We start from the raw sequence: 72,089 nt of genomic DNA, 5'->3' as shown, positions 1-72,089 counted from the left end.
ATGCTAAAATCGCTTGGTAAGCGCTTGTCAACCCGCATGCGGAAATGCAAGTGAAGAACGCTTCACTTCCGCATGTCCCTGGCAGGAAAACGCATGTACAATCCGCATGCGTTTTTTTCTGCCAGGGAGATGCAGAAATGCTCAGGAAAAAATCCTGATCATTTCTGCATCGTGGGCACATAGCCTAATACTCTGACCACGTTGCTGACAGCAGTGATCTGGGAGTCAGAGATGCTTCCAGGGGTCTTCCCCATGCTGTTCCCATGTCATTTGAGCACTGTTCCCATCGATTTGGTCAATTTTTAGGCCCTCTGCAGACCGCCGAGGGGAGCCACCTGAAAAATGCTTGAGTTTCCCATAGACTTACATTGGGCTCGTTGCTTGGGTCGAGTACCCGAGTACCCGAGTATTCCAATTTGCTCGACCGAGTACCCGAGCATTTTAGTGCTCGCTCATCACTACTTGGGAATGATGCAACAAGTTTTTCACACCTGGATTTGGGGATCCTCTGCCATTCTTCCTTGCAGATCCTCTCCAGTTCCGTCAGGTTGGATGGTGAACGTTGGTGGACAGCCATTTTCAGGTCTCTCCAGAGATGCTCAATTGGGTGTAGATCAAGGCTCTGGCTGGGTCAGTCAAGAATGGTCACAGAGTTGTTCTGAAGCCACTCCTTGGTTATTTTTACTGTGTGCTTAGGGTCATTGTCTTGTTGGAAGGTGAACCTTTGGCCAAGTTTGAGGTCCAGAGCACTCTGGAAGAGGTTTTCATCCAGGATATCTCTGTACTTGGCCGTATTCATGTTTCCTTCAATTGCAACCAGTCGTCCTGTCCCTGCAGCTGAAAAACACCCCCATAGCATGATGTTGTCACCACCATGTTTCACTGTTGGGATTGTATTGGACAGGTGATGAGCAGTGCCTGGTTTTCTCCACACATACCGCTTAGAATTATCACCAAAAAGTTCTATCTTCGTCTCATCAGACCAGAGAATCTTATTTCTCATAGTCTGGGAGTCCTTCATGTGTTTTTGAGCAAACTCTATGCGGACTTTCATATGTCTTGCACTGAGGAGAGACTTCCGTCGGGCCACTCTGCCATAAAGGCCTGACTGGTGGAGGGCTGCAGTGATAGTTGACTTTGTGGAACTTTCTCCCATCTCCCTACTGCATCTCTGGAGCTCAGCCACAGTGAACTTGGGGTTCTTCTTTACCTCTCTCACCAAGGCTCTTCTCCCACGATTGCTCAGTTTGGCTGGACGTCCAGGTCTAGAAAGACTTCTGGTGGTCCCAAACTTCCTCCATTTAAGGATTATGGAGGCCACTGTGCTCTTAGGAACCTTGAGTAATGCAGAAATTCTTTTGTAACCTGGGCCAGATCTGTGCCTTGCCACAATTCTGTCTCTGAGCTCCTTGGGCAGTTCCTTTGAGCTCATGATTCTCATTTGGTCTGACATGCACTTTGAGCTGTGAGGTCTTATATAGACAGGTGTGTGCCTTTCCAAATCAAGTCCTATCAGTTTGATTAAACACAGCTGGACTCCAATGAAGGAGTAGAACCATCTCAAGGAGGATCACCAGGAAATGGACAGCATGTGACTTAAATATGAGTGTCTGAGCAAAGGGTCTGAATACTTATGACCATGTAATATTTCAGTTTTTTTTTTGTAATAAATTTGCAAAAATTTCTACATTTCTGTTTTTTTTCAGTCAAGATGGGTTACAGTATACTTTAATGAGAAAAAAAATGAACTTTTTAGAATTTACCAAATGGCTGCAATGAAACAAAGAGGGAAAAATTTAAAGAGGTTTGAATACTTTCCAAAGCCAGGAGAGGAACTTACAGAGAAAAACTGCAATTGAAAGATTGACAATTGTTCTGTGTTTTGAAAACACTCCTGGTTTTGGCATACAAATACTAATGAAATGCTGATCAAAAATACTGATGTATGAATGAGGCATTAGAAAATACTCACTGATTGTACCTACGATAATTTAGTTACTATGAATTTTCCCATGGCTAGACCTCGCCTACAAGCAAATTGCTACCTTAATAAGTGATATACGTCTGGGAATATAATGATGAGAAGATGACTTGACATTTTATATATAATCATATCCAGCTATAATTATCAGGCAAACAAGGATATCATTCATTGCACTGTGTGAGCCACAGGATAATCTTGTTGATGCAATTGTAACACTAATGACACCTTTCATGACTAAGAACACAAATTCAATAAAAATGCAGAAGGTGAAGGCCAGAGGCTAAGTAGGTTTATCTTTTTTTCTCACTGTATTATGTCTGTAAACATATAGGGAATATTTTACAGCTTGCAGTAGTGAAGCCAAACTCAAAACACTATGGAGCTGTATTCTGCACCAAATTAAACAACAATTGAAAAAATGTAAAGTATTAATGTTTATTTTTTTATACTTAATTTTTTTAATGATATAAAAATCTGAAAACTTATTTTAAAAGTTATGATATTTTAAACTTTTAATCACTAGGGGGAGCACCTGTTGAAATTTGCCATGAAAATGAAGTGTACTGCTAGCTCGCTATACGACTGTAGTAAATGCTTGAGGGATCTGCTCACATGTGTATGATGTCACTCCTCCCCTTCTTGGTGTTTGCAAAAGGATAAGGGAGGATGAAGTTTAGGATCACAGTGCTGAGCCATTTTGCTGGTGACTGCAATGTGATTATGACTCGCCCAGGGGGATATGGGGGACTCGGTACCCGGGCCTTTACCTTCTTGGGATGTCACGGCGGTCGGCTCCCGGGCCCGTACCCTGGGGTCACTCTTAAAAAGGGGTTTGTTACTTGAAGGGATGAATAACAGTTTTGTCTCGTGACGCCACCTGTGGTTCCCGGTAATGGGTACCAGTGCTGCTGCAGACCTCCGGGGGTGATGGGATGGCAGCTGAGATGTTTCTGCTCCCCACAGGCGGAGCGGGCCCCCGGGGCAGGGTTGATGGACGGGATGCAGGTGAGAGGTGGCCCAGTCGGGTCAGGGGGAATGACGGACACGCACACAGGGGATTCGCTTCAGTACCTTTACTGGTTTAAACGGCAGGTATGGTCCAGGGTACTTGGTAGGAGGGGCGCACTTCTGGACTATCCCCAGTGAGCGGGTAGTAGGCCTCCTGATCCGTTTCTTCCTCTCTCTCTCTGAAGCTCCTGACCAGCCTGGAACTAGGCCTAGCTTCTGTACTGTTTCACTCTCTCACCTGTCTGCTTGGTAGTAAGAACTTTTCTCTGGCTACCACTATCCCTGGACGCTGGGGCCTTCATGGTTCCTAGTTCTGTAAATGATTGTAGCTTCAGGTTGACCAGGGGTCTGGAATCCTCCTGGTATACCGGTTATTCCTACTGGGCATAGAGGACCCTGTAGGCGCGGACCCGGTGTCCAGCTTGTGTTCTGGGGTGAGCTTAAGATGCTCCTCTGCCCCCTTAACTCCTCTCTCCTCTCCTTGCCTCTGGCCACGCTCTAGGCCCTCAGGCTTTAGCACGTGCTTTAGGCCTTTGATGGCCCTCTGCACAGCAGCTCAACAGGTGCTGCCTCTTCACTGATCTCTAGTGCCAGCACAATCTCGCTACCTAACTCCACCCTCCAGTATATATATCCCTAACAGGGCTCCCTCTGGTGGTATGAGGTGGAAGGGTGGAGGTGTCTGTGTGTAGTAAGAGCCTCTTGTTGAGAAGTCCGTCCATGCACCCTTTTGGGTCCTGTGGTACCTGTGTGTAGCAGGGTGCCACAATTACACAGTTGTGCAGTCAGTATCACACGTGTTCAGTGTGCATAGGTAGCTATTGTTCTCAACAGAATAGGTAGTGTTTGTAGAGGATGAAGTGCTGCTGAGAACGATGATCTTTTATGCAGTACAAAGATAATTTCATCTGACAATCAAGCATTTTCCTTGGATTTTAGGTGATTGTCAGCCTGTTTAGATTGCACAATTATCATGAAACATGCTTTCCTAGGAATGCTCGTTCACGATAATCCTGCAGTATAAATGGACCCTAAGGCCAGGGTCTCACTAGCATATAGCATCCGATGCTTACCATAAAAGTCACTAAGTCCTGGATATGTGAAACCTTTCTGAACGCCAGCAGACAAACTCAGGTAGACCCCCCATTACTACTTTAATTATCCCAAATTGTATATAAATGGTTTAACATGGTTTAACATGTATATAAATGGTTTAACACATGGTTTTCAAGTCCACACTCACTGCAGCAAAACAAACATACTTCTCATCTCTCATATGTTCCCTGTCCCACAACCCTAAACAGCTATTCGACACTTTCAATTCTCTCCTTCGTCCCCCAGCGCCTCTTCCCTCTTCTCTCATCTCAGCCGAAGACTTTGCCTCATTCTTCAAGCAGAAGATTGACACCATCAGACAAAGCTTTTGCCTAAAGTCCCCACAACCCCTCCTCATATCTACTCAACCTTCCTCCTCCAAACCCCACTTCTCCATCATTACAGAAGATCAAGTCTCCTCTTTACTCTCCAAATCACATCTCAGCACCTGCAAACTTGACCCAATCCCATCCCACCTCATCCCTAACCTTACCACAGTCTTCATCCCAACCCTAACCCACCTCTTCAACCTGTCACTAACAACCGGTGTCTTCCCCTCATGTTTCAAACATGCCTCAATCACACCCATCCTCAAAAAGCACTCCCTTGACCCATCCTCTCTGACTAGCTACCACCCCATATCACTTCCCCCTATGCCTCAAAACTACTAGAACAACATGTCCACCTTGAACTGTCCTCCCATCTCTCCTCATGTTCCCTCTTCGACTGCTTACAATCTGGCTTCTGACCGCATCACTCGACTGAAACTCCCCTGACCAAAGTCACCAACGACCTGTTAACCGCCAAATCCAAGCGACACTACTCCATCCTCCTCCTCCTGGACCTGTCATCTGCCTTTGACACAGTCGACCATTCCCTCTTACTACAGATTCTCTCATCTCTTGGCATCATGGACTTGGCCCTATCTTGGATCTTCTCATACCTAACAGACAGGACCTTCAGCGTCTCCCACTCACACACCTCCTCCCCATCTCACCCCCTATCTGTTGGTGTCCCCCAAAGTTCAGTTCTAGGACCTCTGCTCTTCTCCATCTACACCTTTGGCCTGGGACAGCTCACAGAGTCTCATGGCTTTCAGTATCACCTCTATGCTGATGACACACAGATCTACCTCTCTGGACCCGATATCTCCTCCCTACTAACCAAAATCCCACAATGTCTGTCCGCCATCTCATCCTTCTTCTCTGCCAGATTTCTAAAACTTAACATATATAAAACAGAATTCATCATCTTTCCACCCTCTCATTCATATCTCCCATCTGACAAGCTCGCTGCCTTGGGATAAGCCAGGACTCTGATCTCTCTTTCAAACCACATATCCAAGCCCTTTCCACTTCCTGCCGACTCCAACTCAAAAATATCTCCCGGATCCGCGCATTCCTCAGCAAAGACTCGGCAAAAACACTAGTGCATGCCCTCATCATCTCCTGCCTCGACTACTGCAACCTCCTGCTCTGCAGCTTCCCTTCCAACACTCTCGCGCCCCTCCAATCTATCCTAAACTCTGCTGCTCGACTAATACACCTGTCCCCCCGCTATTCCCTGGCCTCTCCCCTCAGTCAATCCCTTCACTGGCTCCCCATTGCCCAGAGACTCAAGTTCAAAACCCTAACCTTGGCATACAAAGCCATCCACAACCTGTTTCCTCTATACATCTGTGATCTAGTCTCCCGGTATTTACCTGCACGCAACCTCCGATCCTCACAAGATCTCCTGCTCTACTCCCCTCTTATTTCCTCTTCCCACAATCGCATACAAGATTTCTCCCGCGCATCCCCCCTACTCTGGAACTCTCTACCCCAACACATCAGACTCTCGCCTACTGCTTGATTTTAACGTAACTTTATTCTTTCATGAGTTTTTTTGTAAAACACTCATGAAAGAATAAAGTTATGTTAAAATCAAGCACACCATTGTTTTTCTTATGAAATTCTCAATAAGTTTGTGTCACATGACCCTCTTCCCATTGAAAAAAATAAAGTTGGATCCAAAATGGCTAACTTCAAAATGGCTGCAATGGTCACCACCCATCTGGAAAAGTTTTCCCCCTCCCATATACTAATGTGCCACAAACAGGAAGTTGATATCACCAACTATTCCCATTTAATTTAGGTGTTTCCATATAAATGCTCCACCCTGTAGAGCTGCGCGCATGCACGAGATATGCAAGGAGTTGGCAATGACGCCAGCTCTTGCAAATCATATTATCTTGCGTGTGATAACATGCAAAGAGGACCGGAAGTTATAAATACTTTTTTTAAACATGGATTTAAGCGAATAACATAAAGGGCTGGTTAGGCAGGGAATTTAGTAATACATATGTGAATGCTGCTGGGTTGAAGAGCCTGACAGGTACTCTTTAATATACAAAACAAAAAAATAGTATTAGTAGTAGTATTTTTTATTTGGAAGATTTACATTTCTAATTTTCTTTTCTAATTTTCTCTAAAAATAACGCACAATGCAAGCTTTATAATCATAAAATTATAATTGTACTTTGATTATACTTTATAGGGAATGTTTTCATTAAGTATTAAGTGTTTGTCTGTTTCATTTTCTTATCCCTTTAGTGCTTAATTATTGAACAAGTGTGGACCCTACCCCACTAGGGATGAGCAATGGGCACTCATGTTTCACCACTACTAAACATTCATGGCATACCCAGCCAAGTGTCATTAATAACTTGTATTTTTCGCATGCAATTTCTTGCTTCTCCCTTGTGGAATAAGAAAGTCTGAGTTCAATGCTGAAAAATGTCTGTTGGTTTAAGCCATGCTCAATAAGGCTGCATTCAGATGTCCATGTTTGATGTATGTGGTATGTGTTATTCACGGATAGAACATGTACCCATTATATTCTATGAGGCTGCTTACATGTCCATGTATTTTTGAGGACTGAGTGCCCCCAAGCCATCCACCCCAAAAATGGAAACGTGATTTTGATACGAGTTAAGTGATCAAAATCAAGCATTCAAATCTATGAGTTTGTGAAAAACTTGCACAGTGCACTGATGGTATCCTAATTGTAATTGCATCTCTGGTTCACTACTATTTGCTTGGAAAAGTGTGAGAAGTCCCCATCATTTTTTTGCTTTTGAATACATGAAAAACTGATGGTAAAAACTGATACAATGACCAGATATTGATGAAAATCTTAATCCACCACATTAATGGAGATTAGTCAATTATTTTTATGTATTGGAAAAATACAAATATTTGAATGAGGCCAATGAGTGCACATCTTGATCACTAATAAATGCACAAAATCATTCTAAGGGTACGCTCCCACAATGAGCTTTTGGTGCGTCTTTGACACTTTTTGATGCAGAAATATCTGCAGAAAATACATAATGTGTTCACATGCCCTAAAGTGATCTTAGAATTTGGGACCTACTTTAATAAGTCAAAGCTCACTATATAAGTTGGCGATTGAGACCTCTGATGCTTGAACAAAAGTCCAGTCTAGTTACATCTTACATGGAAAATAAGTTTTTTTTTATTGTTATATTTTATTATCTCTAAAGTCACATTTAGACGTCCATACGAAAACTCAGGTGAATCACATTGAGGACAGAATTGGCTCCGTGTGCAGTACCGTCTGCTGATCTGCATTATAGGAGCTGTCTGCCACGTACATGCATTGGTTTGGTGACTGATCTGTAAATCAGACCAAAGTAGTACATGCTGCTATTTTTTCCATACAGATCATTGGTCTGTGTGTAAAAGTGACCTTGTGCACTGGCACATTGGCTATAGCGGGTGTGTAATGGGTCTGGGAGTTGGAACCTCAGAGCAACTATACAAAGGGGCAGTCCTTGTAAGGAAGCGGGTGGCTCCCAGGGAAGGCAGGCAGGTAGTCACGGCAAGTGACAGGGACAGTCTCTGGGTAGAAGGGCAGGAGGTCACGGCAAGTGACGGGGACAGTCTCTTGACAGGCGGATGGTCACGGCAAGTGACAGCAGGGTAAGAGTCTCTAGACAGGCAGGTGGTCACGGCAAGTGACAGCAGGATAAGAGTCTCTAGACAGGCAGGTGGTCACGGCAAGTGACAGCAGGGAAAAAGTCTCTAGATAGGCTAGCAGGCAGGTAGCAGGTGAGCGCTCCCAGGTGAGCGGGCAAGAGTCTCTGGACAGGCAGGTGGTCACGGCAAGTGACGGCAGAGCCTCCAGGTAGGCTAGCAGGCAGGTAGCAGGTGAGCGCTCCCAGGCGAGCGGGCAAGAGTCTCTGGACAGGCAGGTGGTCACGGCAAGTGACGGCAGAGCCTCCAGGTAGGCTAGCAGGCAGGTAGCAGGTGAGCGCTCCCAGGTGAGCGGGCGGGCAGATCCATAGACAGACTGACAGGTGTTGGAAGGAAGACTGTCGGACCGCAGGAATGCAAGCAGATAGACAGGAATCAGGTAGGTATCAAGCAGAGATCTGGCAGGTAACTGGCAGGTATCTGGTAACGGGACCTGAGGGCTGAAGCAGAGTTGAAAGGCTTTGCAACAACATTGCTCGGGCACCTCCATTTTGGAGGAGGTGCCTTATATATGGTGAGGTCCTCCGGCCATTGGCCGGGGACTCCTTAGGACGGCGCGCGCGGCCCCTTTAAGAGGGAGGGAGAGCGCGCGCGCCCTAAGCACAGTGGCCGGGAAGGAGCGCGCGCTGCCAGCAGAGCGGGAGGAAGCCGCCGGGCACGGAGCGGAGAGGTGAGGGGAACGGCGTCCCTGCCTAGCAGGAGGCAGGGACGCCGACGCTACAGTACCCCTCCCTTTAGGCCCCCTTTTTTAGGCCAGAGAGAAATTTATCAAGGATGAGAGGGGCATGGATGTTCTCCCGGGGCTCCCATGTTCTCTCCTCAGGACCAAACCCCTTCCAATCCACTAGAAAAAAGGACTTTCCTCTTACCCTTTTGGTGGCCAGAATGTTCTCTACCTCAAACTCGTTTTCAGCGGAAACCGGAGCAGGAGGCGTACCTGTAGACTTGGAAAAAGAGTTAAGTACCACGGGTTTGAGTAGAGATACATGGAAGGAGTTAGGAATCCGCAAATTGGCCGGGAGTTTCAATTTATAGGCCACCGGGTTGATTTGTTTGATAACTTCCGGTGGACCGATGAACCGAGGCCCTAACTTGTAGGAAGGAATATTGAGCCGGAAATATTTAAACGAGAGCCAGACCTTATCTCCAGGACGGAATTGTGGTGGATCCAGACGTCTTTTGTCAGCCTGTTTTTTCATCCGCTCGGATGACTGAAGAAGTGCGGATCTGGTACTTTCCCAAATGGAGGAAAATTCGTTTACGAGAGATTCCGCAGCCGGATTGTCCACCGAGGTGGAGACGGGAAACGGGATCCGAGGATGCTGACCGAAGACTACAAAAAACGGGGATTTGGAGGAAGATTCGCTCTCGTGATTATTGTAGGAAAATTCGGCCCACGGTAAAAGATCCACCCAGTCGGAATGGTGAGCATTAACAAAGTGCCGGAGGAAACTGGTTAAAATTTGGTTGATCCGTTCTACTTGGCCATTGGACTGTGGGTGATAAGCAGAAGAAAAGTCCAAGGTGACCCCCAGCAGTTTACACATGGCTCGCCAAAAGCAAGAGGTGAACTGCACCCCTCGGTCGGATACGATGTGGAGAGGAAGACCATGAAGACGGAAGACATGATGGATAAAGTCTTTAGCTAACTCAGATGCAGACGGGAGACCCGGCAGGGGAATAAAGTGAGCCATCTTGGAAAAGCGGTCAGCGACCACCCAAATGACCGTACAACCGGCAGAGACAGGGAGGTCCGTTATAAAGTCCATAGCTATATGCTGCCACGGGGCAGCAGGTACAGGAAGAGGAAGGAGACGGCCGGCTGGCAGATGTCTCGGAACCTTGTTGTGGGCGCAGGACACACAGGCTGAAACAAAGTCTATTACGTCCTTGTGCAGGGTAGGCCACCAGTAATGCCGGGTAATAAGCTGGAGGGTCTTTTTCTGACCAGCGTGGCCAGCTAGCTTGGACGAGTGTCCCCAGTGTAGAACCTTCTCACGATCAGGTACAGTTACGAACGTCTTACCGGGTGGAAGACGATTTAGATTCACGGGGGCCACCTGCATTACTTTGGCGGGGTCGATGATGTGTTTAGGCTCCTCCACAAGATCAAAGACAAAAAAGGATCGGGACAAGGCATCAGCTTTGATGTTTTTGTCAGCCGGGCGAAAATGAAGAATGAAATTAAAGCGGGCGAAGAACAAGGACCACCGGGCTTGGCGCGGGTTAAGTCTCTGGGCACTCTGGAGGTAAGCCAAGTTCTTGTGGTCCGTGTAAATTATTACCGGGTGAAGAGCCCCCTCGAGCAGGTAACGCCACTCCTCCAGTGCCAGCTTAATGGCCAACAATTCTCGGTCTCCTATAGAATAATTGTGCTCAGAAGAGGAGAAGAGTTTGGAGAAGAAGCCACAGGTTACCATTCTTCCGGAGACGACTTTTGGGTAAGTACCGCTCCGGCTCCGGAGGAGGAAGCGTCAACTTCTAGGAAGAATTGTTTGTTACCGTCCGGACGATGCAGCACAGGGGCGGAGGAAAAATCTTGTTTTAAGGAAAGGAAGGCTTCTTCTGCTTTGGGCGGCCATTCTCTGGGATTAGCGCCCTTACGGATGAGCGCCGAGATAGGGGCAGTCCGGGAAGAGAAGTGCGGAATGAAGAAGCGGTAGTAGTTGGCGAAGCCCAGGAACCGCTGAATAGCTTTCAACCCCTCTGGTCGGGGCCATTTCTGGATGGCAGACAGTTTCTCAGGATCCATTCGTAGGCCCAGAAACGGAAGCGAGGTCTGCTCAAAGAGGCACTTCTCATATTTAGCATAGAGGTGGTTCTGCCTGAGCCTGAGTAGAACCTGACGAACGTCCTTCCGGTGAGTGAGGAGATCCGGAGAGAAGACCAAGATGTCGTCCAGGTACACCACCACGCAGGAGTAGAGAAGGTCACGGAAGATGTCATTGACCAACTCTTGAAAGATGGCGGGAGCGTTACAGAGACCGAAGGGCATTACAAGGTATTCATAGTGGCCGTCCCGGGTGTTGAATGCCGTCTTCCATTCATCCCCCTGACGGATACGGACCAGGTTATACGCCCCACGGAGGTCCAGCTTGGTGAAGATTCTAGCCCCCCTTAGACGGTCAAATAATTCAGGAATGAGCGGAAGGGGGTATTTATTTTTCACCGTGATCTGGTTAAGGCCTCTATAGTCTATACAGGGACGGAGTGAGCCGTCATTCTTTTTGACGAAGAAGAAGCCTGCTCCCGCCGGGGAGGTAGATTTCCGGATAAATCCCCGGGCCAGATTCTCCTCAATATATTCAGACATGTACCGGGTCTCAGCAGCGGACAAAGGGTAAATACGCCCACGGGGAGGAGTAGCGCCGGGTATCAGGTCGATTGGGCAGTCGTATGGTCTATGACGGGGTAATGTTTCTGCTTCTTTTTTATTAAAGACGTCCGCATAAGACCAATAGGGAACCGGTAGGCCGGGTAGATTGGCTGGGGTAGGAGAAGGACGGACAGGATGAACGGGAACTAAACAAGTCTTATGCAGTCCTGTCCCCAGCGAAGGACTTCTCCGGTCTGCCAATCAAGCACGGGTGCATGTTTCTGAAGCCAAGGTAGGCCTAGCAAGAGGGCGTGAGAGAGTCCAGGCAGAACATGAAAGAAGATGCTCTCAGAGTGCAGCATTCCCACCTGCAGAGTTATGGATTCGGTAATGAGTTGGATGGGATGTGGTAAGAGGCCCCCATCCACGGCGGCGACAGATAAGGGTACAGCCAGAGGTTTGGTGGGAATGCGGTATTTCTCTACCAGGGACTGAGAAATGAGATTTCCGGCAGCTCCAGAGTCACGTTGAGCCAGTTCAAAATAACGGTTCTCCCCGCAGATGATAGAGACCGACAGCATTAGAGATGGAGAGGGTTTATTTCTGTCTAAGGCGACCTCTCTGAGCGATCCTAGACACAGGTGTTTCCCGACCTCTCCGGGCAGGAACGGATCAAGTGCTCCTTACTGCCACAGTAGAAGCAGCTCCCCTCGGCACGGCGTAATTCTTGACGGGTCTTGACCATCTTTGTCTGGTCGACCTGCATAGGCTCGGGTGAGTGCGCCGGGGGAGTAACAGAGGAGGTGACGGGTCTCTGGAAGGTAGGGGCAAGGCGTGGAAACCTCCTCTCACGGGTGGCCTCTTTGGTGCGCTCCTGGAACCGGATGTCAATCCGGGTGGCAAGTGTAATTAAGTAGTCGAGAGTGGTAGGAATGTCCCGACCGGCGAGTTCATCTTTATTACGGCCGGACAGACCCTCCCAGAAGACGGACACCAGGGCGTCGTTATCCCAGGCAAGCTCCGAAGCAAGGGTACGGAACCGTATGGCATATTGGCCCACGGTGAGACTTCCTTGGCGGAGGCATAGCAGAGATGAGGCGGATGAGGTCCCCCGTCCTGGTTCGTCGAAGACCTTCCGGAAAGCCGTGAGAAAGGCTGGCAGGTTGGATACCAGGGGGTCTCCTCTCTCCCATAGAGGATTTAGCGAAGCCAGCGCCTCCCCTGTGAGATGGGACATGATGAAGGCTACTTTGGCTCGGTCGGTAGGAAACTGGTGTGCCAACAGTTCGAAGTGCAGAGTGCACAGGTTAATGAAGCCCCGTGTCTGACCGGGATCTCCGCCAAAACGAGGCGGGGCGGAGAGGCGGGGACCGGGAAGAGATGCCATGGAATTGATGGGCAGCGACGCTGCCGGGGTAGGAGTCGTGCGACTGGAAGCAGGTCCCGAAGAGGTAGTCAGTGTGTCCAGGCAGGAGTTAACACTACGCAGGTGACTCAGGATGGACTCCTGTTGGGACCTCTGACGGGAAAGTTCATGACATAGGTCCGAGAGCGAGGGAGCTTGGGTGCCACCGGGTTCCATGGCCCGAGCAAACTGTAACGGGTCTGGGAGGTGGAACCTCAGAGCAACTATACAAAGGGGCAGTCCTTGTAAGGAAGCGGGTGGCTCCCAGGGAAGGCGGGCAGGTAGTCACGGCAAGAGACAGGGACAGTCTCTGGGTAGAAGGGCAGGAGGTCACGGCAAGTGACGGGGACAGTCTCTTGACAGGCGGATGGTCACGGCAAGTGACAGCAGGGTAAGAGTCTCTAGACAGGCAGGTGGTCACGGCAAGTGACAGCAGGATAAGAGTCTCTAGACAGGCAGGTGGTCACGGCAAGTGACAGCAGGGAAAGAGTCTCTAGATAGGCTAGCAGGCAGGTAGCAGGTGAGCGCTCCCAGGTGAGCGGGCAAGAGTCTCTGGACAGGCAGGTGGTCACAGCAAGTGACGGCAGAGCCTCCAGGTAGGCTAGCAGGCAGGTAGCAGGTGAGCGCTCCCAGGCGAGCGGGCAAGAGTCTCTGGACAGGCAGGTGGTCACGCAAGTGACGGCAGAGCCTCCAGGTAGGCTAGCAGGCAGGTAGCAGATGAGCGCTCCCAGGTGAGCGGGCAGGAGTCTCTGGACAGGCAGGTGGTCACGGCAAGTGACGGCAGAGCCTTCAGGTAGGCTAGCAGGCAGGTAGCAGGTGAGCGCTCCCAGGTGAGCGGGCGGGCAGATCCATAGACAGACAGGTGTTGGAAGGCAGACTGTCGGACCGAAGGAATGCAAGCAGATAGACAGGAATCAGGTAGGTATCAAGCAGAGATCTGGCAGGTAACTGGCAGGTATCTGGTAACGGGACCTGAGGGCTGAAGCAGAGTTGAAAGGCTTTGCAACAACATTGCTCGGGCACCTCAATTTTGGAGGAGGTGCCTTATATATGGTGAGGTCCTCCGGCCATTGGCCGGGGACTCCTTAGGACAACACCTTTAAGAGAGGGGGAGCGCGCGCGCCCTAAGCACAGAGGCTGGGAAGCAGCGCGCGCTGCCAGCAGAGCGGGAGGAAGCCGCCGGGCACGGAGCGGAGAGGTGAGGGGAACGGCGTCCCAGCCTAGCAGGAGGCAGGGACGCCGACGCTACAGGGTGCGAGTACTCTGTGTACAGTTTGTGGTGCACATCAGTATAATAAGCTTGTCGGAACGTGCCCTAATACTAATTGTTCTAGTCTTTTCCCAAAAATACACATGCATTGATTTATACATATTTGTAAACTTGTAGATTGAAGCCTTCTCATAGTTGAACTAAGGTGATCTCGTCAGACCTGTCAGGGATCTACCAGTGATGCCGAGATGAGTGGATGTAAGATCTTCTTTTTTAACTCAGAAAAATGGACAATATTTACATAGTTACTATTACAGAATAACAGCAGGGGGAATCGCGCAGATCCCATCGCTGCCACCAGTTTGTCAGGGAGACGCAGCAGGGGGAATCGCACAGATCCCACCGCTGCTACCAGTTTGTCACATAGACGCAAGTCCGCTGCCTCCAATCATCAGGGCAATTACGCAATTGGCTGACGAGGGATAGACGAGGCCACAGCTGCTTCCACTACTAAGCCAGTTATTGGGAAGCTCACAGTGAGCATATGATATATACACCTCTGATTCCAGCGCATGGAATATATATATACCCTGGTACGGTCATTGCCAACTCCACAATAACAAAGGAACTACTAGCTGCCACCACCAATCGTTTATACAGGCCAATTGGACACCCGTTACAGGTAGTGTATGGCTTCAAGGGTGTGGTTTACAGAGCAAGAGCAACAGAGCTATTAAATGTTATATATTTCATCTGGAAACGTAGGCAGTGTTTATAAAAAATATATAAAGATGATACAAAATGGGAACAAAATACAGTATATACAATTACATGAAATAAAAGGGATAACAAAAGAAAAAGCACTAAACCTGTGTCACGGTAATGGCTCAGAGCTTAGCAGAGGGAGGTACTCCTTAGGAAAACAGACAGAACCCACAGCAAGCTGTACCTTCCAGGACTGACCAGATACAAAAACCTAAATTCTACTTTTTATTAGATCAAGGTTACGCCTACATACCTCACCTTGGTGTGATCATATGGGGGCTGGTTTTAGGATGTGCTAGGTCTTTTAGAATTTTATGAGATCCCTAACTTTCAGGATATCTTCGCCCCTGGAGGTCCCAGGTGGTAGATATTGTTGTCATGTTTCCTATTGCGATTTTACATTTCCATAAAGATGAAACATGGCATTAATAGTATCATCCATCTTTCCGATATTAACTTGGAGGGGTTAAAATTGCCTTACAATGATGTGAGTGAATTCGTTTTGTTTGCCCCTTCACTTCAGCACCAAAAATATATCTCTCAGAAATATCGGATCGATATGAACCTCAATATTCATCACTAACCACTGGCTCCAAAAAGACTGTGATCAGTGCTTTGAACAGAGGAAGCTCTTGCTTTGGAAATGTACTTCTCTGCCTCCGAGTAAACAAATCCATGTCTTGGTGGCTGATTCTCAGAGCAGAACTCCTGTTGTAATTACCTGGTCACTGCAGGAGGTCATTATGTCAATGGAGGTTGAAGTGTCAGCTCTTTCTCACTTCCTCAGTTAGATTTAATCTCATATGTTCAATATGAGCTCCTACTTCAATGGAGATTGAAGTGTCAGCGCTTTCTCACTTCCCAAGTTATAATTAATCCCATAGGTTTAAAGTTAGGGTGATATGTCCCCTCTCTGGAGATGTCTTTATGGATATTAATTTTTCTCTATGACAGTTTCACAGTTATATTTCATGCTTATGTGATCCATATGTCCACTTTTTACATCTATATGACATCTGTATGACATCCTTTTATCAAAATATAATAGTAGCCAAATACAGTTTTCTATGTTAATAATTTTAAGTGCCTTTAAAATTTGGATGCTATATGGATGTTGTCCTTACTGCATCAATTTTTTAACGCATCCATTAGGTTGGGACAGTCTGATCCAATAAAAACAGATCATAGTAGTGCATGCTGTGATTTTCTACATGCAGAACATCAGTCCATGTGTAAAAGTGATTATGTGAACTACCCTATTGACTTGTGTTGGTCCGTCTGCTGTCCATATGCCATCCGTTTTGCACACGGATGTAAAATACGCTCATCTGAACAATCCCTAGTACTAGCTGCCTTCATGCACGATTTGCATCTGATATTCTCGGCCATGAAAGTCAATAAGTCCGTGGAAAAAATCGGACACTCGGATGACATGTGAGTGCAATCCGATTTCAATGAACTGGCATAATGTAGAAGATAGAGACAATTTTTTTTTTCTATTTTCTCAACCGATAAAATCGGATCACACTCTGATCTGAATGTGATTAACATGATCGGCCGATTCTCTCGCAAATACAGTGGTGTGGCCCCTAGTCTTAACTAGTGCCTCAAAGTTTGAGAAGCAGTGGCCTGCAGTACTTAGACTTTAGCCTACATTCCTTTCCCACAATGAGCTTTGGGTGAGTTTTTAATGTCGCAGATTTTTGGCACCATTTCTGCACCCATTAAGTAAAATATTACCATGAGATTTTTCTAATGAATACTGAAAACATGGAGTCAAAGTCCATAAAAATACCTTAAACTTTATTGAAATGCAAAAAGGCATATTCATATATAACTCAGTAGTCATGTATCAATACAAAATCAATTAGAACAGAGACTCGGGGTACCAAGGCATGTGTAGCACACATATATATCTAGGGCTGGGAGAATGTATATTTTATATCATCATTCCATAAAGTGCAAATGCAAATAAAGTCGTGCTTAGCTGTTAAATGTTTGGGTGTAACAGGACCACCTAAGGTTACTTTAACCCATATAATATTGAATGTACAGTATACTTAAATACTGATTATCCAATCATTACAGCATTAATAGTATTCAAAATAATCCTGCCTCCATACAAACACAAACAGAAAAATTCATACCCATTGTTACCCAATTGTGTAGTACCACACTGACAGCCCCTACGCGTGTTTCGAGTTGGCTTCCTCAGGGGGCTCTACAGACTATGGCATTAGGTCTTCTATATACTTATTTGGTTAAATATGTTTTCTGTTTTGAAGATATTGTTTATCATGAGCTTTTTCTAGAAGCAAAGAAATATTGCAGGAATAGGGTCAGTCGTTCAAAAATTTGCCAGCTTTCTAATGTCAGCTTTCCCGACTTGAGCTTGATTTCATCTATGTATCATATTCTCCAAATGTTATAATTCAGCCATGTGCAGAAATGATGAATGGTGCGCTGCTACTATAGTCTTCCCACACTACTGCTTCCTCTGCACTTCCAGGCTTGTGGCTGAGCCTTTCTTGCAAAATCCCAAGCTCTCATGTCTCTGGATTGCTGCTGCCTGTGGGCGGGAATTGCTTCAAAAGCCAAAGCAGAGGGGAAGATTTTCCAGGGAAAGCTGAAGGCTGCAGCTGTTGCAGTCACACAGGATAGACTTGTGCTCCCTATTACAAGCCGGTCTATTATTTACTGGAGGATTTATTTTATATATCTATATATCCGCCTGGTGGAACATAACACATTACTCAGCTGCTTGCCTAGTAAGTATCACTACTATTGTCGGGGACGTTATTTAATAGCATAACATCCTTCCAATAAACTCCATGTACAAGCGATAGACTTCATTTACTTCTATGTTAATATTAATCCAGTGCAGTGTAGCATTTTACTGTTGTGCTAGTCTGTAATATTATCTATAGGGGTAAACGGGCTTTTATGGCATTCTACTATTTACTCTGTTTAGCGAATGTATCGGAGCAGAATCTGTTACTCTACTTCTTGGAGCAGCATTGTTAGTGCCTTGTGCCAAGTAAGGGGTTCCCTGCAGTCCTATGCAAAACCATAGATTCAGCATTCTTATTCTGCGTCAGATTCTAATTTGCAATAATTACATTTACTATCTTGGCATGAAGTATTAATGGTTTGGATATGTGGCAGTGTTGGCACTAAGTGCCAGCAGCTATAAAGTAGAACAGTAAAAAAAGGATCTAGAATTCCTGTACATCAAACTTTATGTGCCAGATTTCTAGAGATTCATGCGTTGGGATCTAAAGAGCACTTGAAGGTTTACTGTGACTATGTAATCACCATGAATGTATCTGTGCCATGGTATATTTTATACCAGCTGGTTGGAAATAACATAATGTCTGTGTGTGCAGCATTGTGTATACTATCATCAGGCGATTCTTATATTTCTATGTGCCGTACCGTCTGTCCTATCTACGTTTGCTGCATAGTGAATGCATTCTAATGTTCACTGCAATTTCAGGTTGGAGGGAACGGGAGGGGGGATAGAATTTACTGTACTGCACTGAAATTACTGATCTGATCACTACTTATCTCGCATATCTCTAGTTCTCAGAACAGGGTTGTCCATCTCTGGGGATTTTTTTAATTAAATGCATACATTTGGGGTTAAAAGCCAATTTTTCAATTTGGTTTCATTAAAAATTTTGCACCGTTTGGCTTTTACAGGCTCTTTGTTTCCCTTTATGTTCAACGTTGATGTGATCAGTGGTCATAAATCAGTTTTAAGTAACTTTTTTAAAATCATTATATTTATTATTATGCTTTGCTTATATAGCGCCATCATATTCCACAGCGCTTTACTGACATTATCATCACTGTCCCCATTGGGGCTTACATTCTTAATTCTCTATCAGTATGTCCATTGGTGGACACATACAGACAAGTGCCCCTGTGCAAGAACAATATATGGGCCCTTTGCATTCCAAGACCTCCTAAAAATGCTAAATTGCATCTGCTTTGGAGGTATTAATGGGTCCCCTTACCTCTTGGGCCCCTGTGCGGCCGCACAGGTTCCACCAATGATATGTCTGCCCCTGAGTATGTCTTTGGAGTGTGGGCGGAAATTGGAGAACCTGGAGGAAACCTACAAAACCATGGGGAGAACATACAAACTCCTTGCAGATGCTTTAATAAAAATAAAAAAAGACATTGAAAGAGCATTGCAAACTCTCCTATTGGACAGTCAGAGTGCATTCACTGATTGATTCTCAGTTAACTCATTCTACAGCCAGAAATAGACAGTACAGCACACACGCTGTAGAAAGAAAAAGGTACAAAATCTTTAATGAAACCTAATTGCAAAAAATATTTTTAGCAAAAAATACATTCACTTAAAAAAGAAAAATGTCCCCAAAGTGTCAGTGTAATAAGTCTTTTACAAGCTGCATAGTTAAGGCAAAGAAAAAATAGATCTAGATATTTATTCCTTGTGAAGAATGAGTTGCTAGTTGTCCAGCAGGTGGCGCCTACTTCCAACCTCTGGAAAACGCCATATTCTGGGAAGTCACCAGCAGCAGCATTGAGTCAGAGCAGACTGCAGCTGCTGCCGTCACACTGCCCACAGTGTTGCTGTCTGCCTGGCACAGCTCATTGCCACTGCCTCACTGTTCATGATTCCTTTTCAGAGTCTGAACTCGCCTTGGATCTCCCTGATCAAGTCATCTTCCACCCTCCTAGGCTCAGCAGGGCTTCACCGTTGGCACTTGGATCCATCAGTGACTAGTATGTTGGAGAGCAGCTGTAAGGTGGTGAAGGAAGGACTTCTGGAGAAGAGGAGCGATGGCTTGCTGCAGCTCTGGAAGAAGAAGAGGTGCCTCCTGACCGAGGAAGGTCTTCTGCTCATTCCACCCAAACAGCTGGATCACCATCACCAGCAGCAGCAGCAGCAGCAGCAGCCTGGCTCTCCAACAGAACCTGCCAGGATCAAGGAGCTGCATTTCTCCAACATGAAGACAGTGGACTGTGTGGAGAGGAAGGGCAAGTATGTCTATTTCACAGTGGTCATGGCAGAGGGCCGGGAGATAGATTTTCGGTGTCCACAGGACGAGGGCTGGAATGCAGAGATCACATTGCAGATGGTGCAGTACAAGAACAGACAAGCCATCCTGGCTGTGAAGTCCACCAGGCAAAAGCAGCAGCACCTGGTCCAGCAACATGGGCACCGCATCAGGAGCGCCTCCAACTCGGCATAGCCCCCGCATCCGGGGCAGCACTTCATCAGATTCCAGGTAATCGCTACGAAAAGCCGCAGGCTTCTGCAAAGTGTGCACAGGGCATGCCCCCATCATTGTTGGCTCTCACTAATGGACAGCTATAGAATTTAGTCATACCTACTGTAGATCCAATGGACCAAGAGTGATAGAAAAGTTATGGATTATAGAACATTTCTGTACCTTCAGTCTGTAAAGCTCCAACAAAAGATGATATTTTATAACTACTGTGCTTTAGTCTGGATATTCTGTCCTGCCTGATTCTTACTTATAGGGAATACATGGCCTTCTAGGAGGGACAGAATGTAACATGTTCTGACTTGTCCCTTAGACATTTTGGGAAGGTCCTATTGTTAGGTCTTGGAAATAGGGCTACCACCAGTGTGCCAAGTGTGCTAATGCTATAGGAAAGTGCACATGCATGGGAATTCTCTGCGATCATGGAGGTTCTAAAAGTGTAAATCTGTAAAATTAGGAAATTCCTTTATTGAAGGATAGTAGGACTGCACACATTCCACTATTCTCCTACTATGGGCTGGCCGCCTGCTCTAGACTTTTGGCTGCTGCACCTGGAGGAGAATGCTGCTGTTCTTTGTTCAGCTTAATGATACTCTTGCTTTGCTAGTCCTGTCACAGTCTACACTACAATCATCTGGTCCTGCCTGCAGGGGAGTCGCACATCTGCACAGCACTAAGAATACCACTGCCATAGCAGGGAAGCCCATGCTTCATTTCACTGCCACTGAGATTTCATGGAAAACTATTGTATATGTGGCTAATGTGGGGTTATCTTGCTCACATGCCAGACAATCCTTGACAGCCTGAAACATACAATATTCTGCATCATTGGATAGAGGTGGGGATCCTTACAAATTATAGAGACACATGAAGGCGAGCACATATAAAAGGTGTTGTTACAGCAAACAAGAAAAATATACAAAAATGTGTGGTCGCTGTTTTCGAATTCAGCTAGTAAGAGGTACAATCTGTGCAAGACGACTTCCAAGGATGTCTTCTTGAGAAGTGTACCTTTGTCACTTCTTACACATCACCTACAGAACGTTTAATCAGGTTTAGAGTTCAAAAGGGACATGATAATACAGTGGTGCTTGAACGTTTGTGAATCCTTCAGAATTTTTCATATTTCTACATTAATTTGACCTAAAACTACATCACACAAGTCCTAAAAGTAGATAGAGAACATCTCTTCTTAGGTCCTCAGAAATCTTCTTTGTTAGTGCCATTATACACTTCCACAAACATGTTGTAAAGATTAGGCTGATAGATTCCCGTTATATAAATAAAACAGGTTGCCCACTCACACCTGATGGTCATCCCATTGATTGAAAAAAAAACAGACCTAATTTTACCTTCAAATTATCTGCTAATCATCACATACGTTTGCCACTCACAGATATTGGATCATTTTTTAATGAGGAAAATGACCCAGGTTCTAATTTTTGACTCATTTCTTTGATTTGGATCTCTTTTTCTACTTTTAAGACTTGTGTGACAATCTGCTATAGTTTTAGGTCAAATCTATGCAGAAATGTGGAAAATTCAGAGCCAACAAACTTTCAAGTACTATTGTACCTTTTTACTATTTAGTAATTGCATAGCAGAAGAAATTATTTTTGATGCATGGCCTTTTTCTATCTCTATCAATTATTATGGACAAATCCCCATTTTATCTAGAATAGTGCTGGTGCCTGACTTTTCCATTTGGTTGCATTGATGTCTATGAAAGTGCTTGTTTCCAGAATTGCTGAAGTGTCTGAGATCTGTGCTCCTCCCTGCGGTATCCACACTTTGCTTCTATTCTCCTACATGGATTGTTTAACTCTTCTATAAAGAACTTCATACTTTTTACTTGTTGGCTCTGAATTTTTTATAAACCTTGATGGTTGGCATTCTGGAGGTCTTGCGACATAACACAAATGATAATTTCCTTCTATATTGTTCATAGGCATTATGAGGTTTTATAAATGCGTCCCTTGGCGTGTATGCTCAGTGTCTCTTCAGCAATGCTGTGACATGTAAAACAGAGGAGTGTCTGAATGATTCACTTGATACTTTCCTTACTTCTGTGATATGGGAAGTGGTAAGCAGATGCTGGATTGCATGCTATTTTGATCCACATTCGGGCTGTTTGTTAAATATTAGCTTTTGACTTCAAAGCTGCAGATAAACTACAGGTCATATAACGATCTCATATAATGATGTAATGATGACATCATTGATGGTTCTTGCTGATCATGCTATCAGTTCTTTTCATCTAAGTTTATACTATGCTTTGTGCTATCAAGGTGACAAAGATGTGAACTATAGACACCCATGCACATTAGATTGAAGGGGATTTTAGAGACCCATGTCAAAATCCAGAATGCCTGTAGGATTCATAAGCAGTTCAGGTGTGATCATTTATATACCAGAACATCATTATATGCAGGTAAACACAGCTCTCACCTTTGTTTGTTCACATCCTGATAATGTGTGTTTCTTGTCTTACAAACTACACTTTCCATAAGTCTTTTCTGGAATGAGAAAAACCACCAATTATGGTTGTTTTCATTTTTTTTTTCTTACATCATTCACCGTATGGCATAAATAATGATCTAGTATGAATTGATACGAGTACAGTGATATTCAACTTAAATCTTTTTTTTTCAGTGTTTTACTACTACTATTTTTTTTGTATCATATTCTGAGAGCCATAGCTTATTTTGTTTGTTTATTTACATGGGGACAAACAATGAGATCAAGAAAGGGTGGTCCTACTAGTGGACATCCCCTTTAACTCTGCTTCAGGGATCATGTCCTCCTCCTGCTTATGTATCATATCTAAGCCTGTAATTGTCATATGTAGTTGGTTATACTACAGCAATGTTTCACTGTAAGCAGCACCCTTTTCACTTAGATTAGCCTTTTGATTAAATCCAATGCATTCATAGGAAAATGGTTTACATCTCCATTGAAAACAGGAGGACATAAACGGAACCTGTCACATTGCACATGTAGTCTGTGGACAATCTGAAGCTGAGCTGAATGATATACTGAATCTTTTCCAACAAATCTATATAACTTTATTTTATCCATTGAAATCTCTGGCATTTTTATGTATGAGTCCAGTGGTCGGTCCTACTAGTGATTGGCAGCTATCTCTGCATGCACAGTCATAGAGGGCAGATCATCGATCGCTGAATAGAACCGGCCACTGGACTCAAATGCATACAAACTTCAGGGATTTCAGTGAACAAACTACAAGTTTTACTGAAACTTTTCCCACAAAGATGTATATCATTCTGATCATCTCCTGCTGTATAACATCCAGCCTGCAGATCGGATACCAGTTTCAACATAATGGGTTCCATTTAAAGGGCTGGTCCGACCACCAAAGTCATTTTCTTCCAAAATCCCTATCTGTTTAGTGCCATATTCTAAACTATTTTCTTATATACTTGAATTAAAAATTCCCTAACCACACGATCTAACTGCATGCTGCCGCAGCCTCCACCCCTTTCCCTGAAACGTAGCGTGATCAGTGACGCTTGTTTCAGGATCTGGGCTAGTCACTGCGTGATGTGCACAATGACAGCGCACATTCTGATGCCGGCTCAGATCAGCAGTAACGAGTCGGTAACAAAGCGCGGTGTCAGAATACCTGGGACACAGAGACCAATGCCTGCACAGCGGGTATTCTGACAACAGTGACTAGCCTAACCCCTGTAACAAGCGTCACTGATGACTCTAAATTTCAGGGAGGGGTTTTATAATCAAAGATAAGGATCCTATAGATGAGCACTACTCATAGCTGTCTGTGCAAATATATAGATCAACTGCAGTAAGTATACCAAATAGACAAGGTCCAGAAACTAACCCAAATGACAGCAGAGCAACAGTATATAAAAGTGACCTTTATTAGAATAAGGGTATATGATACAAAACAAACTAATTAAAAATAGGCCTCACACCCTCAGGGACAGTGGCGACAAGGAAATCACAAGTTATCCCTAGAATGCAATTCACGTAAAAGGTGAGAAAATGTGACCAGTAGAGGATAACACATGCCATGTAATAGTATAGCAGCTAGACAGGGTAAGAGTATAAATGCAATTAATGGCTCATCATGAAAAGTGCACAGTGCATAACCAAATAACATGACAAAGAAGCCATCAGAATAGCAGTTAGATTACCTTAGTAGAGGGCTGCAATCTCGCACAGATGGCATCCACCATCCCTCCACCCCAATGCACGTTTCATGAGTATTTCTTCCTCGGGGGGCGTGCAGCATGTGGCTTTTAGAGATTGCGGAGACCTGGACACATAGCCCTGGGTCTCGCAGATTCCTCTTACAACTGGAAGGAACTTCAGCACTGCGAATGGAGGCTGCAGAAGTGCAAATATACAGTATAATTCTAATTACTCAGTTATGTAAGCACATTAGTGGAATTTCTATCAATATTTATATCGATACTTTATGTATAGATGCTATTCAGTGTGACATCATTCTAGTGTTTAGGTAGTGGGACTTTTAGATCTCGGCACATAATGCTTCCATTCTAGAGAAGTTTCTGCACTTTGTCATGAGTTCACATAATTTTTGGATTCTCAAGGCATGGATGAATTTCTGGTGCCTTTTTTACTTTTGGAGTTGTAGATTAATCCAGTGAAATCCTGAACTATAGATATTCATATGGCGTGCACAAGCTTGTATCATCCATAGAAAGGGGAATCAGTCTGCTAAATATAATTAATTTGATACACTGATACTTAGTACCATGTTTCTTCTAGTCCAGGCATGCAAAATTGCTAAAATAACTTATTTCTATATTCTTCTTCTATTTCACAAGGCCATTTTGTTTGAGACTTTGAAGACTGACAATAAATTAACCCAATTGTCAGAACTGTTTTTTTTTACTGACTTCAGCAATTTATATTCTGACCTAGGACATAGTAAGGTCAAGTGTAGATTTATACTTATGTGTGAGCAGCAGTGTCCCTGCCAAGTGCCAACCATTAAGTGATGAAGTACTGGTGAGATCCTGTGTGAGGTATTAGAGGGAAACAAGATGGAACTCGGAATCATGGTCTCTGTTTTATATAAAGACTGAATGTTGTCACTTTTCTTCTGTTTTTTTTTAATAGCAAATTGTTTAGTGTTTAACTCATTTATTATCTAAACTTAAAAAAAAAATTTCTGTGCCGATTAGTTTCATGATACATCTCGCTCAGGCTCATTGTCTCTCTGTTAGTTACAACACGTTCTTTTCACCTAATCATGGAGTTAACTCAACACTAGGGGGAGCATGGGAGCTAATTAATGCAGATTTAAAGGGAATCTGCCCAACAGAATACATAGCCAAGTAAAGTCTTGACAATAAAAGGTAATATATACCTGAATGGCCCCAAAGTGCTGCTCCAGCACTGGGAATTCCTGCTATGGTTTCCCCCTTGTATATGGAATTCCAAGACGTGCATCATTACTCCCCACCCTCGTCTCCTTGATTGACAGCTCCACTCATTACGGCATTAGGTGTTTGACAACTTGGCTCTCTTGCTGGCCAAAGAGAAGAAGGTAACGTCGGGAATGGAGTAATGAAGACTGATATTTGCTGCTCATGGGTCAATCCCTTTTTAGTATACACTTTCAGAAAGGGATTTCACAGCACTGGAGTAGCACTTCGGAGTCATACAGGTATCCATTAACTTGTATTTTTATAACTTACATGGCCATGTATTCTGTTTTGGGAAATCTTAAAGGAAACTTGTCACATGTACATGCAGTCCAATCTGTGGACAGCCTGGTATATAGAAGGAGAAACTGAGCAGAATGATGAATAGGTTTATGGGGAAAGATTCAGTATTTTATTTATTGAAATCTTCACTGTTTATATGCTTATGAGTCCAGAGGGTGGTCCTACACAATGACTGAAACCGTGAGTCCCGAAGGTGGTCCTGCTCAGTGATTGACAGAGCTCTCTGCATACACAGCCAATCTGATCAATTCCTCCTGCTCCCTAAAGGCCCCGTCACACTTAGCGACGCTGCAACGATCCCGACAACGATACGACCTGTCAGGGATCGTTGCTGCGTCGCTATGTGGTCGCTGGTGAGCTGTCAAACAGGCAGGCTCACCAACGATCAGGGGAGCAGCGACATCGTGGAAAGAATCTTTCCACGATGTCCTGCTCCTGGTTACCAGCCTGCTGAAGCAGGAGCAGGCTGGTAATTATGGTAAACATCGGGTTACTAGGGGCACACGCGCACCTAGTAACCCGCTGTTTATCATGGTTACCACTCTGCTACGATGAGCGGGAGGTTACCGCTCACTTTAGCAGGCTCGTAACCATGATAAACAGTGGGTTACTAAGTGCGCGTGTGCCCCTAGTAACCCGCTGTTTATCATGGTTACCAGCCTGATCGCTGCTCCCGCTGGTCACACACAGCGATGTGTGCTGACCAGCGGGAGGGCAACGACCAAAAAAAGGTCCAGGACTTTCTGCAGCGATCAGCGACCTCACAGGGGCCTGATCGCTGCAAAGTGTCACACATAGCGACATCGCTGGTGAGGTCGCTGTTGCGTCACCAAAACCGTGAGCGATCTCGCTATGTGAGACGGGGGCTTAACATCCGGCCTACAGATCAGATTATTATTGGCTCCCTTTAAGTTGATGACAGATGCCCCACTATCAGTATTTGGTCAGTATTTTTTTCTCAGGAGTGGGAGCCAAAACCAGGAGTGGGTGATAAATGCAGAATTGGTGACTTGTTTCTATTATACCTCTTCTCAGATTGTTCTCACCTGGTTTTCGCTCCCACTCCTAAGAAAAAATACTGATAGTGGGATCGTGGCCTAAGAATTATTTCCATCTGAAACATTTTATACCGCATCCACAAGACGTAAATGTCTGATAGTTGTGGGCGCTAACCCTGTGACCCGCTGTGAATGATTCGGTGGTTATGTATTTGCAGCTCCCTCCATTTACAAGGGAGTGGGGACTATGGGAGCTCCAGAAATTGCCCAGGTGCTTTAGGAGACCTGCATGCATCGCTCATTTGTGGCTTATCCTTTGGTATAACTGTCTAAGAAAAGAATATCCCTTTTAACATTGAATACTAAAAGCTTTCAGAGGTGGCAGCCAGCTGCCAAAATGTTTTCAGTCTATGACTGTGTGAAGATCTATAAGATAAAACGCAGAAACCTAAAAATGATGTAACCATTTTGTGATGATTATGATAAAAATATTTTTCCTTAAGCAGTGTAAACCAATTGGTAGGTTGGTGTGGCTCCAGAGACTGCATTCACTATTCTGAGTCTTAGTGGTGTAATACTGAATGCATTCATATCGTCAGTTTAGCCATAGATAAAGCTATTCAACCACAGCTAAACATTGATTTCTTGCAGGCAATTGTCACAAATATTCTACGATGTAATGGAAATGTGTCTTTTTTTTTTTAAGTATTGTTTTTCCCCATAATTAAAGAAGTGGTCCACTACACTGTATAATGCCCCCATCAATTTACACGATGGGGGCGGTGAAACGCTGCCCACAGCCCAGTCAATCAGGTGGAAAGCATGCAACTGGGTCACGACTGGTGAATCCAGGAAATCCGGAAGTTGACGTGACCTCAGCTGATGTCAGCGGCGGCTGCAGCCAGGGTCACGTGATGCGGAGAGAGTGGTCAGCGATAGCGCCACTCACAGGCACATATGGCAGCAGAAGGTTTACCAAAATGCTTAGTTATAAGGTGTAGATCGATGGGGGCCTTATACAGTGTGGTGGACCACCTCTTTAATGTAATTACATATCAGGCGTATGTGATTATAGTCACATTGCAGCCAGGATCCGCACTCAAGCATACAGGTGGGGAGAGATCCTACATTTCACTGCTATCTGTGCTTCAGAACAAGACCACCACGACAAGCAAAGTACAGCCATATTATTTATCCCTCTCAGAATCAAATCTTTTAAAGTACGATTTTTTTCTTTCTCTCTTTTCTACGAGAAACATGGAACTCCAGAGGCCTATTGGAATATGATATCCTGGGGTTCATGACACACATTTAATTTGGAATAGTAGTTGTTTTGACATCTTTTTGCTATGCCGTGGCCAATTAGTTCTGACAAAAGTTATGTTTTAAAAACCCTTTTAAAGGGGTTTGTCACTTCAACAAAAGTAGTGCCCAAATGACGGCATATCTGTAAAATAACAAACACGGATAGTACTTTCCACCGCTGCTCCGATCACTGTCTATTGGCTGCAGCAGTGAGGTCATGACCACAGCGCTCATCACCTCTGCAGCCAGTCACTGAGCTCAGTGATTCAAGCGATCTACAGCAGCAGAGCTGCTAAGCTCAGTGAATGGAATGCAGCGGTGACGTTACAACCACAGAACACATCACCGCTGCAGCTAATCACTTTGCACATCATTACTGTTTACGTAGTTGTGATGTCACCCCTGCTGTCAAAGCACTCTGACTATAGCAGCATCAGAGAGCCTTCGTTACACCTGAGGAATGAAATGCCGTCTATTTGTTGTTTTCCACTTATGTAATGGTTTGGCCACCACGTATTTGAAAGTAGAAAACCATTTTAATTTAATATTTAGTGAAGTTTTGTCTCAAGATATCCTGAGGTGCATGGTGCCAGATGATCCGCTTTTTTTGGGGGGGGGGGGGATAAAAAAAATAATTTTATTTTTTTTATTTTCACCCTGTCAGGTGTTGTAATTAACACAGACATATTTTTTTCAAAGCTGGTCATTTTCTCCCAGGAATCTCTAAAGCCAAAAGTAAGTAGGTCCACGTGTGTATAGTCTATAAATAAGAAAGTGACAAATCCTCGATAAGCTAATTCATTGAGGAAAACCAATATGGCTGTATTTCCTTTTGTTACTTGAAAATGACCACCCGCAATAAAACACAATAATTGGAATATGTTTGAAAGTAATTTACAGATTTTGCCTATTATAACTTCTGATTATCTAGTGACTGCTCATTTTTTTTAAGCAAGAAATCTGCTTTAAAGGGAACCTGCCATTGAATACTTTCTGCCAGATCCACGGGCCGCATGTATCAGGCACTGGTTGTATGACCTCAACCTGGTATGTTTGACTAGTTTCAAAGTAAAACATACTATAAATGCCGTCGTGTGCCATGCTATAGATTAGTTGGACAGGCGGTTCCCTGCCTACTGCCCTGGATTGGCAGATCTCTCCCTGTGTGTATAGGCATAGACCTGTCAATCTAGGACATAGGTTGGGGAGAAGCTGCTGGGGACCCACCTGTCCAACTATTCTACAGCCCGATTTCGGTGGATTTTAAAGTATATTTTTTTCTGAAACTCCCCAGCATTTCAGAGTCAGACCTACCTGGCTGAGATCACACAGCCGGTGCCTGATACATGCGGCCTGTGGATCGGGCAGTATGTGTCAGCTGGCAGGTTCTCTTTAAAGCGGCATCAAAAGCTCCCACATTCAATGATGGTGACGGGTGATTACAATCAGTGCTACTTCAAAATATGTAACTGAGAGCCATAATTATTTACTGCACTAGACATTACAGAGCAATGCTAAATCAATTGCTTATGGATTTTACAATGTCTGCCTATGTCACTGATTTACCTTTATTGCTGTTTTTCAGGTTGAATTAAAGACGCACTTTACTGGGTACAAGAAGTCTTTTGCTCAACTCTTTTAATACATTCAGTAATGTGGATATGACTATGCTGGACTAACAACATGGTGCAGCTGAAGACATGCGGGAATGTCAGCAATTATCCATGGACCATAGGGATGGGAAATATGTGGGGACACGATGTACATTCATTTTCCTGTATTCTATTTATTTCTTCCTTTCTTGCTATGTGCCAAACATGACTGTATAAGGCGATCAGCTCAGTGTAATGATGTCTAATCCGCTCCAACGTCTCGCTTGGCTTCTCCATTCTGAAAGTGTTAACGTATCAGCGCTTCACCTAAGCACAGGATAGGTTACATTTCTTTTGCTTTCTGTACTATGGAGGACACAGACATTTTCTACCAAGATCTATGTCCAAGATTGAACCGTAGGAAATATTTATTTTTCCAGCCGAATGAACCTGAAAGACAGCAGAAGATGAAAATCAAACAAAGGGATCTAATGGATCTGTTTGGTCAGGCTGATAATTCCCATATGATCTCTTCTGTCTTTGTGCTGTCAACTGGATTTGCAACTTTTAGCCGCTGTATATTTGTAGCCTATACAGCTTCTATTAGCTATGTAAAGGATGAGGGCACTCCACCGATGAGCGCTCCTTGTATGTGTGTTCATCCCCAGTTTGGGTAAACTTCATTTTAAAAGGGTTGTCCACCTTTTGGGGACAATTTTTTTTTTTATTCTTAGCCAAAAATACATGCATTCAACTGAGTTTCATTAAAATTTTGCACCGTTTACCTTCTATAGCCTACTGTGTTACTGTCTATTGCTGGTTGCAGAATGAGTTAACTGAGGATCCATCATTGAACTCATTTTGACAGCCCAATGGGAGAGTTTATAACTCTTTTATATGTCTTTTTCCCCTCTCTGTTGATTTATGACCACATCAAAGTTAAATGTGCAGGGAAAACACAGAGCCTGTAAAAGCGACACAGTGAAAAGTTTTTTTTTTAATGAAACTAGACAACCTCTTTGTAGAATGAAATCCTCTTAGAGTAAAATCTGAGTGTTGGATTGCAGGTAGTTGCAGGAAAAACTCATAATAAGCCTTATACATACCCTTTTATAAGGCTGTTACAGTTTGAACACATTGAATGAAAATAATGAGCCTAATGGTTTTTGAAGAGATCTACTATAGAAAGTGATATTCATATGTACTGTAGCATTTTTTGGTGGATGGCCACTTTCAGATACAACAGATACTTCCAAAGGGAATCTGTCAAGATGATTTTACTACCGGAACTAGTGCATGGCTGTACACTGTTCTGATACCTGTTTTGCAGTAATCCGATGTCAGTGACACACCCCATTGCCATTTCTGATTAATTTTCATGTGGCTTTACAGGGAATCTGTCAGCAGGTTTTTGTTACCATATCTGAGAGCAGCGTAATGTAGAGACAGAGAGCCTGATTCCAGGGATGTATCATTTACAGGGCTGCTTGCTGCAGTTTTGATAAAACAGTGATTTTATCTGCTACAGATCTACCAGTTCTTTTAATGCTGAGCTCTGTATAACTCTGTCCACATCACTGATTTGCAGCGCTCTGTGTACACTGTGTATAGGCAGAAAGCTGCCAATCAGTGGTGGGGGAGGGGTTATACATGAATATGGAGGACTACATGACAGCAGGTTTACTAGTCCGCTAGTGATAATCTCCTAATGATAAAACTGTGGTTTTATTGAAACTACAGCAAACAGTCCAGTAAGTGACACATTGCTGGAATTGGGGTCTCTGTCTCTACATTATACTGCTCTCATATTAGTTGGCAAAAAACACATAATATCAGTAATTTCAGTAGTAAAATTGTTGTGACAGGTGCCCGTTAAGCTGTTCAAGTCTAGTAAAGATTTGACGACATGCACAGAAAAAGCTGCTCAAGATTTGAAGAGTTAGGCTATGTTCACACATTGCGTTTTTATCTGGGAAAAAAACATTATATTGCATGATTTTGACAACTAGGTGAGTAGTGCTGACAATCTCCCCCTTTTTTTTTTTTGGGTTGGGGTGGGGTTGTTCGCGCAAGGGGCTTCTTCTAGTTTTATATCTGATTCAGTTCCCTGTATCCATATATCGTCAGTTCTTTAAGGACTTGTTCAAACTTGTGATTTCATAGTGTACTCTATTTTAGCACATCAGCTGTTTGCAGATATCACAGCGGCCAGAAGAAATGGCACATGGAGCCGGAACAGCACGCCTTTGTAGACTGTTGTGCTTCAATGGTAGTTGAGCTGCAGTACCTGAGAATGGCCACTACACTATGTACGGAGCTCTGGTGTACTGGCTCCATACACGCGTTACTTCTGGCGCCTGTAGGACCTGGTAACGGCTGATCTGTCGGGGTACTGAGTATTGGCCCCCAGTGATACTGATGATCTATCTTAAGGACAAGTTCTTAAAGTCCCGGGCAACCTCTTTAAATTGTTACTGTTTAAGCTGCGAGGTTTCATTCTAGGGACCTCTTTCTCGCCAGTCCTGGACAGGTGGTCAGTGATGTGTTTGCCTTCTCCGGGTATCTTTGTACAGTCTCAGATTGTATTCTTATTGTTGTACTTATACTGCCTTTTGATAATTTCTTGTATGTTCCTCTCCCAAGAGACACCCTGATATTGGATTGTCCCATGAGAGATCCTATTTGGAGAAACCTTTTTAGGTGCAAATTTTGTTTTCAGCAAATCACCTAAATAATGTTTCTCTGTTTAAAATGAAGTGTAAATGTCCATTTGTTGTCTTTGTATTTGCTGCATTAAGTCTTTGGGATGTGAATAATGTCCTTGTATATAAGTTTTTTTTTTAGTAGGAATGTGATGCCTGGTCATATATTTTGTTTTCGCTGCGGTATAATGAGCCTTTGCGGTCATGTTCTATTTTTTTTGGCACAATTTTCCAAATATGTAGCAAAAAACCGCCACTTTTGCCATGATTTTGGGAAAAACACACTAAAATCATAACATGACTGCATTGACTACACGACGGCACCCATTGAGTTATACAGTACCCCATACAAAACTAGAAATCCCATTACAGCTTAAATGGTAGGGCTTGCTGAAACATATAGTTCCTCAATATATGGATTATTGTTTCAGCTACAGAGCGGTTTATAACTTTATTTCCAAAAGCGTGAAACCTTACGAGAGGATTATAAAAAGTGCCAAGTAACAGTGGAACACTGAGCCATTTACAGTCTTTCAATCGGCAAAGGGCAGAATTTCGGGACAGCACATATTTTATCCGGTGACGTGTCCTGTGCTGGCTCGTTGCTGTGTTGTGAAGAATGAGTTCATACACTTGTTCTGTACTGATGTCACCAGATCAGTACATGAATAGCATCAAAGCATGACTTGAACTTCCTCTCTTCTGTGTATTTGGGCTCTGCCTTGCGTCTTGGATGTCCTAGTTCACTGGTTGAAGAGCTGATGATCCCAGGCCAGCAGATATGCAGGGAGGTAGATGACTGACTCACAGGTAGCATCTGTAGGCCTTTCACAGGCCTGTGCAATATATCATGTATCAGCATCTACCAAATATATGGAAATCATAAGAAAAATGATTACATAAAATCAAACACAATATGACATATTCTAAGTGCAAAAATAACTTTACAGCCTCTGGATGCAGCGCACAGAAGCACAATTATATTTTGGCTACTCATTCCGAATAGTGATATCTAATAAATGCATGACGGATGATGGCCCGGTACGATCAGGTATTCTGACTGTGTGAGATCCTGTGCCGTTCTGTGTTTTTTAATTCATATTATGCAAATTAGGGGATATGCAAATGAGAGACTCTTAAAGCTGCAATCATCTGCCAAATGTTTCATTATGTCACCTCCTGTGAAGCAGAAACAATGCTGTTGCCGCTGTGTGTGTGTGTGTGTGTGTAAATATCTGAGAGATGTGATTTATTTTTTAAAGGACATTCCATTTCAATAAACTACCAATGGAAATTATCTTTTTATTTCGACTAGTGGTTGATTATTTCAAAATGGAACTGCAGAGAATATACAAAGAATCTGGTTTGCCGGCTCTATAAGATGAGGTACTGGCTGACATTTAGGTGAGAATGGTGGGATTAACCTTTGGCCTTTTCCTCCTTGATGGTAGCATTTCTGTATTCGTCCAGAGCAGAAACTTCTTTTAGGGTTACTCAACCCAGAGCAAAAGGAGATTGGGCTAGTCCCCAGATCTTTTAATGATTCCATAGAAGCTGCATGTTCTGTTTCCCTATTCTTCCCCATTTCCTATGCGCTCTTGATTCCTATATTGCTAGCAGAAGCATAAACTAATTTGCTATTCACATTGCTATCCTTTTTATGTGTTATTCTTTTTTATATATTCTCATCCTGTTAAAAATGAGGATCATATGAGTACACACAAATAATTCTGTATGTTCACATCTGTGGAGACACGAGGGTCAGTGGTTGCTCTTGTCCACTGGCCTGGCTGTCTTTAGAAAGGCCGCATGGACCCGGGCTTGTCCCACTGAATGCCAACACAGGGTGAGGGTAACACAATGGGGTGATACTTTATTGAATCACCAACAGTCAATAACATATATATATATATATACAGTCCCAGCAAGTACATAAGATGGTGCAAATGACAGTCTCACCTTTCCGCTGGCTTGCCGGGAATTAGAACATCTGCGACTTAGGGGGTTCCAGGGCCAGCTACCCAAACCAGTCGCACCCCGCATTTGGCGGGCACCCACAGAGAGGAGGTAGCGGCAAGCTTAGAAACTGACAGAGTCCATTGAGGTATGTGGCCAGGTGCAAACAATTCATCTTTATTGCTATGGGTACAGGCCCCAACTCGTCATCCTAACTCATCCCAAAGGTGCTTTATAGGGTTTAAGTCAGGTGATTGGCTTGGCCATTGCAACAGGTGAACATTTTTCTTTGCTAACCAATTTTTGACTAAATTTGATGAATGCTTAGGATCATTGTCTTGCTGGAATTTCCATCCCCTGGCTACTTTGGCTTTACCATGTGGCAGCATTACTTTTTCCAGTATATCCCTGTACATGGTAGCATTCATATTTCCATCAATTCTATGCAGAGGGCCAATAGCAGATGCAGAAAAGCAGCCCCAAACCATGACATTGCCACCTCCGTGTTTCACTGTATGTGTTTGGTACCTTACATTATTACATTTTCAAATTGAGCAGTATATGTAGTGTTTGCCATAACTACCAAACAGTTTGAACTTGATTCATCCAACCACAACACCTTACACCAATCTGTATCTTTCCATTGGCTGTTTTCTTTGGCAAACTCGAGTCGGACCTTCTGGTTCTTTGCAGAGATGAAAGGCTTCTTGACTGGAACTTGTGCATTCAACCCTACTGCTCTTAGCCATCGCACCACAGTTTGGCGACTCACTTTGAGCTGAAAAAGAGAATGGACAGCACCTTCGAAATATACGTTGTTCTAATGCCTCTCGGCAAAAATATATAAAACTGAAATGAGGTTCTTAGTTTAACATTCTGATCAGACTGTATGAAGCCCATTCCACGTCACGGCAAACCTCTTAGTGGGTCCTAACACTTCCTGCCTGAAAGGGAGCGGCGCCTTGGCGACTCACTTTGACCCCATATTCTTCATTCATTTCGTGCGAAATCTGTACAGCACTTTTATGGACATCAGATACTGATTTTTCTTAATAATGTGATCAACTCTGGAGGGAGTTTTACGTGGTCGTCCATTTCTAGGTTTGTCAGCTGTTCCATACCCTCATTTTCTTTCTTTAATATACCTGACACTTGAGAACAGTTGAACAGGTGAATTCCATCGCTACCTCTTTTTGGCTTTTGCCTGACTTCACTCTCCTGGCATCTGGTGAAAAATGTGGCTTTGTCTTTGCCATGTTTTAAACCTGAAAACACACATAACAAAAAAATATATATTTTAGGCAAAATACGACTACCCATGACAAAATATGCAAAATATTTGGCCCAGCAAATGTTGAAAACTATGGATAACTAGGGATAAAACAATGTCAAGCACAATTTTTGTCCTTATAGCTGACAGCCATTTGCTTCCGGTTTACTAATATCACCAGGAAAATGGCATCACAACAATCAGACAGAAGTAATCACACTTTTAGAAAAAATGCAAAACTTTTGGTCACCACTGTATATCTGGCATAATTAAGAATAAACATGGTGTCATCACAATATCATGTTAGGATTGTATTTTTAGTGAACATCACAAACATACATGCTTAATTTATCCATAAGGTTATATAAGCGAAAAGAGTGTCTGGTATGTATTAGCTTAGTTCAAAAATAAATGGCATAATTTAGTTACAACTGTATTATATACAATTTATGCATTAAAAAAATAATTTTTTTCTTTTATTTTTACAATGGGACCCCATTAGTGATGAGCGAACATGCTCAGATAACGTGTTGTCCGAGCATTATCGGGTATTGGCCGAGTTCCTGCGGTTGCATGTTTTGTGGTGGTAGACAGCCGCAACACATGCAGGGATTGCCTGTTTGTTAGGCAATCCCCGCATGTGTTGCCGCAAAATATGCAGCCACAGGGACTCACACATATTATCTGGGCACTACAAGATACTCGGATAACACCCGAGCATGCTCAGATAGCAAATTATCCGAGCACGTTCGTTCATGACTAGACCCTATGGTTGATGATGCCTTGTAAAGAAAGGCATCCATTTAATGTTTACTAATACATAGGTTAAAAGATTTAAAGGGACTCTGTCAGCACAGAATGACTGGTCGAACCAAGTACAGGTGCTCGGTACATTATGGCGGGGTCAAACAGTTCAGTGCACCTTCCCACCTGCTTGGTTTCACTCTATCTCCACCCCTTCCCTCCTCTTGTTTGATTGACAGTTCTGTCTTCATAGAACCAGAGAAGGGTGGAGATAGATGCAAACCAAGCAGGTGGGAAGGTGTATATAAATGTTTGCCACCGCCTTGATGCACCAAGTGCTTGTACTTTGTTTGAATAGTAATTCTGTGCTGACAGTCCCTTTAAGCATAGTGGCAGGAGTGCTTTAATATGAAACTAAACTCAACAGATGCATAATCTGGAATAAATTGGAAGGTGGAGGGGTAGATGACAATGTAAGAAAATATGATTGTACTGGAACTGTTGCAATACCAGACACAACCCATGAACAAGGGTGGTGCTGTTAATAGCAGAAAGTGACAAACTCAAAAAACTGAAAATCTTGGAAATTTTCATAATTAGTCAAATAAATCAGCCAGTGTAATTTAACATGAAAGGGTCATTCTTTCCCTCTTGTGCTTGGTACATTCTATACTCTAAATGTTACAGGATTTCTCACTGAAACTATAGTTTGTATAGACCCCCTCAAAACTTTCATGTGTCTAGCACCAATCCTGCATCTACGATATGCAACCTGTCCTCCATGTACCCATAATTCTAACATGTTTTTTTAATGTCCATACGAGGCACTCTGATTTGTTCTCCTTTCAAATCAATGAGTCTTGTGCTACAGTTCTAGTCATTTTATGCAGATATTAACTATTCCAACCATGTCTGACCACCATTTCTAGCATGTGACTGCTGCAGTTTTCACATGACACCGACAGCTATTGCTAGCAGGACACTGGGACGTAGTGGTGAATGCAGAGGAGCAGCGCCGATTTGGGAGTTGAGTATTGATATTTTTTTCACCTCCTTCATTCCATAAGTAAAGGGTAGACCAGTAGTGGACAAGCCACTTTATGCCAGCCACAATACTTATAGCTACACTGCTACATCAGTGATTTTCTCTTACAACCTAGGTCTTTATTCAACTTATTTTACTATGTTACAGTAAAATGAAATAACTATAGGGATGCATTCCAACCATATGAGAATTTGGATTAAGCAACAAATCTACTTTTTGTGTTATTCAAACTTATACTACCATATAATGTCCCCCAAAAAGGCACATAAATATCCATAAAATATATGCTTATTTTTCTCCAGGTGTTACATGTGAAAAAAGCAGTATAGTGAGGTCCAGTTAGTCTGGAACCTGATGATAAAAGTGTCTGTCCGCATAATACAAAATGGGCCTGATTAATTAAAGGGGTTGTCCAGTCTAAAATGACAAGTCTGCAGTCACTCTATGTGACTGCAGACTTGTGAATCCTCTCAGCTCATGCACTGCATGCAGTGAGGATTCGGCAGTGTAAGCGCTGGGAACGTGGTCACTTGACTGCAAGTATGCGATATGCATAGTCTCGGCCACATTCCGACTAGACTGTTTCCAGCTCGATCAATGCAAATGTATTGCACAAGGCTGGAAACAGCTTAGTCGGGTTCTGGTTGGGAGTATGCATATTGCATATTTGCGGTCAGCACACAGTGCGTGATCTGGGAGGATTCACAAGTCTGCAGTCACGTAGAGTGACTGCAGACTTGTCATTTTAGACCGAACAACCTCTTTAAGACTGGTGTTTTGTGCACTCATTTTAATGGACAGGCCCACTAGAGTAAGGTGTGCGTAATTGAATAAAAGGGGCGTGAACTGAGATAGAGCTAACCACAACAGACTAGACGATGGCAACTTGGACCTATACTGCCTGAAAGGCCGTCGAGCACTTCACGATCCTCCTAGAGAACCGGAGGGCAGAGCAGAGTGCAAATTACCTACAGGGAAAGTGTATATGTGAGAACAATGAGCTTATATCCAATCCACTATATAGAGATGCACTTTCTAACATGCTATTACCAACAAAAATAGAGTGCATAAAATCTCTTAAAAAGGTATAACTTTAGTTAAATATGTAATTAAATCCAAGAACATAATGAAAAAATGCAGAAAAACCATAATCAACTAAATAACACTGTATAAAAAGTAGTAGCAAAAAGGTATGTAAATGTGCAGTATCCCAAAAACATCCATAAGGTCTATTCCTGGACTACCAAAGAGGAAAAATGTCTGATAAAGTGAAAAAGTAGTGCTTACATCAGATGGTGTTGCAGGCAGGATGAGTGTGATGTGGTCGGCTTTGCCCCTACGTATGTTTCACCCATGCTCCGCTCTATTCTGGCCCTATGAAGCCAGAGCTGTCAATCAAAGAGGAGGGGGGTAGAGACTGAGGGAAAAAAACAAGGTGAGAAGTTATATATAGATGTGTGGCCCCGCCATGAAGCACTGAGCACCTGTACTTGGTTTGAACAGTCATTCTGTGTTGACAGTCCATTTAAAGTTGAATTTTTGAAGTCCAAATTTCTGTTTGGAATATTTTTTTAATTAAATCTTTATATTGGGCAGAGCTCCATTTCTTGTGCTACAGAGCGCTAATGCCTCTGCATAATAATGGATCTAGGACATACCATACTGCCTGCATGCCGCTGTCAGTGAAGGACATGTAGTTGTTCATAATATACTGGCTTCTTATTGGATTTTACGTAAAACAGTCTGCAGTAAACTCCTGAGCGCCTCTTAGTGGTGGCTGCAGAGAGCAATTATTTTATGTTTTTAGTCTATGTTTATACTTTGGAATGCGGAGATTTTTATAGCTATATAAATGTATGTCAGTACAACGCTGACAGAATTTTTTTCTTGTAATGGACACTTTTAAAAGAATAAACTCTCCTTTCAGTACCACCACATATTCAGCACAGATCATTCGCTCTGGAAGCTATATCTTCTCAGTTCGCAAGTGACATGACTTTATTTGCAGTAGTCAATGGACTAGAAGAGCGCATTATAAAAGAAACATACAGCGAAATGCTCTTCTAGTCACCTGACCGCTGCAGCCTATCACAGGGTTCAGCAGTCCTGGAGACTTCTAAATGGAGCAAACATCACTTCCAGAGCATGTGCTGACCCCCAGAGTGGCCTACGCTGGCCCCCAGAGTGGCCTGAGCTGGATCTGCAGAGGTGCTGAAAGAAGACTATGTTTCCATTTAAAACCACTCGTGCCTTAGAAAAAAAAAATGTTTCGGTGTTGGACAATTCCTTTAAGAAATTTGTCAGCACTGAATTTAAAACTTGTTTGGATTAAAAGAAAAAAACAAACAAATGTTATGTTGAAGGGTAAGCCTGACGATTAAATATTCTTAGAATGAGGAAAAAAACTCCTAAACATTAAGGAATTATTTTTTTTATAGAAGTGTGACAATACATATGAAAATAAAAAACTATAAGGGATACTTTCCTATTAGATGTTATGACTGTGACTGTGTACGACATATTATCCAACCAGGCTGAGAGGCGCCATAATCAGCACACTGCCAAATGTCTGAACAATGCAGTTCAGGTAATATTCAATGACGCCAGCACAATATAATAGTCATCTTATAGATTTTTTTCATAAAATGGTGTCAGACTGACCATGCATAAGATAGCTGTCAGCTGAACAGCATGTTTTTTTAAGAAATACATGTAACACAAAAACGTGATTTAAACAATAGGTCATTTTCTGATGGCGGCTTCCATTTAAGGTGATTGCAGCTTCACATAAGTCAGTTTCTCTTACATTTTATGGACCAAGAGAATTGATGAGATTCATGATATGGTTTTGTAATCAAAGCAGAAGACAGAGAAGCCGCAAATATCAGCTACACCTAGTGAGAACAATGGAGTGGATTGTTTGCCACTCACAACACTCATCTAGCTGAAGATTAATAGAAACTTTTCCGGCCTGTGCACAACTTTGATGATAATATCTTTTGTGTCAAGCCCTGGGTGACTTGTCAATGAACTTATAATTCATAAAGACGTTCATTCTTCTGTTTACTCAGACTAAACAGATTTCAATATTCTACTTGTCCAAGTAAACATGAGCTAAATGACGATTACAGAAAAACAAACTGTGCGTCTAGTAATGTTGGAATGAGCAATGATTACATAACTACTTATGGCGTGATCCGCCACTGAAAATCATTTTTGGCTTACATTTCTTATTTAAGTTTTGCAATAACTCATGCTGGATGTTTGATATAATATCAATGTATCCATAGTATTTCTTACGTGATATATACTAGTTTTAGCTCACTCTGGAGAAATATGGATGTAATAGGCTCTGCATTACTAAAGCTAAATTATATAATAACTAGAGTAATTATAAGGATCATAGAATTCTATAATGTCATAATTGTGATGCATTTCAGGTTTTTAATAAAATATCTTGGTTAATACATAAATCAACAAAAAATTGAATGAAGCAGCGCCGTAGCAGTGGTGGGTGCAGGCCCCAAGACATTGACTAAGTCATTAGTAGGTACAGCTCAAGGAATAACAGCTGCAAGTTAAACAAGTGAAGATGCCTTTATTATTTAATTACTGTACTGGATTATTTCATTACCTAAAGGGAGTCTGTCAGCAGGTTTTTACTATGTAATCTGAAGACAGCAGGAGATAGAGGCTGAAACACAGGATTCAGGGATGTGTGCCTGCTCTTGTTTAGTTACAATGAAGGTTTTATCACCAGGAGATTATCACTGCCTTGACTAGAGCTCACGCGCCTGCTAGACTGACCATGCTTCCTCCTCTGATAAGCAGCTCATTGTCAATATACAATGTACACAGACAGCTGTGGTGTGGGCGTGGTTAGCTTTCTGAGCTCTGCTACATGATACATCTAAAAACTCTGATTGTATCACATCTGCTGCACCCAGTAAACTAAGTGATACATCGCTGGAATCAGGGTCTCTTTTCCTACATTATGTTGCTCTCAGGTGAAATAACAAAACCTGGTGACAGATTCTTTTTAATACCTAGTGTAATGCAGCGGCTTGCAGCATTACTGTAATGGTCCAGGGTGTGTTTTGGCCGACCATGTACCTCCGCCAGGTGACTGGTCACATGACTGACATCGCACAGGTCCTGTGCACACAGAAGGTCTGATCACATGACTGTGACATCAGCACAGGTCCTGTGTGTGCACTAGAGGATATATAAACCCTGGTAGATTTGAGACAGGTGTGTTAGGCGTGAGGCCTGTTCCTGTGTGGGACACCGTTAGCCTGGAGAGGCCTAGTGAGGCCTAGAGAGGCCTGGTGAAGCCTGAAAGGCAGAGGTTGGATCTGTAGCACCCCGAGGGCTCCGTTGCTACAGAGGTATTGCCCCTCACCCAGAGGTGTGATATCTCACTCTCAGGTAAGGATGGAGTGTGGATCAGGACCCCGACACCTGCATGCATTACACCACATTTCCGGGGGGCAGGGCGACCGATATGCTGCAAGTAGAGCACGACAGTCCCTCTCCCTGGCTGGAGTGGGGGGAGGGGACACCGAGGAAGGGGGAACCCTGTAGTGCATAGGAGGGAGAGGGCAGTTCCTGGGTGCACCTAGAGGGAGGTATAAAAGGTGGGCACCATCTTAGTTCAGGGTCAGTTCAGTCTGAGAGAGGAAGTGACAGAGCAGGGCCTCTGTGGAGCTCTGCTCCGGAGGCGGGCCTAGCCTGTGAGGCCCAGCCAGCACTGAAAGAGCAAAGAGTGGAGAAGTCAGTGAGAGAAGAAGGAAGGAGAAGGAAGGAAGAGGAGCGGAGGAGGCTCCAGGAACAAGGAACGAAGGGACCCCAGGGGTGAGGACCGGCGAGTCGCTACTGCACGCCCAAATCTACCTGCGTAGGGGGGTCTGGCCAAAGGGGGGAGACCGGTCCCCAAAACCAGTGGAGGCGGGGAACTACCCTCAGCTAGAAACCGGAGGCTGTGACATTTCACGTGGCGCAGCCCCTCGCTACACCCGCTAGGAAGGCACCATATAGGGTCAGGGAAACTGGCGCCGAAGTTTACCAGAGAAGGCCCGAGGCAGCCGGACAGAAGCGAGGTCACTGGCGGGGTATGGCAGGCCAGAGAAAAGACACATAAAGGGGGTCCTGTGAAACGCTCCAAAGTTATCTGGGAGTAGGCCGAGCCCCTCACCTGGTGAACACAGTGCGACGAGGGACGTTATGACCTGCTGTAGTAACGTGGATAAAGAACTGTGAGTAAATACTCTGGACTGCATTACAGAGACTCTGTGTCGTTACTGCTGCTCCCGCGCACCATCACCCCCAACATCTCCACTTGCTGCCCTGAGGCTATACTCCTCCCGTGGGGAGTTATACTATTTCCTGCTGCACTCACAACACCAGCCTCAGCGGTCTGCCCTGCAGCGGCGGTTCACTCTGACCGCAATCCACTGGTGGCGTAGTCGGACATTTAATATCATAAAAACCACACAATTAGACTGCCATTTGAGTTGACCACCCTGAGCCACGGGACCGGGTCCCCACCACACGAGGACTACAACCCCCAGCATCCGCAACGGGTCCGGTTTCGGGTATCCCCACACACGCGCGGCCCAGGGGGTGCATCATTGGATCCTTAGGTGTAAGCGATACCAGTAGCCTTGGAGGGCCAGAGGCTTGGAAGGCAAGAGTCCTGGAAGGCAGAGGCTGGATGTTAGGTGAGACAACATACCAGTAGCCTTTGAAGGAACGAGGGCTGGAGACCCCCATCTGGGAAGCCGTAAAGCCACAGTGGTGGCAGAACAAAACTGACTGAAGCAGCTAAATCCCGGCAAAGGTAAAACACTGCATTATATGGACATTGCTATAAGTGACTTTGCTGGAGGCTGTAACTGGAGCCAAGTGGGCCTGTCTGCCACTTGAAAGGCTCCTGGACATTATATGTGTAATATGTCGGTGAGCCACGGAGTTGGACTCGGTGATAAGCTGTAGTGAAGTATAATAAACTGCTGGATTGTGAAATACTGGAAAACGTGGCTGGTGTGCTTTAATTGACCCGGTGCAGCGAGTGTCCCCCAGCATGATGACTAGCGCTGCCTTACATGTGGTTGGAGAATGCGAGCAACTGCAGCCCGGTTGCTAGGGGCAACTGCAGCCCGGTTGCTAGGGGCAACTACAGCCCGGTTTGCTAGGGGCAACTGCAGCCCGGTTTGCTAGGGGCAACGGCACAGGACGACGAGTGTGGATACAAGCATCTTGCTGTGGCTCGGCGAGGTCACGAAAATTAAGCATCTGGCTGTAACTCGGCGGGGTTACGAAAATTGCCCTCGCACTCAAACCTGGTTTTCTGTGGCTCGGCGGGGCCACGAAAATTTTCCGGGGGAGAGCGGTGTGTGTGAATAGTGCACCGCGATGGCTGTGAACGGAGCAGCAAAAGAAAATGAAGCTATTGAGCGATTAGAAGTGCCGGTTAAAACCGCAGCAAGTATTTGAGAAACGTCTAGAGGACATGGTGCAGGAACGGCAGGAGCTGTGGGCACCGTATAGAATGGCGGCAGTGGACCATTCTGTGAACTCTCTGGGGGCGCCAGTATTGTCCCAGAGTGCCCGTGGAGGTGGTAAGAGATGTTGTGAACTGGGTCCTAAGACTATTGTTGATTTTTTTTGTAAAATTCCCCCTACAGGTGTGGGTGTCCAAAAGGGGGCGGAGTCTCAAAAGGGGGCAGATTTTCACAAGAGTGTGGAGTATAGAAAACCAAAATTTGTTACTGGTTGTGGCTTGGTACCCCCTAAAAATGACAATTTGACCGTTGATAACGGGGTAGCTCCAGTAGAAGGGGTTGAGGCCAAGGTGGGAGGTGACTTGTTAGTCCACAAAACCATGGGGAGTGACACAGACTCCGTAGCTGACGGTGACACTGCGAAAGTAGAAGGAGAGTTCAGTCAGGAGGAGCTAGACGAGGAGAGAAAGTCCCCCTCTCGTCGTCGACGGCGCAAGGGCCACAAAAAGGTTGCTCCTGTAGTCTTTGCTGCAAGTGAAAATAAAGAAAATGTAGTACTGTGTGCCTTTGTTTCAAGTGTGGATCCTCCTTTAGAGGCAGAAGAGAAGGTGACATTGCCAGTAGCAACCTCCGGTACAGTACTGAGACAGAAGGATCAGGATCTGACAGCCCTGAAAGAGGAGGCAGCCAGTCATAACCAAGAGCTGGAGCCTATCAGGCAGCAGTGTCAGAGTGACGTGCAGCAACTATGGGAAAACCTGGAGAACGTGTCCTCAGACCTGCGGAGCCTGGAGTCTGAACGGCAGAAAATATACCAGGTTGTGAGGAACTTACAGCGAGACCTGGAGGGAAGCAACGAGGAAATTAACCAATGGAAGGAAATGTTCCAGGAAATTAAGGAGCACCGCCGCAAAACCAAGGAGGAGGTTTTGCAGTTGAAGCTTGAGAAGGAGGCGCTGCAGGATGAAGTTTCTGGGCATGAACAAAACCTAGAACGACTGCACGAACAGTTCAACCGGGAGCTGTGTGAATCCAAGAAGGAATATGGTGAACGCAGTGGGGAACTGCAACAAATTAAGAGAGACTATGAGGATCTCCTCAGGGTTAAAGAAAAACTAAAGGATGATAAGGCGGATGTGTAGCACCCTGAGGATTCGGCTGCTACAGGGGTATTGCACCTCAACCCAGAGGTGTGATATTCCACTCCCGGGTAAGGATGGAGTGTGGAACTGAGCTCGGTAGGCTGCATGCACTACACACATCCCATTTCCGAGGAGCAGACCGACGGTACTCCCACTTAGAAATGTGCAGGTACGACCGAGTCTGTTCCTGGCTGGAGTGGGAGGGGAGGTGGTACATCCCAAGTAGTGTAGGGGCAGATAGGGGGAGCAGCCTGGGTAAAGATAGGAGCTCATTGGGTGCTGGTCACCTGAGCTCACACATAGAGGGTGTATATAAGGTGGGCACCATCAAAGAACAGGGTCAGTCAGTCTGTCAGAGCAGAGCAGAGGAAGAGGAACAGAGCAGTCCCAGAGAGAGAGAGAGGAGAAAGAAGGAAAGACCCAGAGGGGGAAGCAGAAGAGAGGACTCTAAGACCCCAAATCCAATCCACGGGTGAAGAGTCGGCATTAGGGTACCGGAACCCAAGCTGGTGGGGGCAAAAACACACCCCAGCCAGAGACCGGAGGCCGTGGGCAGCGTCTGCCACGGCCACCCACCACATCCACCACGAAGGCATACCACGTGGAGGGTCAGGGAACCCAAGGCCAAGGGTCTCCCAACAGAAGGCCCGAGGGAGCTGGACCTGGGTGGATCAATAGTGGGGACGGCCAAAGAAAGGACAGAAGGAGAGCTCTGGGTCACGCTCCGGACTCGCTTGGGGGTTGGCTGGATCCAGGACCTGGTGGACGCAGCACGGCTCGGGAGGTCACTTGAAGCTGGAGTGACCGGAACATCAGCAGTGAGTAAATACCCTAAACTGCACAACCCGACTCTGTCTTCCTTTCACATCTATGCTGCACCACCACAACCCCCATCCTCTGCACCTGACCCCCTGAGGCTATACCCCACCCGTTGGGGGTTATACCACCAAAAGCTGCACCTACACCATCAGCCTCAGCGGACCCTGCTGCAGAGGCGGCCATAGTGACCGCAATACAACGGGTGGCGTAGTCGACAATAAAGAACTTATAACATCTGTAGGACTGCCACATACAACTGAGTTTGACACCCTGGGCACGGACCGGGTCACAGCCACTCGGAAGACTAAAACCCCCATCTGATCCGGCTCCGGATATTCCCACTAACGAATATGGCCCAGGGGGCGCGTCAACTTTGGCGTAGTCGGCAGGATTACGTGCCCACAACACCCGGGTACTGCGTGCCTGAAGAAAAGTGCGAGTTTACCTCAAAAAGAAGTCTCCTGCCGGTTCCGGAGGGTCCCCGCCATCGGACTCCATCACAGGTCGATTCCCGCCGGTTGTCCGCCATTAACAGCGTTTTCCCGCCATCTGCAGAGTTTCCCGCCACTGGGAAGCGATTCCCGCCATTTCCAAAGGTTTCCCGCCTTGGAAGAGCGGACGCCATTATGGGCGTGCCAGAGGGTGGCGAGAGGCCACCTCCCATCGTGGGCCAGGACCGAAAATGGCGCCAAAAGTGGAAACCGCCCCCACCAACAGAGACTGTGATGCTAGAGGTGTCTGTCAGCGTGAAAGAACAGCCCCTGGAGCTGACAATCACCAAGTGGCCCCGGGACCGCCCTCGAAGGGGGAGGAGACGAAAGGAGAGAACAAAGATGGGTGCCGCCTGGAGCAGTCTAGAGCGAGCGCACCCGGAGGCAAGAAGCCTGGAGAAGAATATCGGAGGAGCTTACCCGGAGATGGCGAGAAGGCAGAGCAGCACCGGCCCGTTGGCCAGGAGCCTGCTAGAAACAGAAGAGGGAGAGCAGAGCAGCACCGGCCCGCTGGCCAGGAGCCTGCTGGAGACAACTGTAGGAGAGCAGAGCAGCACCGACCCGTTGGTCAGGAGCCTGCTGGAAGCAACGACCCCACTAGGCCTAGTGGAGGTCCTAGCACAGCTCCCCCGAGACCGGGAGTGTGCGCAGACCGCTCTTGAGGGCCTCGCAAGGAGGATGGCCCGGGTGCAGCGAGAGACGTTGGCGGAGTGGAGCCGTGAGATGGCCCAGCAGACCGAGACCCGTCAGCGGAGCACGCCACCCAAGACGAGGAGACCGACCGCCTCTGAGGATGGCGCGGGAGGACTGAAGGCCGGAGACGGCGCCGAGAAGGGAGCCGAACGAGTGGAGGCAGGTAAAGGGGACGTCTATACCCCAAACCGGGAAACCGCGTACCTGCCCCAGCTCCCCGTCGCAGAGCCCGAAGTCTATCCTGCCGTGCCCGTCGCTGCAACGTCACCGCCGCAGACTAGGCCTCAAACGGGAGCCGCGACCCCTGTGACGTCACACGCCTCGACCCCGGGCGTGACCAAGCAGGAAGTACCACCAGCCTGGTCGCAAGGCCTAGTACCCCCGGGCGCCGCAATACCAACAGCGCCCCCTACCTCCGCGGAGCCCCCGGCCTGGTCGCAGGGCCAAGTAGCCCAGGGCGCCGCCGTCCTTACGGTGCCCTTCACTTTCCAGATACCCCAGGCCTGGCCGCAAGGCCCGGGCAACCCGGGCGCTAACACCACCGCGCCCATAAGACCTAAAGTGCCGCATCTGGGAGAGGACCTGTACGCCCAGCATACGTGCCCGGATGGGCAGCCATTTATATGGCCACCGGAGTTCCACCATCCCTGACTCCGGAGAGAGAGACCCCTGGATGAACCCCTGATCCCGGCTCCAAAGCCCGTAAAGAGGATCTCGCCCCCGCTAGCAGAAGCGCAGTTCGAGTGGGACCCCACCGGAGAAGATCTCATGGGGTTCACTCAAGAGACTCGGGCAGCTGCAGCGGAGCGTGCTGAGTGCTGCCGCCAACAGCTCGAGGACTTTGAGAGGGAGCGGAGAGAGAGGCGGGTCCGGGAACAGCAAGCTCAAGTAAGGAGCGCGGAGCAGAAGAGCCGGGCCAGGAGAGACCCCCGTGCAGCGCATAGTCCCCGCACCACCGGGACTGTGATAAAGTTTAATATGCAGCATGGGTGGGGCTTCATCCGAGACCACCGCACCCTAGGCGACGTCTTCGTGACGAGGAGAGACGTTGAGTCCCACCTACCGGAGGGACACAGAGGTCGTGACCTTTACATCGGGGACGAGGTCACCTTCACCCGGCACAAGTGTGCCAAAGGACCCTACGCCCTCCATGTGCATCGTCTGACGGAGGAAGAGCTGCGGTGTGAGGAGGAAGAACAGGAGGACCCGGACGGGTCTGAAACTAGAGCCAAAGGTAACAATAAAGAAAGAGCAGGAGGACGCCGTCGTTAAGTACAGCGAAGCAGGAGCTGTATATAGTTGCCCGTCGGGGCACAGTGAACTGAAACTGAAACTGTTACTGTTGCTAATGTAGTCCCCGTTGGGACCAGCAAGTGTGAACTGTTACCCGTTTAACCCCTAAATCCCACTGACCGAGGACTGAGAGCGGTCATTCCTCCCCAATACCTGGCCGAGGACTGAGAGCGGCCATAATCCCTGTAAATAGTTGCGCGTCCTAAAGCGCCCCCTACCGGTTTTATAGGAAAACCAGTTTTCAAGAAAAGACTGTCGCACTTTACCCGGTCACACGTTGCACAGTGACCGGAGGAGGAGCCAGAGGCGACGAGAATGTTTTATGCTGCTAATATATGTTGTTTTATATGTTTTATATGTTTATGCAAAAAATTTGTATGTTTTTGGTGTTATGTCTTACAGCCCGAGGACGTGCTGTGATTTACCAGGGGGGAATGTAGCACCCTGAGGATTCGGCTGCTACAGGGGTATTGCACCTCAACCCAGAGGTGTGATATTCCACTCCCGGGTAAGGATGGAGTGTGGAACTGAGCTCGGTAGGCTGCATGCACTACACACATCCCATTTCCGAGGAGCAGACCGACGGTACTCCCACTTAGAAATGTGCAGGTACGACCGAGTCTGTTCCTGGCTGGAGTGGGAGGGGGGGTGGTACATCCCAAGTAGTGTAGGGGCAGATAGGGGGAGCAGCCTGGGTAAAGATAGGAGCTCATTGGGTGCTGGTCACCTGAGCTCACACATAGAGGGTGTATATAAGGTGGGCACTATCAAAGAACAGGGTCAGTCAGTCTGTCAGAGCAGAGCAGAGGAAGAGGAACAGAGCAGTCCCAGAGAGAGAGAGAGGAGAAAGAAGGAAAGACCCAGAGGGGGAAGCAGAAGAGAGGACTCTAAGACCCCAAATCCAATCCACGGGTGAAGAGTCGGCATTAGGGTACCGGAACCCAAGCTGGTGGGGGCAAAAACACACCCCAGCCAGAGACCGGAGGCCGTGGGCAGCGTCTGCCATGGCCACCCACCACATCCACCACGAAGGCATACCACGTGGAGGGTCAGGGAACCCAAGGCCAAGGGTCTCCCAACAGAAGGCCCGAGGGAGCTGGACCTGGGTGGATCAATAGTGGGGACGGCCAAAGAAAGGACAGAAGGAGAGCTCAGGGTCACGCTCCGGACTCGCTTGGGGGTTGGCTGGATCCAGGACCTGGTGGACGCAGCACGGCTCGGGAGGTCACTTGAAGCTGGAGTGACCGGAACATCAGCAGTGAGTAAATACCCTAAACTGCACAACCCGACTCTGTCTTCCTTTCACATCTATGCTGCACCACCACAACCCCCATCCTCTGCACCTGACCCCCTGAGGCTATACCCCACCCGTTGGGGGTTATACCACCAAAAGCTGCACCTACACCATCAGCCTCAGCGGACCCTGCTGCAGCGGCGGCCATAGTGACCGCAATACAACGGGTGGCGTAGTCGACAATAAAGAACTTATAACATCTGTAGGACTGCCACATACAACTGAGTTTGACACCCTGGGCACGGACCGGGTCACAGCCACTCGGAAGACTACAACCCCCATCTGATCCGGCTCCGGATATTCCCACTAACGAATATGGCCCAGGGGGCGCGTCAGATGCAGAGCACATGCGCCAAGTGGTTGAGACCACTCTGCAGAACACCCGTAATGAAAATAGTGATCTCCGCAGAAAGACCCTAGGTCTGGAAGCTCAGGTGAAGGAGCTGCAGATGTTCTGTGATAATCTCCAGAGGGCAGAGACATGCCTTAAGGAAAGAATTAGCAAGATGGAAGCTGAGCAGAAAAAGATGGAGGAGTCTATCGGAGAAGCCACAGACCAGGGCCAGGAGTTGGCCACTGGAAATGGGAGGTATGAAACAAATACCTACTCGAATAATGCGAGCTTGGATGATTCGGTGGATGTAGGAGCCGAGATCATGGAGCTCAAGGAGTCGCTACAAGCCCATTTTAAGCAAGAGAAGCTTGAGAGACTGGCTGTTGAGAGCTGAGTGGGCCCATTGGAGACAGAGAGGTCGGAGAGAACTCTACTGTTAAAGGAGCAGTTGAAGCAGGAAGAGCTTCAGAGATGGGCTGCTGAGAGGCGAGTAGCTGAACTAGAGGAAGAAATTGTCGAGCTCAAAGGTCGCCTGGCAAAGTACCAATCAGTGAAGGAGACCTCCTTGGAGAAGGAAAGGGGCAAACAAGTTGCACTTAATCCTTTATACCATGTGAAGGTGGACCTGAGGAGAATTCTGGAGTTCATAGCATTGAGGCAGCTCAGGGGAAGTATACAGGGTGAAAAAGCTGAAAGTCAGCTGTCCCTGAAACCTGAGCCGTTTGATCGTCTGGAAACCACTGGTGAGACAAAAAACCTCTCGGTACAAGTGCCTCATAGATGTACCCGAGGATTTGAGAGAAGAATGCACCAGTGAGTCCGTGCATGAAGAGTTTAAGAAGGCCGTGGGAGCCTGTAAGATGTACTCGACCTCAGAAGCTAAACAGCTGCTGGTCCAGTCCACAACCGAAGTCACAGTGAAGAGGGTGGCGATCCTAAGTGACATGCACTGGCGATGTATTCGCACGAAGCGGTTTCTCCGGTTGAAGACGGAACAAGCCGTTAGACAACTAGAGCTTATGAGAAAAGCTCACAGTCTGCGGGAAGAGGTCATCCGGGTGCCTCATGTTCTCGTGAGAAAGCTCATTGGGAGAAATGGCCGAGCCATGCAGATGATGGTAAAGAAGTCTGGTGTGGTGAAAGTAAGCAGTCCACGTGATCGTCAGGACTGGATACCAGATGAAGACGGCATGGTGTCATTCTCCGCTGTAGGAACGGAAGAAAGTCTTGCATATATACGCATGCTGATGGAGTACCGAGTGACCTACCTGCGAGAGGTAGAACAGCTGAATCTCGCTAGACTGCGAGTGGAAAGATAGCATCATCGGTGCAGCAGAAGATGGCATCCGTCTAGAAATTGTGAGACCAGACAGAGAAAGGGCCCCCTAAATAACAGAACAGCTACAGCTGAAGTTAAGGACCTTTCAAGATGTCCTGAGAGTAGTGGGTGTGGGTTTAGAGGTAGTGAGACCTCCAGTAACTCAGGTTTGAGAGGCCCATACAAACGACCCAATAGAGTACGGGACAGTACGGAGTCTAACCGGACCTTAGATACCAGGGCGTGTGAGTCGCACTGCTGTATGGACCGCTGGGAGCGGGGGAGGTCTGACAAGGTTATGACTGACCGCTGGGAGCGGGGGAGGTCTGGCAAGGTTACGACTGACCGCTGGGAGCGGGGGCGGTCTGACAAGGTTACGAACCGGAAATGTGACTTGACGAAGTCAGTGACAATGACAAATGGTAGGTCCCTAAGGAATGGGTTAATGTCAATGACTAATGTTCCAGGGGCTGAGCAGCGCAATTGTCAAGTACATGGTCTCTGTGTGAACTGTCGGTTATAAGGTGATTGTGTATTTTATGTGTTCAACCCCACAAGTTTGAACAGAGGGGGGGGGGGATATGTAATGCAGTGGTTTGCGGCATTACTGTAATGGTCCAGGGTGTGTTTTGGCTGACCATGTACCTCCCCCAGGTGACTGGTCACATAACTGACATCGCACAGGTCCTGTGCACACAGAAGGTCTGATCACATGACTGTGACATCAGCACAGGTCCTGTGTGTGCACTAGAGGATATATAAACCCTGGTAGATTTGAGACAGGTGTGTAAGGTGCGGGGCCTGTTCCCGTGTGGGACACCGTTAGCCTGGAGAGGCCTAGTGAGGCCTAGAGAAGCCTAATGAAGCCTGGTGAAGCCTGAAAGGCAGAGGATCCTTAGGTGTAAGCGATACCAGTAGCCTTGGAGGGCAAGAGGTTTAGAAGGCAAGAGTCCTGGAAGGCAGAGGATGGATGTTAGGTGAGACAACATACCAGTAGCCTTTGAAGGAACGAGGGCTGAAGACCCCCATCTGGGAAGCCGTAAAGCCACAGTGGTGGCAGAACAAAACTGACTGTAGGAGCTAAAACCCGGCAAAGGTAAAACACTGCATTATATGGACGTTGCTATAAGTGACTTTGCTGGAGGCTGTAACTGGAGCCAAGTGGGCCTGTCTGCCACTTGAAAGGCTCCTGGACATTATATGTGTATGTCGGCGAGCCACTGAGTTGGACTCGGTGATAAGCAGTAGTGAAGTGTAATAAACTGCTGGATTGTGAAATACTGGAAAACGTGGCTGGAGTGCTTTAATTGACCCAGTGCAGCGAGTGTCCCCCAGCATGATGACTAGCGCTGCCTTACAATAGATATGTATGTTACTATTAGGACATGATCTTCCCCAATTTGTAATGTAGCCTGAATGTAATAATTTAGTTGACACCAAAAAAGTTTTACCGCTCAATGTGCATTGTATGTTTTGATCTGTATAGAAAAATAAGAAGATGTTTGAAGAATTGTTCACTTTGCAAATTCTTAGCACATGGGGATGTCTTAAAAATGGTGCAAAGGAAAGCAGAGCAGTTTCAAATTGTAACCAATAAGATAACATTTTTTATTTAAAAAATGAGAGCTGAAAACTGATTGTTGTGGGCAACTGTTTCAGCTATTCTTTGCACTAGTTTTGAGAAACATTTATTTATTTTACTTTCTTATGTAGCGCAATTAATTTCATCAGCTCTTTACAGACATTGTCATTACTGTCCCCATCGGGGCTCACAATCTAAATGCCCTAGCAATAGTAAGTTTTTGGATTGGAAGAAACCAAAGTACCTGGAGGAAACCCACATCAGCAATGGTAGAATATTCAAACTCCTTGCAGATGTTGTCCTTGGTGGGATTTCAACCCAGGACCCAGTGTTGAAAAGCAACAGTGCTAACCACTGAGCCACCGCGCTGCCATTTATCGCTGAAATGGCAAAACCATTTACACCAGAAGGCAATTACTGTGGGATCCATTGCGCTGCCAATGTTTTGTTATACCTACATTATTGATTATGGGGAGCCAAAACAAGGTATTTATTAAGTTACTTTATATAGATTATGAGGGTATAAAACTTTGCAATACTGACCTAGAAATTGAACTGCCACATTTTGTTTAATAAGGCCATGTCGGTAAGGCTGCACCTAGTATGTTCTTGAATGCTTCACCTGCATTTTGTAAACTGAAATATCTGCTTGCTGCACTTGCAGAAGTTGCTTCCTAGGGTTCTGTTTTGGAACAGTGTGACTGTCCATTACTATAGTCAATAATAGTGGAAGACGAAGGAGTATTCCAGCAGTGCTCCCAAGTGCAACATCCAATTTAATGAGTCCACGTTTCAACTATTAAGAAGATAGTATTCAAAAGAGGAAGACTTTTCCAATGGGTCTTATCCATGCAGGCATATTTTAATAAATAGATAAATAGAAAAATAGATAGATAGATAGATAGATAGATAGATGATTTTACTATTGCTTATACAAAACCAAATACAAGCTAATTTATGGAAAACCAGAGAAATGTATTCAATAATAAATCTAGACTTTTTTCTCTCAAAACCTCCCTATACCCAAAAATAGGAAAGGGAATTAAATACTAAATTTTCTGATGAAAAATGGCAAAAAGCTATTAAACGTACATATTTTTTCAACCATTAACACCTCATTGCAGGAGTCATTCTTCAAACTTATAACCAAATGGTATTATACACCTTCTAAACTACATTTAGCATTTGCAAATTACTCAAATCTGTGTTGGAGAGAATGTGGGCTGATAGCAAATATACATAATTTATTTTGGGACTGCCCCAAAATTAAAAAACTATAGGAGGAAGTTTTTACACTTTTAAAAAAAATAACAGACACAGATATACCAATGGAACCTCATCTTGCACTACTATCATTGGATATAGAAAATGTTCCACCTAAATCCAGACCTATTATTCTACATCTCTTTTTAGTAACAAAGAACCTACTAGCATATAGCTGGAAATCTTCCAATATCTCATCCATTGAAGTAATAATAATTATTATTATTTTTATTATTATTTATTATTATAGCACCATTTATTCCATGGCGCTTTACATGTGATAGGGATATACATAGCAAAAACATTTACATAAACTTAACAAAACGAGTCAGCGACTGGTACAGGAGGAGCGAGGACCCTGCCCGCGAGGGCTCACAGTCTACAAGGGATGGGTGAGGATACAGTAGGAGAAATAATTGATAAAGTTACAACTCATAACTCATTTGAACTAGCGTACGCAGTAAGAAATAATATTCTCCATCAGTACTGCAATAGATGGGATCTCTGCAACAAAGAGTTTCCTTCAAAGTCGTTGTCATCATTTTATGGTAAACAATAAGGCCGAAAAATTTTGAGTTCTTAGATCAAACTATGTATGTTTTTTTTTCTATAGAAATTTCCTTATCCACATGCATGTCACTTGACAATCGGTAAGGCTTTAAGTATTAGAGTTAGGACTGTCCCAAATAGGGTCACCGTGACGAGGTGGGATGGCTTTTGCATTATTTTGATCAAAATTATGTTAACTAAGTACCCTATATTATTTTCATGCACTATTGCGATTTATTTATTTATTGCAGGGTATTTGTGTATTGTGTTTCTGTCTTTGTTTTTTTTTTCTGTTTAATGGCCATGTGTGAACATGCGCTTACATGCTGCATGCACACTAATTTACATTCCAGTTTATTTCTTCAGGTTTTTTCACTTTTAAAATCATCCATAAAATTGGTTGCAGACACACGGATGACTGGCTATTTACAGATAGAGAGAGGATGGTGACAGCTCTGTACACAGACCTTCATACAGCAAATTGTCAGCATTCTTAGCACTGGATTTTAAGAGCTACAGGAAAGGTGTTGTTTTCAGATTCTTGCTATAAGTGAAGACATGATACTGATGTAGCGTTTTGACTCTTTTCCAAATGACCCTCTTGTAAAGAAATGGCATTTAGTGGCACTTGAATCCAGGAGCATTGCTATCTTTGAACCTGTTTTGTAAGTGGTGATAGCACAGTTTGAGCGATTCGATACATTTACTAATGCGCCTTTAGTTAAACTCTGAGGTTAATGGTAGGTCAACAATTGGGATTTCTGAAAAATTAAATACTAAAATTGTTATATGGTACATGTTAGTACAAGTGGCACGACTCAACATTTTGCAGTGGCGGTTGTGGTGCCTATGTCATAGATAGAAAAAAAAACATTTTATCTTTGACAAATTTTTTATCTATGACACATGAGCTGTTTAATAATCCAGATTTGTCTCTTCTCAAGTGGTGATTTATTGGTGATTGAAGAAGAGAACATAAAGGGAAAAGTGCACCTACTGGCATACTACTTGAATTAGTTATCCCTTTAAGAACGCAGCAGCTTTAGGGTATGGGCAGACATTAAGCATTTGTTGCGGACATTCCTGCACCAAAAACGTGTCTCTTGGCAGGAAAAATATTGCGTTTTTGATGCGTTTTTTACCATTCATTTAAATGGGTGAAAAAACACTGAAAGAATTGACATGCTGCATATTTGTAACAGCTTAAAAAAAATAGGCAACACATAATTAAGTTTTCAGAAACCTCATTCACTTTGCTGGTACAGTAAAACGCAGTGTTTTTTTGTGTCAAAAATGCTTGGAATAAAAATGCAGATAAACACAGGAAAAACTCAAGATGTGAGAATACTTTTAGGCATTTCAGCGCTGTGTTCTAACAGCTGTAACTTTTGCCTTTTTCTGCCAATATAGCCATATAAGTGCTTGTTGTTGTATTTTACAATAGCACTATTTTGGGGTACAAATAATGTATTGTAAAACTTTTATTTTATTTTTTGAGGGAAATGAAAATATTAGTTTAGCTATTGTTTTATTTTTTGATAATTTTTAAACATTTTATGCTTTTAACACTTTTAGGTTATGTGCCCACGATGCAGATTTGAAGCAGAAATTTCCTGAGCATTTCTGCATCTCCTTGGCAGAAAAAACGCATGCGGATTTCACATGTGTTTTTTCAGCGTTTTTACATGCGTTTTTTTCAAGCGTTTTTCCAAGCGATTTTGAGCATCACTTGGAAAAGGACTTGACAAGTTGGTCACACAATATAAATCCATGCAACTGGCATGGATTTATATTGTGTGACCAACTTTAGAGGAAATTTATACTTCAAAAGCAGCATCTAAAGTAAAAAAAAGAATTAAAAAGTAAAATAAAATGCCGCTGCGGAAACGCATTAAATCCGCATCATGGGCACACAGCCTTACAGTTCATCTAGGAGACTTATGGGCCATGGAACCATACTTTTGTATTGCAGTGTAATATGCATATCACTGTAAACCTGACACGCAACCTGATTAGGCCTTGCCTATGACCCCTGACTGCCATAGAAACACCTCATCCTCCTGAGCTGATAGGGTGGCATTATTATTATTTAACGGCCTTCAGCGCGATCTCGAGCCATGGCGACTTGATGGATGAACACTCTGTAGGAAGATCGATCTTCTGCAAGCCTAGATAGGTCCACAAAGGTCTTCTCCGCCATTATATTGATTGTATCAAGCCATCGGGTCAGAGGCGTAGCTAGGGTTTTGGTTCAGTGGGGCGAAACTTCTGAGTGGGCCCCTAACCAGGTAACCCTGATTACAGCTATGGTGGCGCACCCAGATAGTGGATGTAGTAAAACCTCAGCAGATGACCGCGCCGTTACTGAAAATAATCTCTATACAAAGACCAGCACTGACATTACCGCCAGGTGGTGACATATATTGATAGATGCCAGTCCTGCAGAACACATAAGAGATCACAGCACAGTTATATATGGTGACTTACAGCTGATGTTCTTTCTGATTAAATTGTTCACTTTTCCCATCTTTTCCATGTGGCCCAAACCGACACGACAACGTCTACATCCAAGACTCAGAGTCTCAGGTCTGCAGAGATCACAACAATGATACATTTGACTCCTTACATTTCAGGCACCGTCCCCATATATTCCCAACCTGCTCAAACGCCTCATCCTGCTGATAATTCAATACTGAGCCTCTGTTGCTGTACATGTCCCTAGTGCTGCACCTGCTGTGTGCCCTCTAAATGGTAAAACAAACCTCTAGAATATAGTAATGGACTGTGCAAGTGCCCAAGAAAACAGTGACCACATTTTGCCCCCTAGAAAGTAGTAATGCCCTCTATGTGCCCCTTTGACAGTCACAATAACATGAGTTCCCCATATCGATAAGTGCCCACTTAACATTTAATAATGTCCTGAGTTTCCCACCATGTATAGCTCCCCTCTACACAGTATGATGCTCTCTTATACACAGAATAATGCCCCTCACTGTATAGTACCCCTCACACACAGTATACTGACCCCTTAGTAGCCTCCAAACTTATGTCTCCAACACTATATGATGGCTCCCACACTGTACAAAGACCCCACATTATCTCCCACACTGTATGATGGCTCCCACACTATACAAAGACCCCACATTATCTCCCACACTGTATGATAGCCCCCACATTGTGCAAAGACCCCACATTATCTCCCACACTGTATGATGGCCCCACATTATCTCCCACACTGTATGATTGCCCCCACACTGTGCAAAAACCCCACATTATCTCCCACACCACTGTATGATGGCCCCCACACTGTGGAAAGACCCCACATTATCTCCCACACTGTATGACCCTAACTGTAATCCCCACACTATACAAATAGCCTACATATAGTATAATGCCCCCCCATAGGCGAGTCTGTAGTATAATTTCCCCCCCATAGGCAAAGTCTGTAGTATAATGCCCCCCATAGGCAGAGTTTGTGCATAATGCTCCCCCCTTCACATAGGCAGAGTCTATAGTATAATTATCCCCCCCATAGGCACAGTCTGTAGTATAATGCTCCCCCCCCTTCCCATAGGCAGAGTCTGTAATATAATTACCCCCTTCCCATAGGCAGTGTCTGTAGTAGAATTATCCCCCCATAGGCACAGTCTGTAGTATAATTCCCTCCCCCCCATAGGCAGAGTCTGTAGTATAATGCTCCCCCCATAGGCAGAGTCTGTAGTATAATGCTCTCCCCCATAGGCAGAGTCTGTAGTATAATTCCCTCCCCCCATAGGCAGAGTCTGTATTATAATGCTCCCCCCATAGGCATAGTCTGTAGTATAATGCCCCCCATTTGGCACAGTCTGTAGTATAATGCTCCCCCTCTTCCCATAGGCAGAGTCTGCAGTATAATGCCCCCCATAGGCAGAGTATGTAGTATAATGTTCCCCCCTCATAGGCAGGGTCTGTAGTATGTCCCCCCCTCATAGGCAGAGTCTGTAATATAATGCCCCCCATTTGGCACAGTCTGTAGTATAATGCTCCCCCCCTTCCCATAGGCAGAGTCTGTAGTATGATGCTCCCCATAGGCAGAGTATGTAGTATAATGTTCCCCCCCTCATAGGCAGAGTCTGTAGTATAATGTCCCCCCCATAGGAAGAGTATGTAGTATAATGCTCCCCCCTCATAGGCAGAGTATGTAGTATAATGTCCCCTCCATAGGCAGAGTATATAGTATAATGCTCCCCCCCTCATAGGCAGGGTCTGTAGTATAATGTCCCACCCCTCATAGGCAGAGTCTGTAGTATAATGTCCTCCCCATAGGCAGAGTATATAGTATAATGTCCCCCCCCCCCTCATAGGCAGGGTCCGTAGTATAATATGTCCCCCCCGGCAAAAAATGAATAAGCACAATACTCGCCTCTCCTCCTCGTTCCCTCACTGCTCTCAGCACAGCAGGCCGGGCGCCAAGTGATGACGTCACTGATGTCCGACGCAGAGGGGGGACTGATGGGAGAGGGAGCGTCGCGCTCCCTCTCTCATCAGTGAACTTGCGGTGATGTGTGGGGGGGCCTGATGCTGGCACCGGGGTCCCCCCCTCCAGCTCAAAGGCCGCATAGCTGCCGCCTGGCAGTGCAGGGACAGAGTCTCCCTACTCTGTCCCGGAGTACTACTGTATCGGCGTGCTGCACACACCGGATACAGTTACACTAGCGTAGCTCCGGGTGGGCCCCCTCAGAGCTCTGGGCCCGGGACCACCACCCCCTCTGCCTCCCCGGTAGCTACACTATTGCATCGGGTTGATAGTTTTCCTCTTCGTCTTGTTCCTTCTATTCTTCCGACCATGATGTCCTTCTCCAGTTTGCTCTCTTCGTATGATTTGTCCAAAGTAGGCGGTCGTAGCTTGGTAATCCGTGCTTCCAGTGACATGTCTTGCTTGATTTCCAAGATTGATTTGTTTGTTCTTCTTGCCATCCATGGTATTGATAACATCCTTCTCCAGCATCACATTTCGAATGTGTTGATTCTTCTTTTGTCTTGTCTCTTTATCATTCAGGTTTCGCATCCATATGTTACTAAAGAAAAAAACAGACTATATGGGAGCCATGTCTTTGTTGCCAGTGAAATCTTCCTCGATTTGAAGACTTTCTCTAGTGATTTCATTGTTGTTTTGACAATAGCTATTCACCTATGGACGTCCGGTGTTGTCACTGCATCTTGAGTGATCATTGATCCGAGAAGATTGAAGTCCTTTACAACTTCCAGTTCATCACCGTCCATCTCAAATGTGTCCCGGTCGTACCTGGCAGTAGTTAATATCTTTGTCTTCTTTGTATTGAGTAGGAGTCCCATGTTCGAGCTTTCCATCTTGACACTCCGTAATAAGTCCTTCATTCTATCTACGATTGTTGCTATCAATGTTGTATTACCTGCATATTTAAATTGATTGATGATTCGTCCAGCAATTTTGATTCATTCTTCTTTTTCAGTAAGTCCAGCTTTCCTGAAAATAACTTCTGCATATAAATTGAAGAGAAATGGTGACAGGATGCAGCCTTGTATTACGCCTCACTCTACTTTGAATCATGCCATGTTGCCATGTTCTGTTCAGACTGTTGCTTCTTGGTTGATGTAAAAGTTGCTAATGAGGCTGATCAGATGGTTCGGCACACCCATATCCTTCATGGATTCCAAAGTTTCTGGTTGTCAACACAGTTGAAGGCTTTGCTGAAATAGATGAAGCAAAAATAGATCTCCGTGTATTCTTTGGTCTTTTCCATTATCCATCTAATGTGAGCAATTAAATGTCTTGTTCCTCTACCTTTTCTGAATCCTGGTTGTTCCTCTGGCAGCTCTATGTCAAAGTAAGACTGTAGCTGTCTTTGTAGGATCTTCAGTAGTATTTTGCTGGCATGAGGTATGATCGCAATAGTTTAGTAGTTTCCACAGTCGGTAGCATCTCCCTTCTTCGGAATAAGAATAAACACTGAACTTGTCTGGTCCTTGGGCCATTTACCAGATGTCCATACCTTTTGACACAGGCATCTGATGACATCAACTGCTGCTTCAGAAGACTTTATTATCTCTATTGGAATATTGTCACATTCAGGTGCTTTGTTTTTTGACAGAAGTTTTTTCGCAGCAACAACTTCGTCTTTCAAGATGTTCGGTTTGCTATAATTTCCAGTCTTTGCTTTCTTCCTGTATCACTAAGTCTTTCTTGTAAAGGTGCTCCATGTATTATTTCCATCTCTCCTTGATCTGTTCTGGCTCAGTAAGTTTGTTCCCGCTGATGTCTTTCAACATTCCCACTCTTGGTTGAAACTTTTGTCGTATCTCTTTGATCTTTTGGTATGCCTTCCTGGTCTTGCCCTTTAGATGTTCGCTTTCTATTTCTGTACATATCTTTTTGTAATAACGTTCTTTGCTCAAATGTCTCTCTTTAGTCTTTTACTGATGATGTCTGTGTCCCCTTTTGCCATTCGTCTTTCTTTGATAATCTTTAGGGTCACTTCTGTTAACCATGGCTGCAGGGGGTCTCTTCTACCTCTTGCTTTTTGTCTTTCTGGCTTCTTCGGTAATAATAGTCTTTATATGTGTCCATAATTCTTCAGGCTTTCTTTCATCCATGTCCAATGATATAATTCGGTTGTGCAGACCGTTCTAAAAAACTTCAGGTATCTTGGTCAAAGTGAAGTTGGAAGCAACCTGTTGTCTAGTCCGTTTGTGCTGCTTTCCTCTAATCTTTGTTGTCAAACGTTCATGATCAGTTCAGTCAGACAGTCAGGTCCTGGCCTTGTTTTCACGGTAATGATCGACCTCCATCTTTGACGAACACATGTGTAGTCAATCTGATTCTCATAGGTCCCATTTGGTGATGTCCATGTGTAGAGTCTCCGTTTGTGATTTTGGAAGAAGGTTTTCATGATGGTCAGCTGATTTGTCGCACAAAAGTCAATGAATCTTCCTCCAGCCTCAATTCATTCCCAAACTACAAAGTTTCCAACAACAATTCCATGTTTGCCATGGCCCACTTTGGCATTCAAGTCTCCCATGATAATGAGTAAGTCTTGTTTTGGCATCCTGTCAACTTCTTGTTGAACTTGATCGTAGAATAGTTTAACATCTTGCTCCTCAGCATCTGTTGTTGGTGAGTAGACTTGTATAACTGTGACAAGAAATGGCGCTCCTTGTAGTCGTATCGAGATGACTGACTGCATTGTACTTCAGGACAGTGCCAGACAAGCTTCGGTTGAGAATAAAAGTGACACTGTTTCTTCTTTGGTTATCATTGCCAGAATAGTAGACCCAATATTCAGTTGACTAGAAATGTCTGGATTGAGTGCATCTTAGTTTGCTAATTCCGAGTAAGTCGAGTCCTGTTCTGTCCATTTCGGCTTTGACAATGTTGAGTTTGCCTTGTTTCGTGGTTCGTACATTCCAAGTTCCAAACTTTATGATATCTCTGCAGCTTTTAATCTTCTCTTTCGACCAAGCGATATCAGCTCCAAGACGTACTTGCGGCTTTGATCCTGGCCCATCATGAGCATTGGTCATACTCGGATCGACCATCGGCTCTTCCCCAGTAGCTTATTGAGTACCTTCCGACCTAAGGGTGCATCTTACAGAATTATATTGAATTCCTTTAGTTATACTCTCCATCACGTTTTCTGGGCATAATACAGAAGTAGATTGCCAGACTTTTCTTCTGTGCAGTAATGTGCAACAGTGATGGAGCCACACTGAATCAACCTGCCTGATCGCGCAACGTCCTGCTGTCAATGCTGGCACTGTCAATGCTGGCACTGGGCAGTATGCTTATGCTTATGTATTTTGACATCAGGACACCCTATGTGGACAGATTTCAACTGAGGTAGGGTGGCATAAGGAGATTGATTCCTTCTGTCTAAAGTTGGTATTGAACACAATTTCTGATGGCTAAAAAGGGTTGGACTCTAGTTGTCTCCAACTCTAGCCATTACAACACAATGTTAACTGTAATATACTCTACAGCTTTCGTCCGCTGTAGCTCCTGTGACCATACCATCCCTGCACAATACATTTAAGTCACTTGAAGCTTACCACATAGTGTCAACGCTTTAACTGTATTCTCAGATTGGACTAAGGGGTTTAAGCAAATTCAGATTCTATACTATCTAGATCAATGTTTCCCAACCAATAGTGCAGAGCCCATTGTGGCTCTCAATCCTCCTATCATTCTAGTGTTAGTTGGCACTAAGGTCCAAACCATATCCTTGATAGTTAACACTAGAGTTAGTGCTGTATGACCTGGTCAGTATATTAATATATAGTATGACAATATAGGGACTCCTCTGGCTTGAATTTTGCTGTAGATTTGGCTGCAGACTTGCAGTGGATTACACCCTTTGAATTCTAAATGTTAAAAATCAGCAGTATACTCTGAAATACACAGATTAATTTTAAATACTTTGCTAAAAATCTGTCACCGGGTTTTTGTTACCCCATCTGAGAGCAGCATATTGTAAAGGAAGAGACCCTGATTCCAGGGATGTGTCACTTACTGGCTGCTTGCTGCAGTTTTGATAGAATCACTGTTTTATCAACTGCAGATCTACCAGTTCTCTGAAGGCTGAGCTCTGTATAACTCCGCCCACACCACTGATTGGCAGCTTTCAGTGTACACTGTGCATAGGCAGAAAGCTGCCAATCAGTTGTGGGGGTGGGGTAGTGCTCATGAATATGGAGGACTACAGGGAAGTAGGCTTACTAGTCCTCTAATGATAATCTCCTGTTAATTAAACAGTGATTTTATCAGAACTACAGCAAGGAGCCCAGTAGGTGATACATCAGGGTCTCTGTCTCTACATTATGGTGCTCTGAAATTAGGTTGAGAAAACCTGGTAACAGATCTCCTTATCTGTTGTACTATTGATTGTTCAAAACACTATATTTTATTTTTTTTCTTATACATCTTTAGCTGTCCTGTAGGCTTCCATTTTTTGCCCTTGACAAAGGCATGAATTCAATGCTTTCCTAATTACTGTGACGTAAGTTTTTTTTTCTCACTGCCTCCGGCAACAGCTGTCCTACCATAGGTCCCTAAAGAAATGTCACCTTTATCTGTTTCATACACAAGAGCTCTATATAAATAGACATTTCCATGTTCAGCGTAACATAAATTCTGGATTATGCTGTTTAATGGCTTTCTAAGTACAAAAGCTTATAATTACGCTTTGGAATTTAGATTTACAATAATTAGATTAATTTTACTCCCCGCATTCAGAAACTTCAAGGCGTCTTTACACTTTTACATCATTTTTGTAACTCTAATTTTAACCAATGAACACAGCATGTAAGTAATGCATTCATTTAAAATGAAAGCATCATATATTATATTTTATTCAATATATAGTTGTTATACAGCATTATGATAAAATAGTCATGAATGTTGATGGAAATCCATGTACATTTTCTCTCATCCGCTTTTTCATTGTACTGTTCGAGTCCATACATATGCTATGCCCTTTCTTAAAATGTAAAATTTCAGTATTCTAAAAATCATGACAAGTCTGAGCTACTCAGTGACGAATTGACAAACATTTACTTATCTATCATTAACTTTGTATATATTTGTGGTATTTAGTGTCATGCAGGTCCTGGTTTTTAATGTGTCATTAGAAATTGACTTATTGTTTAAATTTATATTTCTATGTTAAATGTACTTTTTAAGAAAAAAAAATTATATTTTTTTTATTTTTCATATTACTATATTAAAAAAATCTCACAATATTCACACTGGCCACGAGGCCTAATATTAGACTTTCTGTTACATAGTTATATAGGTTGAAAAAAGGCCTTGGTCCATCAAATTCAACCTTTTTCCACCAATTATACATTTTTTTTGTCACTACATTATCTATAACCCACAATGTTATGTGTACTGAAGAAATCATCCGGCCTTTTATAAAAGCTGTTGTAGTGTCTGCCATTACTACCTCTTGTGGTAAGGCATTCCACAGTCTGACTGCTCTAACTGTAAAGAACCCTTTCCCGTTTAGCTGCAGGAATCACCTTTCTTCCACCCGTAATCAGTGCCCCCTGGTCCTTAGTTTGGTCTTTAGAAGGAATAAGTCATGTGCAAGTCCTTTGCACTGACCACACATATATTTATATATATAAATGAGATCTCCTCTGAGGCGTCTTTTTTCTAAGCTAAACAAGTCCAACTTTTCCAACTTCTCATCATATGAGAGGCCTTCCATCCCTTGTAATAATCTAGTTGCCCGCCTTTGAACTAACTCTAACTTCTGAATATCCTTTTTAAAATGTTGACTGTTCTTTTCAGAAGTGATATGGACTTTAGAAAAAATACACTGACTTAAACCCTATTCGTTTTTATAGAAGTATTATCTAATCTGGGCAAAAGTAATTGTGAAGGGAGGGGGAGGAGGTGATTTGTGCACATCACCTATTGTGAATGGTGTTTTTCTGTAATCTACTCTATATGCAGGTGTCACATTTTATTGCAATTCTAACTGTAATGGTTATGAGAGTGCTGAAAAGTCTCCTGAACAGTACAGGAAGTATGAGTCTAGTATTAAGCTTACTTGTCAGTGTAAATAATTACTAGATTTCTGAATTGTTTTAAAGGGAATCTGTCACCAGATTTTGCTACCTCATCTAAGAGCATTATAATGTAGGAAAACAGACCCTGATTCCAGTGATGTATCACTTAGTTTACTGGGTGCAGCAGTTGTGACACAATCAGAGTTTTTAGATGTAACATGAAGCAGAGCTGAGAAATCTGACCCGGCCCACACCAGTCTCTCTATGTACATTGTATAATGTCAGTGAGCTGCTTATCACAGGAGGGGGCGAGAACGGTCTAGCAGGCATGTGAGCTGTAGTCCGGGCAGTGATAATCTCCAGGTGATAAAACCTTCATTTAAACTAAACAACAGTACACACCCAAAAAAGTGACCCATCGCTAAAATCTGTATTTTAGCCCCATCTCCTCCTATCTTCAGATAGAAAAAACCTGATGACAGATTCCCTTTAATATACAGTAGACACTATTAAAAACAGACAATATCAAAAAAATGCTAAAAATATATTAAAACATAAGTCTGATTTAAACAATAGGTAATTTTCTGAAGACACATTCCATTTACAGGGTACCTACACTTTTTCCCAGGGTCCCGAGACACCCAGCAATTGCTCAGAACACGTGTCACAGGAAGCAGGAGCAGTCTGGACTCGCATAAGTGCACACTGAGCCTGTACACAGAGCCCGCACACACTGAGCCCGTACACACTGAGCCCGTACACACTGAGCCTGTACACACTGAGGACGTACACACTGAGCCCGTACACACTGAGCCCGTACACACTGAACCTGTCCACACTGAGCCCGCACACATTGAGCCCGTACACACTGAGCCCGCACACACTGAGCCCGTACACACTGAGCCTGTACACAGAGCCCGCACACACTGAGCCCATACACACTGAGCCCGTACACACTGAGCCTGTACACACTGAGGACGTACACACTGAGCCCGTACACACTGAGCCTGTACACACTGAACCTGTCCACACTGAGCCCGCACACACTGAGCCCGTACACACTGAGCCCGTACACACTGAGCCTGTACACACTGAGCCCGTACACACTGAGCCTGTACACACTGAGCCCATACACACTGAACCTGTCCACACTGAGCCTGTACACACTGAGCCTGTACACACTGAACCTATACACACTGAGCCTGTACACACTGAGCCTGTACACACTGAGCCCGTACACACTGAGCCTGTACACACTGAGCCCATACACACTGAACCTGTCCACACTAAGCCCGTACACACTGAGCCTGTACACACTGAACCTGTACACACTGAGCCTGTACACACTGAGCCTGTACACACTGAATCTGTACACACTGAGCCTGTACACACTGAGCCTGTACACACTGAACCCGTACACACTGAGCCTGTACACACTGAGCCTGTACACACTGAATCTGTACACACTGAATCTGTACACACTGAGCCCGTACACACTGAGCCCGTACACACTAAGCCCATACACACTGAGCCCGTACACACTGAACCTGTACACACTGAGCCTGTACACACTGAGCCCGTACACACTGAGCCCGTACACACTGAACCTGTCCACACTGAGCCCGTACACACTGAGCCCGTACACACTGAGCCCGTACACACTGAGCCTGTACACATTGAACCTGTACACACTGAGCCCATACACACTGAACCTGTACACACTGAGCCCGTACACACTGAACCTGTACACACTGAGCCTGTACACACTGAGCCTGTACACACTGAATCTGTCCACACTGAACTTGTACACACTGAGCCTGTACACACTGAATCTGTACACACTGAGCCCGTACACACTGAACCCGTACACACTGAGCCCGTACACACTGAACCTGAACACACTGAGCCTGTACACACTGAACCTGTACACACTGAGCCCGTACACACTGAGCCCGTACACACTGAGCCCGTACACACTGAGCCTGTACACATTGAGCCCGTACACACTGAATCTGTACACACTGAGCCCGTACACACTGAGCCTGTACACACTGAGCCCGTACACACTGAGCCTGTACACACTGAGCCCGTACACACTGAATCTGTACACACTGAGCCCGGACACACTGAGCCCGTACACACTGAGCCTGTACACACTGAATCTGTACACACTGAGCCCGGACACACTGAGCCCGTACACACTGAGCCCGTACACACTGAGCCTGTACACACTGAGCCCGTACACACTGAATCTGTACACACTGAGCCCGTACACACTGAGCCTGTACACACTGAATCTGTACACACTGAGCCCGTACACACTGAATCTGTACACACTGAGCCCGGACACACTGAGCCCGTACACACTGAGCCTGTACACACTGAGCCTGTACACACTGAATCTGTACACACTGAGCCCGTACACACTGAGCCTGTACACACTGAACCTATACACACTGAGCCTGTACACACTGAGCCTGTACACACTGAGCCCGTACACACTGAGCCTGTACACACTGAGCCCATACACACTGAACCTGTCCACACTAAGCCCGTACACACTGAGCCTGTACACACTGAACCTGTACACACTGAGCCTGTACACACTGAGCCTGTACACACTGAATCTGTACACACTGAGCCTGTACACACTGAGCCTGTACACACTGAACCCGTACACACTGAGCCTGTACACACTGAATCTGTACACACTGAATCTGTACACACTGAGCCCGTACACACTGAGCCCGTACACACTAAGCCCATACACACTGAGCCCGTACACACTGAACCTGTACACACTGAGCCTGTACACACTGAGCCCGTACACACTGAGCCCGTACACACTGAACCTGTCCACACTGAGCCCGTACACACTGAGCCCGTACACACTGAGCCCGTACACACTGAGCCTGTACACACTGAACCTGTACACACTGAGCCCATACACACTGAACCTGTACACACTGAGCCCGTACACACTGAACCTGTACACACTGAGCCTGTACACACTGAGCCTGTACACACTGAATCTGTCCACACTGAACTTGTACACACTGAGCCTGTACACACTGAATCTGTACACACTGAGCCCGTACACACTGAACCCGTACACACTGAGCCCGTACACACTGAACCCGAACACACTGAGCCTGTACACACTGAACCTGTACACACTGAGCCCGTACACACTGAGCCCGTACACACTGAGCCTGTACACAATGAGCCCGTACACACTGAATCTGTACACACTGAGCCCGTACACACTGAGCCTGTACACACTGAGCCCGTACACACTGAGCCTGTACACACTGAGCCCGTACACACTGAATCTGTACACACTGAGCCCGGACACACTGAGCCCGTACACACTGAGCCTGTACACACTGAATCTGTACACACTGAGCCCGGACACACTGAGCCCGTACACACTGAGCCCGTACACACTGAGCCTGTACACACTGAGCCCGTACACACTGAATCTGTACACACTGAGCCCGTACACACTGAGCCTGTACACACTGAATCTGTACACACTGAGCCCGTACACACTGAATCTGTACACACTGAGCCCGGACACACTGAGCCCGTACACACTGAGCCTGTACACACTGAGCCCGTACACACTGAATCTGTACACACTGAGCCCGTACACACTGAGCCTGTACACACTGAGCCTGTACACACTGAGCCCGTACACACTGAATCTGTACACACTGAGCCCGGACACACTGAGCCCGTACACACTGAGCCTGTACACACTGAGCCTGTACACACTGAATCTGTACACACTGAGCCCGTACACACTGAGCCCGTACACACTGAGCCTGTACACACTGAGCCCGTACACACTGAATCTGTACACACTGAGCCCGTACACACTGAGCCTGTACACACTGAGCCCGTACACACTGAATCTGTACACACTGAGCCCGTACACACTGAGCCTGTACACTGCTGGTAGAGTTGTTTGTGTGTATAGCATTATTATTTACACATTACATTCTACTCTAGATTCCGGGGAAGGAGAAGGATGAGCGCGTACAATGAACACACAGAACACCATCTAACCAGAGGCGCCTGTGTATATTTACTTGTCTGTCTATAACTACAAATAGACAACTGTTTATTCTCCTTTTTCATAATGAAGACAAACAATTATAATCCCGTGGGTCCAAATCTACTAAATGCAGTTCTGTTTCTAAACTCCACACATGGTAACTTTAAAACAATAATAAACTAAAAGAAAACGAATGAGTTCCAGATTGAGGGTTTTATTTAATCTATGCAGCACCGGCAATATAGCAGAGTGGAAAATTACATATTTTAAGAAACTCTTAATCTACAAGTGAGCTAACTGGCGGAGGCACAAAAGATTCAATTTAGAGGAACTGAGTATATGCAGTTTGTGGTGGTTTGTTTTGTTACTAGTTACCCTAAATATTACAAGCGATGTATTCCGGGACTTGTTAGCTGCTCGTGCATTTGACAGTTGAGAGCTCTTGTATCCTGTTTGGCATTCACTCTTCTTTTCTAGGAAGACAATTGCATTGTGAAAGTTAATAACCTCTTGTGCATTTAGCCAAGAGAATGAGTTCAGAGCGTTCTTTGGGCAGAGGGCTGGTAACAGACTGAGCTCCTGTCACATTTTTAAGATAGAGGGAGTGGTTAAATTATGCTTGGAATGCAGAATCCACACTGGCTGCAAGTGGTAAAAATCAACTTACACCTATAGGCAGCTGTCAGAGATACAGGTAATAAGATATTCCAGGCAATGAATGTAAAAACAGCTAATAGAGAAGAACTAAAATATTACCGTCCTCTATACAATTGTGTTATTTGTGTTCTGCAAGTGGAGCACAGTACAGTGGGACGTTAAAGAGCACAGTTTTCTGCAATCGACATTTATTGACTTCTGGAACATCACTAATATAAATTCTGACAAGCAAAAGTCAATATAGAATATATCATCCCTACAAGATTAGACTCATTCTTCTTAGTACGTACATATACAATATTTTACAGTAAAGCATTAAGAGGTTGTCCAGGATAACAGACTGATGACCTATATGCAGTATGGGTCATTTATATAAGATCGTTGGGGGTCCATGCAGCTCAAATTTACCGAGTGGAACGCTGAAGCTCTGTAGTAGTCACAGAAATGAACAGACTGAAGAGGGCCCCTGTGCAAGAACAGTGTATGGGCCCTTAGTAGTCCAATAGCTCATAATAATGCACAATTCCACCTGCTTTAGAGGTAGAAGTGACCTCCTCACTTTTTTGGGCCCATGTGTGGCTACAGAGGTTGCACCTATAGTATTGTCTGTCCCTGAGGGGCCGCTGAAGTTTATATTTCATTTAAAGTGAATCTTCTGTCAGCAGGTTTTTGCTATGTAATCTGACATCCGCATGATGTAGGAGCTAAAACATTGATTCCAACCATGTATCACAGTAGTTTACTGGGTGCAGTAGTTGTGACAGAATCACAGTTTTCTAGGCTGCAGATTTAGCAGAGCTTGGAATATTGAGCCCTGCCCACACCACTGAGTGTCAGCTTTCTCTGCACATTGTCTATTGACAGAGAGCTGCTAATCAGTGCTGGGGGCGGGGTTGGACCACCAAGCATGAGGCAGTTACTCAGATAGTGATAATCTCCTGCTAATTTAAGGCTATGTGCCCATGTAGCGTTTTTGTAGCATTTTTGTGGCGTTTTTGCGACCGCGAAAACGCTTGTAAAACCGTCTGCCATGCAAAGCTATGTGAATTCGGATGTGCTGTGCACATGATGCGCTAATTAGCGCGCCGAATTCGCATTGCATTGCAAAACGCAGCATGACCATTTCTACCGCGATTACGCTGCAAACCCGCAGGTATATGTGGATTTGCTGCGTTTCAATTAAATTCAATGGCCGCGAATTTGCAGCATAATCGCGGTTCGTGTGGTACCTGGGATGAAGAGGCGACTACAACTCCTCTTCATCCCGGCTACCACGCGGTGAAAAAAAGAAATAAACAAGTTAAAAATAAAAAAAACCTGTATACTCACCTCTCCAGTCTTCTCCCGGCCGTGTCCTCTCTCCTCGGCGTCCCGCGGTCTACTGGCAGGACCTGCAATGACGTCATTTAGTCAGCTGATGGTCACGCGACCACTGACGTCAGCGGTCAGGTGATGGTCGCGTGATCATCAGCTGACTAAATAAAGTCACTGCAGGTCCTGCAAGTACACCACAGGACGCCAAAGAGAGAGGATCGCCGCCGGAAGGAGACTGGAGAGGTGAGTATACAGGTTTTTTTTATTTTTAACTTTTTAATTCTTTTTTTTTTTTTACTATAGATGCAGCATTTAAAGCATCTAAGTTGGTCACACAATATAAATTCATGCCGGTTGCATGGATTTATATTGTGTGACCAACTTGTCAAGCACATTTCCAAGTGATGCTCAAAATCGCTTGAAAAAACGCATGCGAAAACGCTGAAAAAACGCTTCTCTCTGGCAGAAAAAACGCATGTAAATCTGCATGCGTTTTTTTTCTGCAAGAGAGAGGCAAAAACACTCTGCATTAAATCTGCTACGTGGGCAAATAGCCTAACACTGAATTTATTGATGCAGAAACACACAGCCTAGTAAGTAACACATCTCTGGAATCATGGTCCCTGATCCTACACCATACTGCACACAGCCTAGTAAGTAACACATCTCTGGAATCATGGTCCCTGATCCTACACCATACTATACTCAGTCTAGTAAGTAAAACATCTCTGGAATCAAGGTCCCTGATCCTGCACCATACTGCACACAGCCTAGTAAGTAACACATCTTTGGAATCATGGTCCCTGATCCTAC

The 72,089-nt window shown here is 45.0% G+C and overlaps 1 protein-coding gene across 2 annotated transcripts; it reads left to right on the top strand.

Moving 5' to 3' along the window:
• The first annotated feature begins 17,418 nt into the window (after positions 1 to 17,418).
• Positions 17,419 to 33,716, top strand: PHLDA1 (pleckstrin homology like domain family A member 1). 2 transcript variants are annotated; one of them, XM_073651815.1, is made up of 3 exons: positions 17,419 to 17,588; positions 19,482 to 20,084; positions 29,711 to 33,716. In XM_073651815.1, the coding sequence occupies exon 2, from the start codon at positions 19,581 to 19,583 to the stop codon at positions 20,046 to 20,048; it is 468 nt and encodes a 155-aa protein (XP_073507916.1). In that variant the 5' UTR covers positions 17,419 to 17,588; positions 19,482 to 19,580; the 3' UTR covers positions 20,049 to 20,084; positions 29,711 to 33,716. The 2 variants fall into 2 exon arrangements, with proteins under 2 accessions (XP_073507916.1, XP_073507915.1); XM_073651814.1 differs by lacking the exon at positions 17,419 to 17,588 and having other exon boundaries at positions 19,354 to 20,084.
• Positions 33,717 to 72,089: the final 38,373 nt, after the last annotated feature.

The sequence above is a fragment of the Phyllobates terribilis genome, unplaced genomic scaffold, assembly GCF_046119375.1.
Source record: "Phyllobates terribilis strain yellow unplaced genomic scaffold, ASM4611937v1 Scaffold_11__3_contigs__length_659146591, whole genome shotgun sequence".
Taxonomy (NCBI): domain Eukaryota; kingdom Metazoa; phylum Chordata; class Amphibia; order Anura; family Dendrobatidae; genus Phyllobates; species Phyllobates terribilis.
The sequence above is the reverse complement of the archived record's forward strand: the minus strand, read 5'-3'. Positions and strand labels throughout refer to the sequence as shown.

Bases quoted from the DNA above. Each gene is read 5' to 3' on its own strand.
- PHLDA1 (XM_073651814.1), top strand. From the start codon at position 19,467: ATGATTCCTTTTCAGAGTCTGAACTCGCCTTGGATCTCCCTGATCAAG.